This window comes from Schistosoma mansoni, chromosome W (genome assembly GCF_000237925.1).
Source record: "Schistosoma mansoni strain Puerto Rico chromosome W, complete genome".
Lineage (NCBI taxonomy): Eukaryota > Metazoa > Platyhelminthes > Trematoda > Strigeidida > Schistosomatidae > Schistosoma > Schistosoma mansoni.
Genome location: NC_031502.1, coordinates 39,241,149 through 39,313,237, shown reverse-complemented (window position 1 = coordinate 39,313,237; position 72,089 = coordinate 39,241,149). Strand labels below are relative to the sequence as shown.

The 72,089-nt window shown below is 31.5% G+C and overlaps 3 protein-coding genes across 3 annotated transcripts; all 3 read right to left on the bottom strand.

Moving 5' to 3' along the window:
• Nucleotides 1–14,875: 14,875 nt before the first annotated feature.
• Smp_135200 (hypothetical protein) lies at nucleotides 14,876–15,879 on the bottom strand. The gene has a single exon (XM_018789655.1). It carries the CDS (start codon nucleotides 15,599–15,601, stop codon nucleotides 15,227–15,229), a length of 375 nt encoding a protein of 124 aa, XP_018655076.1. The 5' UTR covers nucleotides 15,602–15,879; the 3' UTR covers nucleotides 14,876–15,226.
• A 3,254-nt stretch (nucleotides 15,880–19,133) lies between these two features.
• Nucleotides 19,134–67,786, bottom strand: Smp_135190 (hypothetical protein; the record flags this gene model as incomplete). Its single annotated transcript, XM_018789654.1, has 16 exons — nucleotides 19,134–19,231; nucleotides 22,384–23,065; nucleotides 24,803–25,015; nucleotides 25,838–26,145; nucleotides 28,977–29,263; nucleotides 32,376–32,452; nucleotides 32,627–32,755; nucleotides 32,792–33,090; nucleotides 33,661–33,960; nucleotides 35,844–36,099; nucleotides 38,280–38,423; nucleotides 45,294–45,739; nucleotides 51,434–52,062; nucleotides 55,521–56,770; nucleotides 61,562–62,364; nucleotides 67,711–67,786. The coding sequence occupies 16 exons, from the start codon at nucleotides 67,784–67,786 to the stop codon at nucleotides 19,134–19,136; spliced, it is 5,997 nt and encodes a 1,998-aa protein (XP_018655075.1).
• Nucleotides 67,787–70,321: 2,535 nt separating this feature from the next.
• Nucleotides 70,322–71,344, bottom strand: Smp_135180 (hypothetical protein; the record flags this gene model as incomplete). The annotated part of the gene is given in 2 exon segments (XM_018789652.1): nucleotides 70,322–70,402; nucleotides 70,406–71,344. Coding segments are annotated over 2 exon segments (1,020 nt in total).
• Nucleotides 71,345–72,089: the final 745 nt, after the last annotated feature.

Below are 72,089 nucleotides of genomic sequence, written 5' to 3'. Positions count from 1 at the left end.
AAAGAAATGGCCCAGGACAGAGTGGGTTGTAGAATGCTGGTCGGCGGCCTATGCTCCATTGAGAGTAACAGGCGTAAGTAAGTTAGTAAGTAAGTAACCTGTTATATATTGTAATGGGATAGATTTATATAGCACATTATTACATATAAGTATTTAAACATCGGAAAACGTCTAGCATACGCTGATAATGAAACACTCAGTCACCAGTAAATTTTAGTAAATGCTATGCTATCATTTAAGTAAGAATCAATAATCTAAAGGTATCTTGGTCATTATGAGACCTTAAGGTACTGAGTTTATTTTTCGGTGGGTAATGTTTGTAGTCAGGCTATCGAGGGTCACCAAACTAGGATTAGCTAGATGTCCAGTATTTTTTGACTATCAGTGACTGAATAGCAGAAGTCAGTTTACATAGAAAGTGAAATTCAAATATCTAAGAATTGAAATTTCCGAACCTTTGAAAATTTTGTACATAAAGTAAATGTTCACTGTATTATTTTTTTATGACATAAAGTTCTTTAATTTATATTTGTTATAACAGAATCAGTTGCAACATTCTCAAATCCGGCAAGCTCATTTGAGTTAGTCTTCATTTTTATCTACATTGATACAGTATATCTGTCAAGAACAGCCCACCTAAGACTTGGCTGGCGTTGGTCTTAACATTTGCACAAAAATGTTGAATATAGTCGCCACATTTCCATCAATACTACTATGATTGTACGTAGGAGTAGTGAAATAATGAGGATAGTACTAAGATGTTGTCTGTTCAAATGTTTACAAAAAAGAAAGAAGTCGATCAATTATGTCCCCAATTCGATTTCATTAATCAGTGAAAACTCGTAGCCGTAACTTAACTTTATAAAAAAAACCATACAGAGAGTGATTTCATCAGCCCAGTGAAGCACTGCTATTTCAATGTCAAGAACCCTCCAGACATAGTATCGACTTTATTTTAAATATTTGAAAAAAATTATTTGAAGTTAATAAATCATTAGTATTTTTTACCTAAACCTTAGCAGGTATTTGAATTGTAGGGGAAAATTTCAAAATAACCAGACGGAAGTTTTAATATTTTAGTTAAAACATTTACCTACTTAGATGTTTTAAGTAGTAAAAAATTGTCAAACCAATTAACAGTTGACAACGTTTTGGATACCATCTCGTTCACTTTAGAAAATCAGAAAACGAAATTCTACTTTAGTTTCGTTGCTAAGTTTCGTATTCTTGCAATAGTGTTTATTACCAATACTTTTGTTACTAAAAGCAATTTATTAAATCCACTATAAGTTTCCAATAAATGGAAATAAAAATTTCCACATTATTATTAAAATGTAGTGCTACATAAATTTCTACCTTTTTTTTCAATTTCCTTAGTTTGGCAGTTTAAAAGTCTCCACAGAATATTTTAAATCGGAGAACACTTGAACGAACAATTATTTTCAATAACTTCATCATCAGGCTCTACAGTTATAAGTCCATAATTATGATATATTACAAAGCCCAAAAGATGCCAGATATTAATGAATTTGACAATGTTGTGTATGTTAAAAATAGTGAACTTTTGAATTTGTTACGACATATATACTTTTAAATTGTGTTGTTTGTAAGTTATAAAGTCAGGGAGAAACTCTCGTACTATACATTTTATTCACACAACTTACTTACTTACGCCTGTTACCCCTCGTAGAGGAGTATAGGTCGCCCACCAGAAAAAAGTAATTCACACGACTTATTGTATTATTATTATTATATTTATTGTAACTTGACACTTTACTTCAAACCATTTTGATCTTTATTAGGTGATTTTAATAACTTACAAATAACATGATAACATAACATGATAATATGTCGTTACAGATCCAACATATAACATTGTCAAATTCATTAATGTCTGGCATATTTTGATCTTTGCAAAATATCACAATGATTATGAATCTATAACTGTGGAGCCCAATGATGAAGTTATTGAATATAATTGTTTGCTCAACTATCCACTGTTTTTAAATATTCGGTTATGATTTTATAAAAAATAAATTGGACGTATGCCAATTCGTTATTGATATTTATGTCCGACTTTTATCACGTGATTTATCCACCAATCGAAATACAACTTTTCCAAACTTAACACTGTTCCAAATCAATGACGTCCGACCAGTATGAGCAGTCTAGCGTCCTCGCTGGTCCCTTGTTCACCTAACCCTTCCAATTGAGTCCAAAAACATCAATTACAGCTTCCGCTATGCGAATCATTTATTTCAAGTATACTCGGTTTATATACTAGACAGACAGACGGCATTACACCACAAAATAGAAAATAATGTTTGTACAAGATCAAACCAAATGTGACTGTGAACGTGGGAAACAGTAATCGATAAACTGAATATAATTTAGGGACAGTAAATCGTACAGTAATAATCCATAGGTCAAAATGAAGCTTATAATAAGATGAATATATCTACAATAAATCTAATTACTGAATAGTTAAACAATAAGAATATATATAGAATAATCGTCCATTAATAGGTCTCGGAAACTATCCATACTTATGTCTTCGCTAGGATATAACATATTCAATAGTTTACTTCATAATTTTGACCTGTCATTTGATCAGAATGAATACAAGGTGTTTTTTTTACCGAATGTATCATGAATTTCGATTCTCTATTTTCTTCAATATTTTAAGTAATTTATGGTAATAATAATAGTTCGGATAATAATAATAATGGTTACTATTCTTGTTATGTAATCATAAGTGAAATTTTTCCTTCATATTGTTAAAGTAATCTTAGCATTAATGAATATGCTTCCAGGTTTTCCATGGTGGTCTTGCTTCAATTGATTCATGATCTCAACTATTAAAATTATTATAATATCCACAACAGACTCTTCAAATATTTATAAATTTATTCAGGATAATGAATGACTTTGTGAATAATTTTGGTAAACCGATTAACTTGATCTCGTGAATATCTTTATTGAACGTATTTGTTTAGAGAACAGTCACATTTTGATTAAAATTTTTTAAAAATAAAGTGATTTTTTCTGATCTGAATTAAATATCTATGATTAGTCTTGCTAATTAAACGCTATACTCGGTTCCTAAGCTATTCTCGTAACCCTCAAGCTGAATCTACACAGCGACTTGAACACGAGAGAAAAGGCGTGAAATATGGAAGAAACGCTTTACTCCAATGGTTCATTTGTGTACAGAAAATATAGGGTTTTCATAGTATTTTAGAAGTTCTTAGTTTCTTCCGGAAAATTCTGAAATGCTACTAAACATATTAGCAGTATAGTAATCAGCCAATCGGAAACTCCACACGTGATTTTCACTCTCGTGGTGTTTCTTTCAAAACTTCTAGTGAACGCTGATTGGTCACAAGGCAAGCCATCTAGTGGAATCCTGAAGGTCAAAGGAGAAGTGGAAGACCAAAGAACACATTATGCCGAGAAATGGAAACAGATGTGAGAAGAGTGAACAACAACTGGATAGAGCTAGAAAGAAATGGCCAGGATAAAGTGGGTTGAAGAATACTGGTCAGTGGCCTATTCTCCATTGGGAGTAACAGGCGTAAGGAAGTAAGTAAGTAAGTATCATTCTTTCAAAAAAAAAGAATGATAATCCACTACAATACACAAATTTGACAGAATACATATTTGTCTCAGAAATGATTCTCATTAAAAATTGCAACTAACTTTAACAGATTTAAGATTTAACCGTTTTATTTGTTTTTGACTTCCATTTTTCTTCTATTTTTATTTTATTTAAAAAAAGTTATTGAAGCGTTAAAATGTTCAACATGAATAATTCCAAGGAATAAATGACGTAATAATAAGTGATTTACGCAAAATAAAATCAACAAATCATATTTTAAAAACAACCAATCACTAAATAGAACTGTCATAGGAACAAAAATATAATCCTCTTTTTTTTCATTTTTCATCAAATCTAGATTATACATAAACATGTGACTAAGTTTATAATATGCATATTATGTACGTTCATATCCATTTTTAATAACCAGTTCATAATAAACATGGAATAATCACAGAATGTTTTAATTCATTTGGTATTGTTTGTTTGAATCTTCACATTGTTATTTAGGACTGGAATTGAACAGTCTCTTAATTGGCATATGTGCATCCTCTGAGTATTGCCTCGATATAACCTTAATTCACAAGCATTATAAGCTAAGATGGACAGTGGCTAGTAGAGGAATTCAGGACGCGCATTTCGTCCTATTTGGAACTCGTCAGCTGGATGTACCTGCATTAGTTTTATTATTAACTTATTATTCAATAATATAAATGAGGAAATATGATTGTAATGGAAGAAAAATCGGTGAGATTATAATTTATGGACGACCTTTGAGCAACGCTAAAATAACCTTGAAAATATCATCTACTTACTAGGGTCAACTGAGGGTTATGAATTAGTACGAGGAACTAGGATTAGGATTTATAATTAAACGTTAGGGTTAGAAATTATGTTTAATGTTTTCATCACTAACTGACATCAGTTATAATGCCAAAATGATATTAAGCCAAATGTGTGTATGAATCTCGCGCCAAAATCTGAGGCCTTCCATCTTAAATCTGATTGGTTCGTCCATAAATTATAGTCTCGCCGAAAAATCAATAGTAAACTGAAGAAAATGAAGAAAAGAAAAAAAAGGAAAGAAAAATAAAGGCAACATATTATAGAATAAAATGATTTTCATAGTTGATAAATGAATGAAAAACAATGTATACGACAAGTTAATTTATCTATTTTTCTAAACCGAAATCAAAAAAAAATTTTTTTCTTTCTTCATGTTGAATGACCTAAAAATAAGACAATAATATATATGTATGCGTATATAGCTATCTTTAGGGGATTTGTTCTATAATTGTCATTTTAGAGAAATCATTAATGAAAAAATAATAGTTCAATAATTAAATAACTCTATAGTTAATAAATAATAGTATTCATAGACATATTTGAAAAGGAAACATAGAAAAGAAAATTCAATGAAGAAACATTTCTGTTTAAGCAAAGATGGATAGTGGCTAGCAGTGGAATCTAGGACGAACGTTTCGTCCTATTCGGGACTCGTCAGCTGGATGTAACTGCATCTCAGAGTTGATGTTCACTATGGGACTCGAACCCAGTACCTTTCGCTTCAAATGCCATCGCGTTATCCACTCTGGCCACTGAGTCCTGATAGCCACCAAATGAATTTAAACTTTCTGTTTGTTTATATCATTTACTGAAGTTGTACAATTGTATTCATTCATTACTTCCTTACGCCTGTTACTCCCAATGGAGCATAAGCCGCCTATGCTCATAGTGATTTAATAAATATAATGACCAGTTGGAAGAGATTACATCATAAAGTATTTGCCAATTTCAAGTATCACAACACAGATGTATAATGGGTTGTTGATGAATGAAAACAGTAAAATGAAAATAATTTACGGATCATAAATACAAGAGATAATTATTTACTTTATGGAGACAAAGAAATCGAAAACTTGGCGGTGATAATAACAACAGAGTATTAATTATGAAAAGATCATAAAAGGGTGATAATAACTGAGTAATAAGAAAAAAACATACAAACTAGAAAGGATGTAAGGGTCATGGAAGAATATGAGAATGAACATGCTACATTTGGGTACAGAGTTAATGATTGAACTGATAGATTACTAAAGCCTCTGCAGTGCACTTTTTTGGGGGTTTGTGCTGTTTATCAACTACCTCGTTTGAATATGTAGATTATTTTAAAATTTAATTGTAGCCAAAACTGACTAGATGATTTTGTTCTTAGTTGCTGATTTCCTTGAACTTCCATTTTTTTTTAAAAGAAACCACTTAATGTTCTGAGACAAATTTAAGAGGAGTTCGCATTGTGCAGCCAAATGACTTTCTTCAGAAAAACAAGTAAACTTATAAATACGTTTCGATCTGATCTCTAACACATCAATGAATAATATGTCAGCAAGAGAAGATAAAACAAACACAGAATTTCGAATGGGTCTTGAAATTTGGCTGTTTAGGACTTGCTAAACAATATCTCCTCTTGATTCGATATTCATGAAGAGAGGTTTTATTGAATAGTTGATGGTTTTAGTTGTTGTACTTTTGGTTTCAGGTTTAATTTTCATTAAAAATTTCACTTCAAGCTCCTAGGGTTATCTGCACTTTTTCTGCTATGAACATATAGTACAGCCTGACATTCAAGATGAAAAATACAAATATATTAAATGTTAAAGCTTGTAATACAATCCTCAATGAAAATTACATTAGGACGCATCACTTGTCTACAAAATGAACGGGGAACAGATGGAAACTAGTAGATATAACAAGTTAGCTAAACATTGAAAGCATAAGAGCCTTCATGAGGACCAAGTCTAATTACAACATAAACAGAAAATTTATTGATTTGTATCAGTTTACAAAATTCATGTTTTGTGTCAGTTTCTTGAATTATTATCAAAACCTATTCATCTTATACATGTATTTAACATTATGTTTCCGTTAAGATTTAATCAATGCCTGAGAAACAAAACTAATAACGGAAAATGAAGCAATAAATTCATTACTCTGATATATAGTAAGAAATGTGAAATGTAGTGGGCTATAAATAACTACATAACAAGTAAATTTTTGAGTTACAAATGGTACTGTCGTGCTTTTCAAACAAGTTAAAGTTTTTACAATGGTAAAAAAGATTTGACAAAACGTTATATGCTAGAATAAAAGAATGACATTATTGATACACTACGAATTTCGGCGAAAGCGGCAGGTGAGACAGGTGGTGACATTTATATCCCCTAAATCGATTCAGGTGGCCCATATTTACTATGTTTTTTGCAGTACTTCTGTGTATTTTCCCCTTATGTGATACTGCTTAGCTTATGTGAAGATTGAAATAGAAACGATTATATTTTGTTCTGATGATAGTATGATTTCGGAACGTGTTTAAGAATGTGTTTTTTGACAGTTTATAAGTCTTCATTGAACTAACCTATTGTATCCTTACATTTATTCCAATGAACTGCAGTGGTTCCCGATTGTCCAGTTGAAACAGTAAAATTACAAACCTGACAGAGTCAATTTATACATAACAGTGGCAACGACTCTAAATAACACAATCTGTATCCGGATTTAACAATTGTGTTCTCATAGTTTTACATTTGATTTACAAATATTTTAGAGCTAGAATTAAATGACTTTATTAATAGTGGATTCATGGATAGAATGGTAACATTCAAATAAAATTGATATATTTTTGATAGAATAGATTGAGAAAAAAAGCAAACTTATAAGTTAAATAAAAAAACTCAATCATACTGAGACATGTATAGCAACTATCCTACACCCAATTTCGATTATGGTTAATTTTGGTTAAGCCCTTCTATTAACTTACTTAACAGACATTGTCATTGGGATAGTAACAATTTGCATACTTGTTTGTACTGTTATGATCACTAGAGCACATGACAGACTCTAGCCAAGACGTTGATTGCTTAAGTATCATTCTATGACTCATCCTCCTCTCCACATATGTATGCATTCAAATCATATTATTATAACTTGCTTTGTCCTGCTGAGCCCTTATACAATTCGACTATAAATTTGCCTATGTAATTGTTCGTGCGTGCTCGCTGATATTTACACTCATGTGATTGTAACTTTGTGGCCTACGTCATTTGTTAATAAACTGTAGTTGCAGCTTCTTTTTACCTTCTGATTTCATGCATCATTAAGATTTGCATTATAACAGTTATCGAGGTGAAAGATTAGCGAAGCATTGCACTACACATGAATATCCTGTCTGAATGAAAGTTTTTTATTTTAATAAACAATCAAATATCTTGAAATTGTGAAATATAAATTTAATTAATTTCAGTGAAATATACTACTGACTAATTAAGTATAACAGTAATAACAGTTTTAGTTCAATTAAACAAAATTAAACAATTCTTGGTTTCTTTTTATTTACTAGTTTGCTGATGAAAAAAGTTATGAAAACCTATAAGATTGACCAAGTTATGGAGTATAGTTGATACGCTTTTATCAGACTGGTAGAACGTAAACTTACTCCTTAAAATCCTGTGTTGAATTTAAGTTACTATGTATGTTGTTGTGACATTTTTCTTCTAGCGAATAGAATCAACAACTGTAGAGTTGTTCAAAAGTATTAGCATAGGTAGTTTTGTTTTTGTTATATCCTAGTGAAGACATAAAAACAGGTAACTTCCGGGATCCATTAATAGACGATTATTCTATATATATACTTTTTGTTTAACTATTCAGTAATTACATTTAATCTAGATATATTCATCTTATTATAGGCTTCGTTTTGACGTATTAATTATTATTATACGAATTCCTGTTCCTAAATTATATTCAGTTCATTGATTACTGTCTCCCACGTTCACAGTCACATTTGGTTTGATCTTGTACAAACATTATTTTCTATTTTGATGTGTGATGCGGTCTGTCTGTCTGGTAGATAAACCGAGTATGCTTGAAATAAATGATTCGCATAGCAGAAGCTGCAATTTGTGTTTTTGGACTCAATTGGAAGGGTTAGGTGAACAAGGGACCAGCGAGGACGCTAGACTGCTCATACTGGTCGAACGTCATTAATTTGTAACAGTATTAAGATTCTAAAAGTTGTATTTCGATTGGTGAATAAATGACGTGATAAAGGCCGGACATAAAATCATAACAGTTTTCCTTCTAATAATATAAATCTTGAGAAGAGAAAAACAGAAAATTCTTTAAATGAACCCACTTTTAGGCAAATTCTACAGTTAGCATATCTGACGAAAAAAATTTGAAAAGAGAAGTTTTGTCAGACGCATAACTATTTCATGTGGTATAAACAAAGATAAACACTATAGTATAAGGTTTTACGGACATATTTTAATATTGACAATCTGTTTAATATTTTGAAATGGAGTTATTTTGGTTGCTCAAATTGTCTCAATGATTTTTTTCCTTTTTAATCTGTTTCAAGTAATTATTAGTTTCTATAATCCATTCATTTGTCTTTATAGAAAAGTTTACACATTGTGGTATGTGCTGCTGATATCGACAGATATAAACAGTATATATCATCAATCAAAAGTAAAATGCCTGGCAGCAGAAGGTTAAGAAGATCGAACAAAAGAGAACGAGAACAGAGAGCGATTGGTGTGGAAAAGAAGGAACAGTCAGGTCTGAGGCAGTTGATTGACATTTTGAAGAAAGAACAGTCAAGTTGAGGAAATTGATTGATACTTCTCAAATGAAATCTTAACTGTGCGGTTCTCAGATTTTACTAAGATATTCTGTAATTTGTATTTAATTATATTCGACTGTCCCCACTTGTATTCTCGTTCACTACTACAACAAACATTATACTAAAAACTAGACGACTCAAACAAGATACAATGGTGTTTATCGGATTTTTATTTCTATATAATGCATTGAATTTCATTCACTTGAAATAAATATGGATAAAAGTTCAAAATACCATATCTTGTTTATATATAAATATTGTACGACATGAAAATCTAAGTGCAAAGCTAGGTTAAGATGTTCTGTGGTTTAAGATAAGTGGCAGTTACCTTCCTATTTTTGTACTCTTCACAATTAAAATGTAGACTGTAAAGAATTTGTTGGAACATGTTGTATTTTGTGATAGACTTCCTTCTCGATATTTATGGGGACAGTATTTGGCAGATATATTATTATTATTAATTCTCAAGTGTCAAAAGTGAATTTGTGTATTTATTAGGTGAATAAGCAACAATATTATCAGTTGAGTTTTAATGACAAATTTACAACTTGAATAGGTAAATGATCTGTTTGTTTTGATAAATGTACACCCCCACATTGGGTGGTTCATGATCTCAATAATAATCCCATAATCTTTAGAGCTATCACCTTACTTTTCCTATTCACCTTTTGTCTTGCAGTACATCTGCCGTTTTTAGAGTTACCTCATACTTTGCGTTCCTTGAATTTACCTGTCCTATTACCGCTGACGCTGTTGCTACCTATACTACTTTAACCTTCGTCTTGATAATTTCATCTGTGATGATATGATCTCATGAATTGGATTGATCTGCATATGTTTTAAGTCTTTCGTTGCTTACGGATGACTAACTAATTGTCTAATTACTTGGATATCATTTTTCGCTTAAGGGGAGCAAGCAACGGTTTAATAATAATCCAGATTAAAAAATACTACTTTTTCGTAAACTAAATTATGTCAAAAAAAGCTTTCATCAATTCTGTTTTTACCGTGTCAGTGACGTATATGGAAGAAAAGTAGCGATAGTATGCAGTTTTTTAACTTAATCATCTGTATACAAAATGGTAGACACAAATGATTGACCTTTTTAAATCTTCATTAAAGATATCAATGTGAAACACGTTGTAAAAGTTGTTTCTATGTGGTTTCCGAATTATTGTTACGTTTCAGTTATTCGCCAAATAAATGTAATGATCTTAATTATCATTCAGTCAGTCAGCTACAACGTAGGACCAGGCACATATATGGATCAGTTCAAGTTGCCATACCTCATCAGCGGGACAAGATGAACATCAAATTCATAGAAGCAGTCACTTGAATGGTAGTAATATATGAAAAAAGAGTACATATGAGGATAATGTACAGGGAGAATAGTTTAACTGATCTGTAATGTAGTATATCTATCATTCCTAACAATTTTGATTCATAAATAGGAAGAAAACGGTCTTTTTCATTTGCAGAAATAGACTAAATAATTGAAGAAAAGACTTGAATTTATGGGTTCACGTTGGGATAGAGAATAGAGAATAAAAAAATTAAGAAATTTGGAAAAATAACAATTGACTGAATCCTTAGTTTAATTAAACATTAAACACTATGGAGTATATACACCTGAATTCATATTTAGCTAAATAGGCAAATTCCAACCAGTTGGCCTAATAAATGTGTATGAACATTAGTTATGTGAGACAGTATTTATGGTAATATTTGTTGATGGAATGGTTAACGGTATTATATTAATTAATGGTATTTTATAAATAATTTGAATAACTGTATGAATCGCTAAGTTGATACTTGATAAAATATAGTATATTATATTTTACAAACTATTTCATGTACTACATCTGTCATCATCAGTACACAAGTAAATTGATGAACAGCAAAAATCTTGGAAATAATTAGTTAATAAGATGCATAAGAAGTGTTTTTATTCATATGTTCTTGAAAAAGAGGTACTTTACATTTAAAATAAAGTATAAAAGGTGAATATATGTAATGTGTATGTCCACATGACCATTGAGATCAGGTTGAAAGTTGTTGCATATCACTCTCCCGACTTAATTGAGTTTAATTTGGCTTAAGATAACACTAAATATACATCAGAAAGGGTTTTGTGGATAATAATAATTTTGGTAGTTGAAATCATGATTCAGTTGAAGCTAGACCACCATCGAAAACCTGGAAGTACTGTACGGCCGTTTCCTCCTATTGTGGGGCTCCTCAGCAGTGCGCATCCACGATCACGCCTCGCGAGACTTGAACCTAGGACCTATCAGTCTCACGCGCGAGCACTTAACCCTTCTAGAACTACTGAGCCGGCATCCAACGGTGTTAATTTCTAACTTCAACTGATCAACGAAATTGAGCGACGCATCCCCCATTGTCTTCAGTGAGTTACTATCTCACAACAGACCCAGTTGAACTCCATTGGTCACTGCTTTTCACTAGAACTCCAGGAAATACCTTTTTCGGGTGACTACGTGTACATGCATCATAATAATTTGAAGAAATCGACTGTCCAAAGAAGAGCAATAACAATCAGTTATTTTGTTGTCTTAAAAATTATTACTCAAGGTGCCAGGCAAAAGTGAGAAAGCTTGAAAAAACCAGTCAATATATTATGGCATTAACTAAACACAGAAAATGAACATAATTTATTCATTAAGCAAAATAAAGCTTTGAAATATTTAAAACCAAAAGAAATATCGTCATATTAGCAAAACGACAAAAAACGTACCATATTAAAGATTAATAAATACGATTTCTGTGTAACTTTCTGGAAGTAGGTTCTGAAGAAATTATTTATTGCTAAAACAACGGACAGAATTTAATGGAAAGTTAGAGAACCGATTCAACATTAAGTTACATTGTCAACAAGGGACAAAATGTCATATTGATGTGTAATGGAGTATAGTGGGCTAGTTTATTTTTGTTTTTTATGTTCGACTACAAGCGTATAGCCAGATATCTTTTTAAATTCATTCATTTTACTTAAATTAACCTAGCAACCTGTTTGCTTTACAAAAAACAAAAACCAAGCCATTATCCTATCATTTTTCCAGTAAACTTTTCGGAGATCATCGTAAGTCTGGAATTGAATAATAATGTAACGCTTAAATACTTAGGTGTCTCAGATAATTAACAATGGTTAACATGTCACCAAACATACTGTAAAGCAGTGAGAATGTGTTTCAAAGCATATAGTCAGATACAAATATACAAATTATAATTATTTGAAATAGTTTTAGAAGCCAGAAGGTTTACGTTGCAGAAATGGATGAGAGTGTAGTGCCGTGCTTCGATAATAGTTTACTTCGATAACCGTTATTATATAAAATCAGAAGGCAAAAGGAAGCGGCAACTACATTTTTATTGATAAATGATGCAGATCAGAAAGCTGTGGGCACATGAGTAAGTGTAAGCGAGCGAAGCAAAGATGACGCATAGTGAAGATAGCTGGGAAGCCAACTCAAGAGCGAAGCGAAAATAATGCATATTGGAGATGGCTGGGAAGCCAACTGGAGAGTGAAGCAAAAGTAATGCGTATTGGAGATGGCTGGGAAGCCAACCCACTATGGGCAAGCATTACTCAATATTTATAATCAGGTTAAAATGAATGACAGACATATGATGAATAGGATACGAAGGGTACACATATACGCTCATATAAAAAGTAGTCAAGGTTAATAAGAGAATAATTAACATGACCAAAATATGACTCATAATATATAGGTGAATTGGCTTGGCCAGTAGCTAGTATAAAGTAGATGGGCTTAACAAATAAACCGATGCTACAAGAGTTTTGTAGTGGATTATGAAGAGAACATAATTGTTTTATGACAGAATAATCAACAGTATTCTTTATTGGACTTTTGGCCGTAGTGATCAGCTAGATGACGAAGGTCCTAATGAATGATTTTACCAGAAGCTATTTCACACAAGTCTAGAAGCAGAAGTATCACAGAACAGAAATGTCCCTAGCCGCTACTCAGAATTGTCCAAAAATATTTAGCACTGAAATCTGAGGGAATATTTCTGTCTTCAAAGAAAAACAGTAATTTCCGAGATTTCCCAACAAGATATTAGCTAAGTCAAACTAATATGCTAAAATCAGTCTATAAATGTTCAAACAATGATGTTTTAGATCAAGTCAGGTAAAAATCCAACTATAATGTCGGTATTCATTATAGCAAGACAGTCAATCCCAAACCTGGGGCAGGTAAAGGTAGCAAGGCTGATAAGTCTTCTATATGAATGCTGGATTTGGTCCCTAAGTTGTTCTAGTAACCCTCAGGCTTAATCTACACAGCACCTTGAATACGAGAGAAAAGGCGTGAAATATGGAAGAAGGTTCATTCATGTACAGAAAATATAGGGAAGTTGTAGTATTTTAGATGGCATTGGGTTTCCAGAAAATTCTGAAATGCTACTAAACATACAAACAGTATAGGTAATCGTGCAACCAGTATCTCGACATGTGACTTTTCCCTTTCTCGATCTTTCTGGCAAAACATCTAGTGAATGCTGACTGGATAAAGTGCTTCTCAGAGTCTCCTGAGGCTTTTTATGTCTGTTTTTTCGAGGAGTTTTCTGGGTCTTCCCTACAAAGGCTTTTGATCAATAGTCGCTATCAAATAATAATTCGAAACCTTTTGAATAGTTCGGAAAGTTCTTTAGTAAATGAATTTATTGTCCATATCATATATCATGATGAAAACTGAGCATAGAGACTATTCATCTCAAAGATCTTAGATCTGATAAAATATTGTTATTACTACAAATAAGATTTCGCTTTGTAATACATGATTACGTAAGTGAATATGCTTTTGGAAGTGATTTTGTTTTTAGCGAAAAACTTTTTTCATGAGATTTTTCTCGTCCCCTGAATACCAGTCACTGTAGTTGTTATCAGGCAGACTGTATATACTATTATTCGTATATGAAGAAAAAGAAATTTCGGAATAAATCATTATACAATTTACTTAATCATTGTTCTATTTTTATGAAAGTCGATAAGGTAATTTGGAAGAATATTTTTTTCTGAAGATTTGACTACTTGAAACACATGATTGTTATATGGTTTGTATAAAAAAAAGGATAATAATAGATTTTTCTACTCAAGTTAGTAACTAACATAAAAATCTATGAAATAAACATGTTACCACTTTTTTTTAATAAACCTGAAAGAGAAAATAATTGACTTAGATTTTGTGTATAGATTTCTAGAATGATAAGGTTAATCTCAGTGGTTAAAATACTAAAGCGAAATACCATATTTCTATTAAAATAGTTTAGTTTTGTTGGAAATAATATTCACAACAGACAATGAAATAATCTCATTTAGATATTAGATGAAACATCGTCTAAGGGACTATAATTATGTAAACATTTTGATAAATTTCAAAAAAACTCATATTCTATAGTAAAGACCTAGTGAAAATGTTTTATTATTCAGTTACAAATAGACGAACAACCTAGTTCTAGTATATTTGATTTGAATTTCACAATGTTTCCAGTTTGTTGTGCTGAAAAAGTGACTTGACGTTAATTTCATCTTATCAAACTACTATAAATTGTTGGACTATTGATCTTAATGGACAGCTTGGATGCATCTAGACGATTTGGAATTCGTAGATGACCTATGACTTCTATCCAAAACACAACAACAAATGCAGGTCAAGACAACCACTGTGGCAGAAGCCTCTACAACAGTGGGCCTCAACATACATAAGGGAAAAATTAATATCCCAAAATACAATATGCAAACCATCAAACCAATCACACTCGATGGAGAAACTCTGAAAGAGGTGGAAACCCTCACACATCTGAGTAGCAGTATCATCGATGAACAAGGAGGATCCGATGCAGACGTAAAAGCAAAGATTAGCGAAGCAAGGGCAGCATTCCCACAGTTGAAGAAAACATGAAACTCAAACACAACTGTCAACCAACATCAAAGTCAAGATATTCAATACGAACGTTAAGATAGTTCTACTGTACAGAGCTGAAGTGTGGAGAACTACTACAACTATCCTCAAAAATATACAAGTATGTATAAACAGTTGTTCAAACAAGATACTCAATATCCGTTGATTGGATGTCATCAGCAACAGCATAATGTGGGCGAGAACGAACAAGCTGCCAGTTGAAGAGTAAATTAGGAAAAAATGTTGTGAGTGGATAGGAAATACATTACGGGAATCATCAAACGACACCACGTGGCAGGTACTAACTTGGAATCTTGAGGGGAATGTGAAAAGAAGAAGACCGATGTAGATATAGCGCCGGAAATTGGAGGCAGACATGAAAAGAATGGATAGTAGCTGGAAAGGAATGTCCAGTATAGAGTTGGACTGAGTATACTGGCGGGTGGCCTGTGCTCTTCTATGGGTGGTAACAGGCGTAAGTAACAATTGATCTTAGCGCATCATTTTTTCTAATTTTGTTTATTTCTACTATGTGGTCTTGGAAGCATTTCAATAAGTAAAATCAGTTATTTGAGAGGAATGTATAATAAGTTATGTCTATCTAATTACTTGCTAGAAAGAAATGATTAATTACCAATATTTTCTCTAAGTTAAGTGATGTCTGTGAGTGTAGGCGTTTTCAAATCTCGAGTTAATTGATATTAGGGTCAACAAGTATGCCTGATAATCCCCCTTTAATTCTATGGGTATACAAACGACTCTTAAAACCAATATCTAAAAGTAACTGAAATTTCTAATATTGTTTGAGGTTGATGAGCTGTTAACTTTTTGTTATCACTGTCTGTAGTGTTGTTTTCTCGCTGTGCTCATCCATACTAAGTTTCCGAAGTGGTTATCAAATTTCAGCGTCTTCATTCATAACAGAACATTCAAGTAAAAATATATCTTCATATTCAGTAAACCATAAATCAAGTATAAGACCAAATCAGAAAAGTGAGAAGTATAATGATGTTTAATTATTTACAAGAGTATTTATACAATAACAAGGAAGAAATTACGTCACAATATCACCGACTTTTCTTCCTGCAACTTGACAAGCTCATTGAACTGGAAAAATACAAATCAGGATAACTTCAGGAAGGCTAACATGTTATTTTATTACCTTGATGTCACACAGTATTTAATGAGGTAATATGGAGAGCAGTAAGTACTGTTGACTATCATGTCATGAATTAATAGATTCACTGTTAACCAATAAGATCAGTTTAGAACACTCATTGACGTTTTAAATGGATTTTGTTCATGTTACTTACTTACTTACTTACGCGTGTTACCCCCAATGGAGTATAGGCTGCTGACCGGCATTCTCCAACCCATTCTGTCATGGGCCTCCCTTTCTAGCTCTATCCAGTTCTTGTTTATTCCTCTCATATTGGTTTCCATTTCTCGGCGTAATGTGTTTTTTGGTCTTCCTCTTCTCCTTTGACCTTCAGGATTCAATGTGAGGGCTTGTCTTGTGACACAATTGGGTGCTTCCCTCAATGTGTGTCCTATCCACTTCCAGCGCTACTTCCTGATTTCTTCCTCCGCTGAAATCTGATTTGTTCTCTCCCACAGTAGGTTGTTACTGATAGTGTCTGACCAACGGATCCGAAGTATTTAGCGTAGACAACTGTTAATTAACACCTGTATCTTCTGGATGATGGCTTCCGTAGTTTTCCACGTCTCCGCCCCATACAGTAGAACTTGACATTTGTATTGAAAATTCTGACTTTGGTGTTGGTTGACAGTTGTTTTGAATTCCAGATGTCCTTCAATTGTAGATATGCTGCTCTTACTTTGCCGATTCGCGCATTCATATTTTTATAAATGATACTGCCCAGATATGTAAAGGCTTTTACATCATCCAAAGCTTCTCTGTCAAGTGTGATTTAGTTGGTGCATGCTGTGCTGTAACAGAGAATCTTGCTTTTTCCTTTTAGCATATTGAGACCTACTGCTGCTGCTACTACACTGATCGTTTTCTCCTGCATTTATTGTTGCGTGTGCGATAGAAGAGCCAGATCATCTGCGAAGTCTAGATAGTCCAGCTGTTTCCTAGCTGACCACTGTATCTCATGCTTTAATCATGTTAATGTGTGTGAAATATTTTTTAAAGTGCATTATTTTGTTAGATAAAGTGGTATATTTCAGCTGATCAGTTATGCTATTTATATTGTACTATTCGCTTATAATAAGATTTCATTGATTATCCTGATTTGTTAATAATCATGACTCGATCACGACCAAGTCAAATGACTGATCATATACCTTGCAATTTACATGTTTTTTTTTGTTTTAACACTTTTTAAACCTACTTTAACAGATTGGTGAGATATATTCTTGTAAAAATGATGGTATGAGTTCCACCGAAGCTATAAGTGAAAAAGAATGAAGACGCGAAATATTGTAGGTGACGATTATTATAATTATTATCACCAATATTTACAAATGTAACACTATTTTTTAAAAATTAAAATGCATGAAAGATACATGTTCTTTGATCAGGTATTCGTCTGACATATATGTCATATATCTGCCACCCGTAAACAAGTATCGCAGGTATGATGTGATTTTCTTATCTAGTGATAGCAACAACTCAAAAATACAATATTGTAAATATCTTCCCTACTTATTATTTTGATACACACCAAATATCATTAAAATTATGGATAAACAAACAGGCAGACAAACAAACAAACAGATGACTAAAAAATAAACAGAAATTAACGACGATAAAGTGTAAATAAACTACCATTAGAATAGGATGGAGGTAGAGAGGAGCAAAAATGAAACTGGAAATACACACTACCAATTCTAGCTGATTATACTTTTCAAAATAAACAACGATGCATTATTATGAACAAAACATTAATACTGAACTTTATTTGAAAATGGTAGAAAAAAAGTCAAAAATAGAAAACAAGCAGCTCAAATAAAGATAAATCAAACACACATAGAAACGCATAAAAGTGATAAAAGGGTAAAGCAAACAAACTGAATAGATCATCTTATTTATTTGTCTTTTATTCTATTTTCTTTCGTGTCCTGTTTAGTTGTTTGCTATATAATCTACTAAACTTTAATTTCAATTATTTCTGTTATCACACTGAATAAAAGAATATATATCAAGCATACACAATGAGGACGTGAAACCGCTTAGCAGTAGTTAATTTAGAAAACGATAGTAAAACTAACCCATTTCATTTCGGCAGTATACTAAAACAAAGAAACCATCCCTATAGTTTACAACAAAAAAAAAGACCACAACTTAAAAATAGATAAACAACAAAAAGAACAAAATTAAAACAAGAGAAAATGAAATCTACTCTATAAAACATGGAATTAATTTTCACCCAATATTGATAGCAGTAGTTAGAGCAAAATACGGTAACTACCAACAGCAGTATTAGTAACAGTTATGGAAGTAAGTTTAATAGTAGTGATTTAAGTAGTATTAGTATTAGTAGTAGTATTAGAAGTAGAACAGAAACAATAATGATGGTATGAGCTTTAATGTTATATGAAAGCTAATTGAAATCAATAAAAATTTGAAATAAACTAATATGAAATTAGAATGAATACTTAACACAACATATAGTAGTATCTTCAAAACCTTGACTTACAATAAGAATTAACAAAATAGGCAAAGATAATTTAAACTATTTTGTAGGTGAAATATAGCAATCTTTTTTCTAAAAAATAGAAAAGTGAATTGAGTTAAAATGAGAAAATGGATTGGAATAGTTGATTATTATATTGATATTTCTACTTAAAGGTTTAATAAAGGATTTTCTTCACTTATTTCATTGATATAAAGCATGATGGATTATGGTTGATATCTGTGGGAATATGCGACTGTTTGCAATTTTTATTCTGATGGTGAACTAACTTCTAGATTTTTATTCGTTGATGATGATTCTTCTGTTGTTAACTCTCCACAATCTGCGGTTTGATTTGTTTGAGCAGCTAAAATAAATATTATCAAATGAAAACATTTATTAAAATGAATAGATTTTATTTAGTGTTTTAGTGTTTAAAAATGTCAAAAAAAAGAAAGTTTATAATCAAATATATGATTATGAAAGTGAAAATAGGCGAAATTCAAACGGTCAAGAAGAAGTCCTTGTTCATGAGTCTACAATTCAGAGGGGATGCAGCTAGCGAAATACTGACTCAGAGATTACGCAGATCGATCCAAAAATCTTTCAGCGCCGGTGAACTACATTTAGTGTTTTCTACACGTCCAATAGTGATACCGAGGCTTAAAGATAAAGTACCTAGAATGACCACCTCATTTTGTATTTATCGGTTCGACTGCTCCTGTGGAGCATGTTATATTGGTCGAAGTTCTAGGAATTTACATTTTCGTGAACACCTCCCAGCGTGGCTAAGCAAAGGTCTGATGAAGAAAGTAAACAGCTCGATACTGGCCTATTTAGTACAAACTGGTCATAGTGCCAGTATAAACCAATCCTTTCCAATTATTTATAGGGTCAGTAATTTTTTGCCTAAGCTTGTCAGGCTTAAAGTCCTTCAAACGGCGGAGGCAGTAGCCATCAGGATGAAGAAACCGGAGCTATGCGTACAGAAGAAATATCTTCAACCTTTGCTCCTCCCTTGACCAACCACAAGGCCAATTAATCAATAGTAATCTTATCTATTGGATGACCGAATTTGACTATGTACTTACGACCTTTTGTAATCAAATGTAATTGTCTCTTTTATCTTTATTCACAAATGTTTGTTTTTATTATACTTTTTATTATTATTATTATTATTATTATTATTATTATTATTGGTTAAATATCATTATTAATCCTCCCTAAACATGATTCATTCACTTCGCATTGATCCCTCCTTATTACGCCTTACTAATTTTTCACACAATTTAGTCTTTCACTTGATCGAATTGTAATTGCACTATCATATCTCTCTCACCCTATCTGATCCATATTTATTTTGATCACAGATCTTAAATTTTCACTTAACATATATACAGATTCAAGTTAACATTCTATATGAGTCATATCAAAATAAACAATTTTGTTCTATTTGGTTTTTGACAATCCTAAATTTACATGCTTTAGACGATGTACTTTGCCTTTAACCTGGCCATTTTTTCGGATTATTAATTTGGATATATAATTGTAGAACCTGGAGAGAATTTATCGAAAAGAATATTCTTCGTTCAAATATCAGTTTTTAAAAAAAAGTTATTATCAGACTATTTCATTTCTTATTATTTAATCAAAACCAGATTCCGAAATTGTTGAATAAATGTGTGATCAATAGACTTTGAAAAATCTGGCATACATTATGGAGTCCAAATTAGCTGAGTTAGCCATTAAACTACTAGTATAAGTTTCACTTAAGCCTACTACAGAAAACAGAATGAACTTACTGAACTAATCATGATCTATTGAAATAGGCTATTGAATAAAATTGTAAACCTATTGAGTTCATGTGTAAAAGTATCCTTTGAAATAATAAGGTAAATACAAAATTTTTTTATACTTTGATAAATCCTTGTAACTTAGTACATTTAGATAAAAACTTTTGAACAATCAAAAATTATAAATTTATGAGATTGATAGATTCAAGGTTGATGTATCACATCCATATCCATCTATATGTTTAGAAAATGAATAAACGGGTCATAAATGTAAATTTTCTTTAGTATTTCAAACATGTTTTTCTTTGCCGATGCCATACAAGATCGACGTTTATAATCATCCCTTTTCTTAACACACACACACATGCCCACACACTTGTTTCCGTGATAGGTTCTATTTGATTGTTTCGATTTTAATAAAATCTATTTCCAATATCTTGACATTTATCTTAAATATTTAAACTTTTATACATCTCAGCATAGAATATCGAACGAGATAAATAAACGACAGTAATATCACGACTGATAAGATTATCATGTAGTTTATTTTACTGATTGATACAGATATTTTTTAACCAGTTAATATAAGAGTATGGGACTTATGTGAAACAATACAGAAATGTTTTATTATGGGGTTACTACTATATTGAGTAAAAAAACGTATTATTAAATGAAATAGCCAACTGCGGTCATGGAATTAAGGTTTATTTAACCATACTGAAGTATGGTTATTTTCCAAAACAAATTACCATCAATGTGTGTTGAGGACGTTAGATCTCTAGAACTCACTTGCAAAATGTCCTAATTTATTAATTTTATTCTGGAAATTTGAATTCTATGTTTTCGCGCCAAGAAACACTTAGTTGACCTCGTATTTCCGGGTGCTCGTAAAATATATTCTCTAAGCCTAAAGACTTCTTGATCTACTTAGCAGGGCCGGGGACAACGGATTAGAATAGCCTACCGTGTCAATGTGTCTTTGACCTTCGTTCCGTTTACCGAGTAAGGCGAATTCGCAATAGCATCAAGCATAACAATAAGGTTTCAATATGGTACTTCACTATAATACTCTAGCAGTGATTTGAAATGCAATTCAATATGGTCTTCCATTCTAACTTAGAGTTAGCTGTAAACCTCAAGATATCACACCACGAAGTAAAACACTCTGAACAGTTTGAGATTTACTCCATATATACATATGTTATGTTTACTGTTATGTTGAACTCATCATTCTTTATGGATATTATAATAAAAGGATATTACTACGTATACATATTTGCTTGCAATTACTAAGTAGAGTTACTTGTAAATGGATTGAAACGCAATAAAGTTTGTAATGCTAATATTATAACTTGAGTTTCCATGTGAACTCAAACATACCTGTCCGATAAAATAATGAAAGATGATATGTCAATAAAATAATCTACATCACTGCTGATCGAAATAATGATAGGAGCATTATCAAAGTATAATGGGGTGCGAGCCTCAAACTTTCAAGATTGGTCACTTCATGTATGTATATATAATTTAGTGAACGAAAATTAACATTGTAATCATATAGGAAATGAGCAATTTATGCACTTTCAGCTGTTTTATGAATATTATCTAATACAAGCAATTATTATTAGTATACATGCCTAATAAATTATCCTGATTTTCTCCAAAATGAAAAATAAAGAGAATTGTTAGATATTATTTGTTTTGAAACTATGTCCCATTCACTTACATGAAACAATACTAGATTCAGCATCCATAATACTTTTTACAGATTCAGAGATCACTGTATCATCTTCTTTTGGCTTATCTACGATAAGTGGATTATCCCTTATTTCTTCATTTGAAAATTCTGGTTTATTCTTGGTTGTTTCATTATCATCAAAATTTTGTGTTGTAGAAACAGATGCAGTAATAGGTAATGAAACTTCTATAACAGTGGAAACAGAACTTGATTTTCGTCTGTTTTCTTCACAATCATCATCTTCGTCATTTTCTTCTTCTTCCTCTTCTTCCTCAACAACTTCTATATTAGGACCTGTCTCTTCTTCAATTACTTCAGCTAACACTTCAGCAGATGGTGGAGGAGGAAATGGTTCAATATCTTCACTGCCTTCACTTGCTGATGTTGTAGATTCACAAGGTGAATATGGTCGGTTGCTTACGTCATTTTTATTAGTTTCCCCGACGATCTGCATCGTTCTATCACCGTATGCACTATTGTCAGCTGTAGCTACAGTATCAAATAGATTTTCATTATTGTCTAGTATATTGGGAATCCTGGTTCCATCAAATTCTTTGTCATCATCTAACATCACTTGTTCTGATGAACTATATTCAAGACATTTATTTACAGAGGAAAGCAGTCGACCTTGACCATCATTATCGTCAATCTGTGTAGACTTCGCAACAACCTAACCATAGAGAGAAATAAATCATTGTCACCAGAAAGCATTGATAAATAATGACTGAAAATTAATCATAAACCAAGTGTTACGATATCCATTTAAACTCGTCTTATTGTAGAACTAGAAAATATATTCAGATACAATTAATTTCTAGTTGGACATAAGATATTGGAATATTAATCATGGTTACATCATAATCAGCAATCCAAATTTTAAACTACATTGAATAGTCGAGTGAAAAATGGATTTATTCGTTTACAAATGTCGAAATCAAAAATTCAAAAGTCAGATCAAATCTTTTGAGCTTTACAGTAATAGGTTTTAGTCATGACATAGCCCTAATTTTCAAAAGAATACGAGAGGAAATCTTGAAAATAAATAGTATGATAAACTATATGGCATCAAAAAGTGACTAATGGTTTTTTAAAACATGTTGTTCCTTGCAAAATAAATCTAATAAATTATTCGATATGTATTATAGTAAAACGATAGTAAATCTGATATTTTTTCTTCAATACATACTGTTCATAATATCTGACAAGATGAAGCATATTAAGATGATTCGAAGGTTAAATATGTATTTTGGTATTCTGGTAAATTTTTGTAATGATTTACGAATAAGGACCGTATAATGTTAATAGTATAATGATATGAGAATTCTAAGATCGTATGGATAATAAAGTATCTTGTGAACATCGGAAAATGTCATTTCTAACAGACTAAAAGAATTAAGGTTAAACTTTACAAGCAATATCACCTCTTTGGTTAGTAAAATACGAAAATTTACTGAAATATCTTTGAACTAAGTGGTTGAATATAAACATTTTATCATGAATTATTAAAGTTGTTTCAAGTGTACTGTTAATCATTATAATAATAGTAGTAGCCCGTTTTTATAACGGGCTCCAATTCCGAGATTTAAATGTAATTAGAAAAGAATTATTGAGAACTATCCTAAGGTTTTGTTGAAGATTATAAGAACACATTGTCTGTAGTCTTAATGAGATAAATATATCTAAGAGATTTGAGCACTTTTCATTAGATGCTGTAGTTAGCAGGATCACCATTGAGGTTTCACCAACATAATTGTTTCACCATCAAAGCCCTTAAAGCTTAAGATGAATAGGAAAAATAAATCATTTTCAGATAAAGAGGGAAAATGTTATAAATTTTAGAAAATGATTTGTGTAAACATATTTTCAGTCAAAAATGTACTGTATTAATGTTTCAGCTTTTGGTTTTGAAGGTCTGCACGAAAAAAATGAATAGCCATATAATAAACAGATCACGATTTAAACTGAAACACAAGAATAAACTTGTTTGTTGGTTGAAGACAATCAAACTGAATGCCTGAACATAGGTTTTCTGCTGTTTGGCACTCACTAACAAGATGAACCTAAAACTGTGAATATAATTAAGGCCCATATCGAATAACTCGGTCAGTGAAGTCATTGATGGTTTTCGTGGATTTGAATCTTAAGTGCAGCACTAGACACGTCGTGTTGATGAGAACCAACCTGAATAAAACGTACGTCTAGGTATTTCTTTAGTATGTTCTCACCTGCTTAAAGTTGAACAAATAGTACCAAGATGTTGACTACTCAGTCCAGTTGTCAGTTTACCACGTTTATTTGACAGAATCCTATCAAACCTAAAAACATGGTGATTTCATGTTAAGTACTATTCAGAAATTATTTAAGGCTTACTTTAGAATGAAAATTTTAACATTAATATAAAACTAACCTCATCCAATAAATCAATTGCTTGCTTAACCATCAGATCAGATGACTCGTCAGTTCGATCGGTGACGTGCGAAAGTATATAATCAATAGGGGGTGGACATGTTGGTGGAATTGGAGGTAGTTCATTTGCTTTATCACCAGTTAATTGTATTGACTGACTTTCTTCAATGTGCTTATTTTCAGAAATGTTAAGATTTTCATAAACGCTTGAACTCTAAAAGATAATGAATATATATATATATATATATATATATATATATATTATATATATTATATATATATATTTAACGATACAAAATATTATTTTCCCTATATATGTATTTCTACCGGTCATGATAACCACAGATTATTTACTAATTATAATCAAGGATTTGCTTCCTATCAAAAATATGAAAACTAAGTAGCAAGATGGATTGTATAAGAATACCAAAATGAAATTAGGCTTGTTTTTTTGTGATAATTAGTGAATAAATGCCAATAATTTTGTTTCTATGTACTGAGATAGAAAGTGTGAACTACTGTTTTTCGATTCAGTGGTCTAAGTGTATATAGTGCTCGCCACGAGAAATAAATCTTATAAGATCAATCCAATACGAGTTCATGGGCGAGTATTATATGTAGTGCCAAACAAGGGACAAATCATCTGTCTAGTATGCCCCAGATTTCAGTAATATTTTAAATAACACTAATTTCAAAAAAAATATATTTGAAATTGGTTACAATAGCAGCGTTGAAACTATCAGAACTAATGAATTTAATTAAACCGATATTAGCTGAATATGAATTCTAAATTTATTTATATCAGTGGTCAATGTTGCTAAAGTAATTTTTTGTACATATATTCCATCAAATGGATAACATGCTCTCATTTATTAACGTATAGTTTCGTTCTCTTTGTTTACAAATACAATTTCATGTACTAAGTTAGAATGATAATTAAATGTTAGATAAAAAGGAATGCTGTCTCATTAATTTCTTCATTTATTCTTTAATACAATAAGTTAGGTAATTTCAGATTGGACAAAATTATGCTTACTTGATTTTTTATAGCCAATTGCTTTTCCTCATCGTTAGACAGATGTTGAGAACTGGATGACTGATCATTATCTTGTTTTTCACTAATCACTTCTAAATTACACTTGGCTATATTTGGTTCTATTGAATGTGAAGGTGTTGGATGAGTAGATTGATAAATTTGTTGTTCAGATTCAGTCATTATTAATGTTGAAGAGGCAGTTGTAATTAGTGTAGAAAGTTTCGTAACATCAGATTGCTCATAGATTAAAGATTGTTCACCATATTGATATTCAATTGCTGCTTTATTGGTGATGATTAAAAGGTTATCTAAAAAAAGTTATATCATGAGGGTACAGTAAATAACTGTATTAACAAACTTGTCAGTAATATTTGATAACCTAAGTAATCGTTTTTACTACTTAATATAATTAAGGATTAAAGAAAAAAGCTTTCTTAAAATCGTTTGGTAACTACTAACTAATCTTTTCGAAGATGGCCATTAACTGATTGGTCGATTTTCATCTGTGATTAAAGGTATATTACACATAAGTTAATGATCATTGGCAATTACTGCCGTTCATTGGAAAAACGAGCAACTAATCGATGAAGAAAATTTTTAGTACGGATTTTATTCAGAAGTTTATGAAAAAGAAAGACATTGGCAACGAAAGCATTCTGACTAATTGATAATAAATTGTTTGTCAAATTAAAAAAAAATTGGAATTACATGTTTGTGAAATTATTTTTTCTACTTGGTTTCATACAATGTGTGTAATATTTTTAAAGAATTTCGATCATAAAATGTTGATAAGCCAATTAACTAGCACAAAAATACATTATTTAAAATAACATAGAAGTATTATTGAGTATTTAACAAGTATAGCAGAAAACAGTGGGCATAAGTAAATGATATTAAAGTCGAGATTTCACCTTTCACATTAAAAAGCTATAATTTGATAAAAGTCATAATTAATACGTTGAGCAATAGATGACTGCCAATAATTGAAACTTACATGAAAAAATTGGTTCATGTACTTTGATTTGTCAATTAATAAGAAAAATGTAAAAAAAAGGTAGACTTATTTTTTCTTATATTGTCCATACAAAGTAGCATTTACATCACTGGATTCAGGCTCAGTAGTCTAGAGGTTAAGGGCCTTGTCGTGGTTCTGAAAGTCCAAGGTTCAATCGCTAGTGGTAGATCCCGCTTCTGAGTAGTCTCATAATTGGATGAAACGTGCGCTCAATTCCTTCAGTTTTTCAGTGTACATGTAACTTAGTTCAGTTCGTAATCTTTAAAAAGTTGAAAATGCTGGTGTTGTAAATGTTTTGTTGCATGCTTGCTTACGTACTTACTTATGCCTGCTACCACTCGTGGAGGACTATAAGCCACCAAGCAGTATTCTCTATCCAACTCTATCCTGGAAAATCCTTTCCAGTTACTAATCGATCTTTTCATGTCTGCCTCCAATTTCCTGCGCTGTGTGTCCATTGATCTACTTTTCGGTTTCTCTTCAGGATTCCAAGTTAGCACTTGCCTCGTGATGCAGTTTGGTGATTCCCATAATGTATTTCCTATCCACTCTCAACATCTTTTCCTAATTTCCTATTCAACTGGCAGCTGGTTTGTCCTCTCCCACAGAAGGCTGTTGCTGATGACATCCAATCAACGGATATTGAGTATCTTGTTTGAACAACTGTTTATACATACTTGTATATTTTTGAGGATAGTTGTAGTAGTTCTCCACACTTCAGCTCTGTACAGTAGAACTATCTTAACGTTCGTATTGAATATCTTGACTTTGATGTTGGTTGACAGTTGTGTTTGAGTTTCATGTTTTCTTCAACTGTGGGAATGCTGCCCTTGCTTCGCTAATCTTTGCTTTTACGTCTGCATCGGATCCTCCTTGTTCATCGATGATACTGCTACCCAGGTATGTGAAGATTTCCACTTCTTCCAGAGTTTCTCAATCAAGTGTGATTGGTTTGATGTTTTCCGCAGTAAAATACGAAGTTCAGCGAAGGGATCTCTTTTCAACGAATTTATTATCAAGCTGTACAATCGTATATATATGAAAATGTTAAAGTACTAATTCCGTGAGGAAATGTATATTTTACTAAATTGCCAAGTAATAATATGTCATTCAATGCATTTTTAGAATGTGTTCCATTTTTTAGATTCAAGTAATTTTTGATTCATCAGCAAATATTCATATATCGGGTATAGTTTCATTCTCTCAAACAACAGACTTTAATTTTTGTATACAGAAGATTTAACTTAGTCTTTTGACAGAGATTATAGTATTTTTTGTAATCTACCTATGGGAAAACGTATATATATATATATATATAGTAAAACGTTTTATGGAAGGATAAATAATAAGGGATTGCAATAAATTATGAGAGGGGTAAGAAATGTAGCCTGATAAAACTGATAGAAAACGTAGACATTATGATTTCCATTAAATTATAAAAGTTTTAGTTTTCGCAAAATACCATAGTAAGTCTGCTAGGCGAAAATAGTTTCACCATAATTCTAATTAGAATGAAGAATCCATACAGACAAGTAGTTTCCTCCTATTGATTTCTTTTATTTTCTAGGTTTTCCATACGGTAGCCGAATATTTAAACTAGATCTGGAGGTCACTTAAAAATTGTCGTGATGTTTAAAGTTAACTTATGTAACGATATGAAGACCTCAATCATTAAAGTTGGATCCGATAGCTATAGCCTCAAGGTTGTCAGAAAAACGTCTTGCTTTAAAAGTTGTACAATCTTCAAAATTCTCTGACTGGGCAAATGAAGAAAAAAAAGCCATAATTGGCTAGCAAAATCAACAACATGTAAAAAGGTATTTAAACTTATCAATATTTTGAATAAATCAGAATGCAATACACGTAAATCCACGGTTCACAAGTGTTAACTCCATATCGTTATAAGTTATAAATATTATTAATACCATGCTATATGATTGATTATTTTTTAGTCTCAATGGCAATTAGCGCTCATACACCTGTGCAAAAACATCTAATTGTATAGAATTTTATTTAAATTCAACAATCCTTACAAGTTATCCAGTTAGGTTTTTATTTAGCCTTTACGTTAGATCCCTATCCTACGCTTTCTATCATTTGTCAATATAAAGCAGATCAACTTACCAGTTATACTTGGTTCCTCTTCTTTATAACTAGTAGATAAACTTGACTGATCAATCTCCAGCTGGTCAGATTTTGGCATTTCATTTAACTCCTTAGTAGTTTTCTGGTTACCGGTTGTTGTCTCATTTGATTCATGATGACCACTATGTTTATGCCGACGATGGTCGTGATGATGCTTATAATTTGCTTCATACTTTGAACGATGTTTTTGACCTTCTTGGTGTTGTACATCCTTCCTTTTATGAGACGAGCTTGACTCTAATCTGTCACCCATTGTTTCCGTAGATCTAGAAATGAAAAAGACATTATCAAATGAAAAAAAGAGTTATGAACCAAAAACAATTAAACTAGCAATTTAAATGGTCTTATTCTTGCTGGAAAGCGCTCTAGGTTGTCGGAAAGAGTAATCCACTTTGACCATTTAGAGGTTATCTCCCACAGAGAAACGCCAAAAAGGTGTAGTTATTATGTTTACTTCCATGTGAGTTTAAAAATTCAAACAACTATATGGATATAGTCACTTTTGAGATACAATGAGAATTCGTAAAACACACAAAAGAAATCTGTCAATTACTAAAGAAGAACAGTTACTAGTTCTTTTCGCTTTCATTGAATTCATACTGTACTGATGATTGATATGTATAATTGACAATAACTGCTTAACGCAGAAAATCATTGTGTAATAAATTGTACCAAACTAATTACGGACATTGTTAAGATAAATCTAGATCACTGTATCTACAATAATCCCGTGTATTACTTTATTTTTGTATAGTTTTTTAATAATCTTCAAAGCCACAGAATCCCGTTACAAACTTATCCAACCAAATTAAATATAATCGATTTGACGGCTTTTGCATTATAATGAAGTTAACTCTAGAGAGTTATTTCCTAATAATTAAACTGAAGTAAGATGGATTACTTGTCTTTGCTTATATTATCTTGTGATAAATAACCATCATAATGTAGATGTCTAATGCCACCTACCACGCATTCACGTCTAGTTTGAAACGAAAATGTTGATGTATGATAACCGTTGAATAAAATTATTGAGATAGATTTGTGGCTTGGAGGTATACAGGTACCATCTTAATTTCTAGGCCACTTATTTCCTGGTTCGATCTTTGATAGACATTTCTGAGGAGTTCTGAACTGGAAAATTAAGTCCTGTTTTCTAAACTTCTGGAACCCAACTCGATTCTTTATAAGAACCTAATAAACAGTTACAGTATGGACATTTTAATCATCAAACACATATGATAACAATTGAATCATGACTGTGATATAGCTAGACCACCGATGAAAACCTGAAGCACTAGGGCGGCAGTTTTGTCCTAGTATGAGACTCCTCAGCAGTGCGCATCCACAAACCCCCCATGTGGGACTCGAACCTTGATTATTAGGTCTCGCCAGTGAACGCTTAACCTCTAGATCACTGAGCCGGCATACGACGGTGTCACTCTCAAACTTCAATCGGTCCATGATCTTGCGCAACCGCGTGCAGGACCGTAGATATGCACCGCTGAGGAGTCCCATACTAGGACGAAACGGCCTTCTGGTGCCTCCAGGTTTTCAATGGTGGTCTAGCTTAGATCGACTGGTAAATTAAGCTGTTAAAATACTATAATCTTCACAAATCTCTATACTGAAAATATATGTTTTAGAGAAGAAATCTAGGGAAGTTTTGCTGCTATTGATATTTACATAAAATGAATCAGGTGTCTAATATATTATTCTCTCAGTGATACTGTATAAAATGTCCAATCTTACAAAGTGACCAAGTGTTGAATGATCTATTTATTTCAATCGAAATAGAAATTTTATGTAGTCAACCACATTTTCGGCATTTCAATTCAGCTTTCGGTTATTCTCTTTTACTTTAATCGACCTTTATATAGTGATGACTGGTATTTTTCTAATATGACAAAATTAGCTTAATCTGTATAGTTGTGGCATTTACCGCATCGATGTTATAATCTTTATTATGTATGATATTTAAAAGAAAAATCATAATAACTCAACTGTTATTGCTTGATACATCACTTTTTAAGAATCAATTAATCTGTCGTAATGTAATACGGCTTAATATAGATCATACTCATGTCATAAGTAAATTCTATTACTGTCAGGCAATCTACTGCATAATTTATAGGATAGTTGAATGCAGTATGAATGAATCTCTTGTTTATATTTTTCTGAAATAAATATCTAGCTATTAGATGGATATATTTGTAACTGTTATAATGGAAAAATTAACTGCGTTATTATGATTGTACAGAGATTAGTAGACTTTGATGTCAACTGTAAATAAATAATATTTATTCAAGAAAACTATTCTCCAAGATGCAAGAAAAAATAAAGTTGGCATGCAACATGATATGTGCAGTGAATGATGTACTTCGACTGATCGTTTAATTTTTGCTAGTATAATGACTGAAAAACCTTATCGACACAACACTTCCAATTAAACATAAATGTTATCTCTTAATTTGGTTGAAAGTTGAATTCACTTGTTCATTTCAGCTTTACACACTTTGTTACATCTATGTTTTTGATGTGAACAAAGAAACAAGAAGCCTTGACAAATTACGGAAGCTATTTTTGGGGACGTTATTTCATTTTATTCAAAGCTTGTATAACAGTAACATTTACTTTTGCTCCTAGTCTATTCTACAGATCATAAGCTTTCGTTTAATGTGTGTTTCACTGCCATAGCCTTTTCTGTTGCAAAGCTATTGTAATTTAGACGTAACCTTTTGTACTCCATTTTCTACTCTAATCCCCCAGTTTTGGACATAATTGTATTTTCCTAATTATTGTACGTTTGGTTAGGTTAGTCATCTATTTATTCATGCATCTTTTTACACTAATCGGAATTCCGAATTCAGGTATCAGATCGGGATTGGAATAAAGCAAGTAGTGTTCCAGTCGTTTTGTCTTCTCTCTCGCGCGTGCTTGTCAGCCGATCAGGGATAGAATAGTTTTCGTCTCTCCACCCCCACTTCGAACTCACGCATACTAGCCTCAAGGTTAAGCCAGTCAGACTATCGCGTCGAGGTCTTAATCTACATTAGACAAGTTATCCTCGACACAAAAGTGGGTAGACAGATCAAGGACGTAACAGTTATATTCCTGTAATTTTTTGACTATATTACCCCTGAATTTACTCTTCTTTGTAGAGTAAAAAGAAAACAAAGTTAGTATGACAGTTGTTAACGTTTAGTCTAACATATCAACAATAGGATAATCCGACCCACTTCAATGAGAGATAAACCTTTTTAAGGTTTTTATAAACTAAGGTAATGAAACTAAGTGCTTAAAATGTACAAAAAGTAAGTTACTTAATATTAAAAAACTATTGTCAAATAGGTAAATAAGAAAACATTTAAATAAACTTACTCTTTATTGATATCTGTTTCTATTGTCGGACTAGATTTAATGTGTGGTTCTTGAGTAGTTCCTTGAACATCAGTTGACTGTTCCCGATCATGTTTTTTGGTTGTTCGTAATCGGCGTCGACTAGCACTACTGTGATCAGATCGAGATTTGGACAATTTATGAGATGATGATCTTGATAATGTTTTATGATGATGTAAACGATGATGTGATTTTCTTATTTCATCTTTATTTTGTTCATTTGGTAGAATTACTTCGTCATTTAGCTCTGAAGATGTAATTTTCGAATGAACTTCATCAATACTATCTTTATTGTAAATATTTTCAGCAGTGTTATCATCTTCACGTTCAGTAGCATCACAAACAACATTATTTTCTTTCGACTTAGTTAGATTTAAAATAGGATTTGATAAACTAACTTTGCCCATAGTTAATAATTTTTCATTAAAACGCTTAACTTTAACTAGTTTCTCCGTCAGTGCACGATGTTTAGCTAATTCTTGTTTTAATTTACGTTCTTGTAGTTTTAAATTGGATAAAAGTTCTTTTTGTGAGTTTTTAACATCTGATAACTTATCGGCGGAAATCATGGTTGGTGAATATTCTAAGTTAGATTTTAGAAGATCATTTTCATCTAGTGAAATCTTCTCTAATGATTTACTGCTTGAAGTTGTTGATTTATCATCACTAAGTTCATCTGAACGATCATGTTTTCGATCTTTTTCAGATTTATGATTGTGGTGATGATGACGATGATGATGATGAGGATAATAAAGTGATGAGCGTTTGCCAGATGAATGATGACTATGACTGTGATAGCGATGATGATCTGAATGATGAGAGCGATGACGTTCTGGGTGTTTATGTAAAGTATGCCTTTGATATTGGTGTTCTGATGCATGGCGTTTATGGTGACTATCTCTTGATCTTGAAATGCAACGATGACAGTAACAAGTTTGATGACGATAGTAACCATGCTGTTTATGAAAGGAGCTAGGTCGACTATGGTGAGATCTATGTGTATAACGAGGATATTCACAAGACGAAGAAGTAAAAGAGGATAAAGAATAGTCATCGTAACCATGTCTATGAACACGTTCACATGAACAACCTGCACTAGGAGTGTAATCATAGCCAGAAAGCATAGAATATGAACTTGCTGAGGTCGATGAGTTAGAACTGAATGATAAATCTGTACTACCCAGTTCAATTGAATGACATGAAAGAGGGAGTGATGGTGAATGAGATCTCGGTGAACGTTGAATCAAATCGGTTTGAGAACGCTCACTTGCCATATGTGGTTTGGTTTCAACATTATGTTCATGACCTAAATCAACTGCACTGTTTATTTCTGTATGCTGTTTATCTTCCTTTCGTAATGCTTGAGTATCTGTATCTTTAGATACTTCTTCTGCATTGTATACTGCTTGACTTTTCTCTATCCACTCTTCAACTTGTTTCTTACAAACCTGTGAATCTTTTGTGTCTGGTACTTGAACAGTCTCTTCAACACTCATACCTCTAACATTTGTAATCATTTCTTCTTCTGATTCAGAATCTAGGTATATAGGAGTACGTGGGTGTAAACCTAAAAATGTATATGATAAAAAGAAATCGATAGACTGAAAAACTAATAAGGTACGAAGAAATGAAGGTTGCACAATAAAAGTTTAATAAACCATTCGAATATATAGCAATGAATAAACAGTGTAATGATGTTGTCAGGTTGCAACCGGTTAAACACCTGTCCTTGAGTATTTTTTTCACAAAGAAACCTAATAATCCTGTAGAACTAGATAGACTTCAAATTAAATCGGCAATAGCAGTTCACGCCATTTTCAACAATAATCAAATTGATTTCAAAAATATCAAAATACTACAGAAAGGTTTTTCCAATTACAAAGAAAGAAGAGTAGCTGAAGCTTTCCATATAATGTTTAATCCCACTGCTCTCAATAGAAAGGAAGGCCTTACCATACATCCTACTTGGACTATCTATCCTAGTCACCAAGTCTCATATTATTTACAATTTCACACCATTACATTACAAAATAAAAATCTATCCTTTGTCATTACAAAGGTCACACATTTTTCTTCATTAACAGTGCATACATACACACAAAATTACATACATGTCGCTTATGAATCACCTTGACCGAAATGAAATGACGTGACATTGATTTATTCAAACCTGTTTTTGATTGTTTGCCTAATATTCGTGTTGTCCGTTGTACTATTTAAACTTGGATTAATGTTAATTTGGTCATTTATTCTCTGAAGAAGTGACTTACACTGAGTCACGAGACGTCAGATAATCTAATTTTTCTACTCATTGGGATATTACAAATATATTATTTATTTATAACAATCTACCCAATGCTCAATTTATTCAAAATTATCAAATCAAAACTTGGTAATGATACCTACAAAAAATAAAAGATGGATTGTAACCAACTCAGGTATACCATTTATATTTGAACAAATATTGTACTGTTAGCTATCTAATTCTAACCAGACTTTATCAAATGAATTTGACCAGAATAGGGTTGAAAATTGTTGAATTCGACTGAAATCACGAACCAATCGAAGTTAGATAACCATTGAAAACCTTAAAGGACTGGACTGTCACCCTGTCCAAGTGTGGGACTCATAAGTGCACAATAATGAACTCTGGATCAAAGGTCGCGCGTGGATGCTTAACCTCTAAACCACTAAGTTGGCCCCCAATAGTGCTTCCAGGTTTTCAATATTTGTCTAATTTTGATAAATTCGTGATTTCAATTAAATGGATTTTAGTTATGAGTTCCTCGAACATCCTGTTTATTCCTTCTGTAACATATCCCTTATTAAGATGGTTGGACAACATAAAATGAATAAAGCTCTAGGTAATTAAGCATATACACGGAAGTGATATATAATAGTTAACGATTAGTTAGAAAACTGATTCACAAATTATCACTAGTAATCTGTTTGAAAAACTTTCATACAGAGGATTCTCAGATTATTAGTTGCCTTTGAATACATCATTAACTTTGTGTTACATTTTCTGGAGAAATAATACTCAAGATGGTAATTTTTTTCATTTGGAAATCCTTTTGTTATATTTTTGAATTTGATAAAGTTCGTTTAGTTATCGACTGATCGAAATGTTCTATACAAATGAACCCCATTAACTTCTATATTGTATATGAATCATTGAAGTTTGTAATAAAAACGAACAGAAACGTTTTAGAACAATTATTAACACGGTTAGTCGTTAGCACAGTTGAATAAATAATGGACTAGTGCTTATTTGTATTAATCTGTTAATAATGACTTGATATTTTTCTTAACAAACATTAATAATCTCCTACGTATTGTATTATTAACCACTTTAACTACAGTTAAAAATCATATTGGTTAAAAGGAAAGTTGCATTTTAATTTATGTAAAATACTAATAATGACAAAATTTAGGGTTATCAACACTAACCTGACATTGAATCATATGTTGGAATAAGATTTGAAATATTCACTTTTCCCGTCGAAGTGGCCAACTCTATTTCTTCCACTGCATTGGATTTTGTTGATTCACTTGGAACTGAACCAGCAGCAACAGTGGTGGAAGTAGTAGTAGTCGTAGAAGTGGTACTGCTAGTTATCAATTTACTGTAATTAGGGAATACTACTCGGTCATTTGTCACATCAATTTGTTTAGGTTTACTCTGTGAGTGAGTTTTGTCTCCAGCCTGAACATTCATGTATTAAAAAGAAATTTTGAATTGAATATTTTAAAACAATCTAGTCACTGAACAGCATAAATGTATTCACTATCTAACCCTTATATACACATATACGTGTAGTGTAATTTGCTAAAGCCTGTAGTAATTATAGGAAACAAGTTTGGTGACTTTTGGATCGAATCTAAGAATAAGGATTGAAAACAGGAATCGATATAAATTTGTTCTTTTAAGTACATTGTTGCTAGGGTACTGAAAAGTGATGAAAAGACTGTCAAAACTGCTGACAATAGGGAGCCTGATACATTTCTGTAACTTTCTCAGTTGATAAAATACTTTTTTCATTTACATGTTTGACGGTTATACGTAAAATAAATTAGGACAGAATGAAACATTTGTATTTTGATTCCAAAGATAAATGATTCGCTAAAAGTTTCTAAAGTTTCAAAGTAATTCACTGAATGGGTTAATGTCAAATAAATAACTATCATAAGCCAATTGATACGTAACGGTTTATCATTTCATTATCAGAATCTTCGACGGTATCCACATGCCATTCTGCGAGGGAAAAACGCCGTACATACTTGTCTCGTAACAAAGTATGATAAACATAGACCAATGAGTCAGAATACAGTAACCTGAATTTTTTCTTCAATCGATGTGTAATCATACAGTGTACTAGGCAAGCCACGATTTCATCCCATGTCTCGTGACCTTCAACTAGAACTTCGAGAAATTCACTTTTGATTCAGTCAAATGAATTATATATTTAATGCTAATTATCACATTTTATGAGCTATTTCAAAGGCTGAAGCGTAGTCATAACTCTTGGATAGGTATGCTAGTCTGTTTTACTAAATTACCCAACTCTGACTGTTCACTGTTGGACCTATAATTTTAGTTATTTTCAACTCAATTCTTCATTCATGAATTATTCCTGAAGTATTGTTCAAACACTGATTTCAGTTATGTTCCTAGATCCTAGTTACGTTTTCAGGAATGAAAAACAACATACTTTTTGTTTGATGAAATTACTGTGTATGACGTTACAATGCACTTGATGCTGAATGTTATCTTCAGAATAATTCAGTTCATCTTTTTTGATGGAAATTAAATGATGAAACCATTTTCACCCTTATAAGTAGAGATGATGAATTTTTATTTTACTATATTTCAAGTCCAGTAAATACTAGCCATTGGGAAAACAGGTAATCAAATGTTACATGTTGATGGTTTTGTAATATCATGTTCACAAAAAAGTCTGTTTATAATACAAATGCTATTCTTAACGAAACATGTCAACAAATTCAGAGGTAAAATTTGGTTGGTAAAAATGTTTATTAGCATCACAAAATATGTCATTGTGATTGTTAAGATGAGATAAATAATGTGCAAATTGCTTTGAACTTAAGCATCTGATTACTTTAGGCTTATAAAAAGCTTATGTTCTGTTCTCTACAATGTTAGACTTTGTTTATTAGAAGACATTTACTGCGAAAATCCTTGATATCCCGGGATAAAATCTCGTTATGTTCTACGAAGCTTCTTTTTATATTAGTTATTATTTTAAATCTGTCTGACTTGTCAAATAAAAAAATTCTTTCAAAACTTGATATTTCAACAAAGGAAACAAGTTCCACTCTTTACTGCTAGAACACAAAAATATAAACTTTTATATTTTGATATTATTATTCTTTTGTGATCTCATCACTGAAATCAATTCTCGTAATTCCGAGCCTGATCTTTTTATCGCACCAACTTGACTATTTTATGTCTATTTTACCTAATTTGTAATCTTTCGCAAGTTATAGATCTAGAAAACAAAACAATACAATACAATATATATATATATATATATATATATATATATATATATATATATATAAGATGAGGGAGGATAAGAAAAATCCAGTCATGATTGGAAGATAAGAATCATCTCAGTGAAACCCAATTATTTCAAGAAAGATTAGCTTAGTTTATTCTATCTTCAATTAGGAAATGACTTTATAAACCACAATTATATTAATACATTTAACAGTAAACCATATAATGTCATCCACTTAAGCCTAATCTGATAAATAAGGCTTTGTGCTTTTTTATATTTTATCAAACATCATACGCTGATTAAGTTCATGATTAACGCGTACTGTTGATATGATGTGTTATGCAGGATAACCTGAAAAACATACCTTTTTAGGCTCTTGTACATAACCGTCTGTAGGCTGTTTATTATTCTTTGATTTTGTTGTACTCAAATACGGACGATTTGTATCCACAGTGAATCCAGCAGATCGTAAGTCTTCTCTTAGTTTTTCAAAAGTCTCATTTGGATCCTATTTAATAAACAAGTAAAATCGGAGTAAATGAAGTGAACTTTAACAAAAGAAGTAATGTTCCAAACCTATACATCTATTGTTTATGAAGTGTGAGGAATTTTGACTTATTCAGTTGATTTTTTACTCATTTCTACATAATTTTATGTTGAATCACACTCACTTATACAATTTGCAGTAAATTGTTTATCATTTACTTTTTCTGTTAAAAAATATAATAATATTTAAAGCAATACAGTGAACGGAATGTGAAGGCATTTCCCAGGCATGAGAATATTAAAACATTCATATAATCTAAATTATTATCGAAGCTTAAGATTTTGTGTAACTTTGACGAAAAATAATTTAGAAAGCATAGAAACGTCTAACTTAAGAAAACATGTCCGAAATCGATCACAAAAACATGACATAATATGACTCAAAATCAAGTAATCCAGAAAACTTAGCGACTTAGGAATTAGTTTCAGTCACTAAAATATTTTTATGCTTGCTTTGCTATAATAAAAAAATGTATAAACTTGGACAAATGAGCTTTAGTTTCTAGCTCAAAGATATTTTGTTTGAAAAGGGTGTAGTGGTTTAGTCCGAAAATTAGTTGTCATTATATTGTTGATATGTTTGCGGCTTTTCTTGACTTACTCAATGACAAGAAACGGAGAATTGAAAGAAAATTAAAAGGAAAAAAATTACAGTCTGTCTGCCTAATGAGGGGACAATGATCGATATTCTTTATTTTATCCATAATTAAACTAGTATGGTGTTGTAGCCTATAAAATAAGCTATTTAACTTGTAGAAATTATTTAAACCGATCAAGAACTGTGGTTACAACTATGAATTTTCTTTATATCTGTCGTCCAAGATTATTGTCAACAAAAAACGAAGAGCTGTTTTTTCATGAACTATTTCTTCTTCAAAAGATTCGGTTTACTCAATTGATAAACAAAAGTATCAGTCAAGTGAAATGAAAACAGGCTACTGTAGAAGTAAATCACTTAAAATAACGTACTCTGTAAATGATTGGTTATAAAGAATAAATTAAGAATATAGTAAAAAAAATGTTATTTCTAATTTAAATATTTTTCTGAAAATGGTATTAGAAGCGAACAATTTCCAATTAGAAGTTGGAATTTGTTGTGAACTAAATGAAGCTGACCGCTATCAATCCCAAAATCTCCAAATTGGTGTTTAAAATACTGTGTTCTTTAATGAGCATAAAGTGTATATCTTATGGCAAGATTATCAAACTCAGACCAAAAAATAAATAAACGTTTATGGAAAAGAATAATCTTGTCACATGTTTAATCTAATGATGAGTAATTGTATGATGTTACGTTTTCACTGGTAAAGTTTTCAAAAACAATTTTTCAGTTTATTTTTATATTAATTCCGCCTCTATCTCTCCTAGGGTTACCGCTGATCCCAAGCCCCGGTAAAGGAGTAGGGTTGGACGTGGGTCAGCAACCTCATCTCTTAGAAAACGACATTGCTTAAAAAAGCTAACCGGCTGGTATTTTTATATTAAAACGATTGCTTAAGTTCCGAATGTCATGTAATTCACACTGTTTGGTTCCTATTGAACATGATCCCTCATACATTTTTGTATTTCAGCATCCTCACTTGAGTATATAAGCTTCTTTTCACTAGAGTTATAACTCATAAGAATAGATATAATACAGTAGCGTTTTTAATTGAGATTTAACCTACTAACGTTATTATGTTAACTATCTAATCGACTATCCAGTCAGTATCACAACGTTCTCCAAGAAACAGCTTTCTTAATTAGAAATCTCCTACGACGGCGACATAGAGCTACAATAATAATGCTTTAAATTCTCAAAACGGCAAACGGTAATATATTCCTAAATGACATTATTTTCGAATCTGATATTTAATATCTAAGCCCTGTTCAAAAAATCGTTTTAAATTCATCGTTATGTCATATCAATTTCACGCATTGAAATTTAATTCCGAAAAGTCATTTTAATAGTTATCGATTATTCTATTGAATTAATCTTTGTACTCAAGTGTTGTGGTTTAGGGATGCGCTGAATACGAAGTAAAAAAAATAAGAGTAACTCAACAAACTTAATCATTTTTACAATACATTTGAAGTTCATCTATACATTTAAAAACATACACACACGCGTTTGACACTAATATTCACTGAAATCAACGACTCTTAGTAAATAGATAATCTTCAAAACCGTTTGGAAAATAACTGTTAACAATACTAAAATGTTTATGACAAAACTAAGTTTAGCTTCATTTCCACATTCAACAAATTCAAATTTTACAAGGTAGAGAAAACAACAGTAAAATTTTATCTTTATAGTGAATATATATGGACTTAAGCATATTTTTTTGTTCATACAGAATATTCAGTATTCATAGAGAGTTGTGATGATTATTTAGTCTGTAGGGCTTCCTTATGTTAAGCTCGAGACAAATTATCGCGTATATCAATATATGATGTATGACATAGAAAAATGACAAGTTAGGGATGTAGGCCGTTAGATCCCAATCTATTGGCCTGTAGATTAGACCGTCGTACCGAGGCTTGAATTTTCTTAGCTCTATATAGTTTGTGAGGTGATGGATTTGCACTATTTGTTATATCACTGATGATAAAGATTTATCATTGAGAATATAGTTGAGAAAGGGAAAATGAGAAGGTATGTGTAGAAGAATACTGTGACTCAATATTTGAATATAATGAACAAATGTATTTCGGACGTTGCAATAGATTCTGAGCTGTCATCAAACTTTGTTTACCGAAACAACGTATAATTGTGACTTTTACTGTGGTCGTTAAAACTTGGTTTCTAAAATGATCCTTTAATAAGCTCATTCTCAATTCAGACTCTCCTAAAGCTTATTTTAAGAATCGGAATCTTAATAAGGCTACCGCAGAATAGATGGCTAAATGGAAGAAACTTACTCAAGGTTATAAATTCTACTTTCATTTTGGTTACACTATATACAAGAGATGCTGTATTATCACTTTCAACGAACGCTATCAGTTTATTGGTTCCCTGGATAAGTGTTATCCATCACTTCATCTATTCATCTAATTCATTCTGGAAAAAACTTTTGTTTCAAGATTTTTTAACAGCGAAGAGTAAACTATGGGGCAGTGGAGGGATTTACTTATAGAGACTCTACATCCAGAGGCTGGATAATGGATTTTTATAACTTTCTCTTAAGGAGTAGAAAAAGAAATTTGATTTTTTCCCTTAAATTCATTCGTCTTGAAAGTTTTGATAGTGGGAAACACAGAAGAGGAGCCTCAACCCATTGCAGTTACATTTATTATGTCTTTCAATTTACTTTTTATTCTTTAAAAGTACAGAACGTGTTTAAGACAATGTAGTAAATATTTCAGATAATGATAGCTGGATTTATTACCAACACTGGTCGGCGGCCTATGCTCCATTGGGAGTAACAGGGGTAAGTAAGTAAGTAATTTAATACCAGGAAGCTTGATACAACATAAAGTTCCCAGTACCGAATGTGCAATATTACAAGATATCTTTCATCAATATTGCAAACTGTGATTGTTCTTACTATATTTTAAAGCGTTTCTAACAGTCAGTATCTTCTATTTATGTTCAATCAATAAAAATTTCCACCGGTCCAGCTGCTAGAACTTTTTAATACCATCCACAACAAATCAGGTGCTCGAATTCTTAAATACTTATATCTCCTGTCTTATTTTCTAGGAACGAGACGTTGAAGAAAATATACCAAGAAATCTAATGCTTCTATCTGAGCTTTTCAGTATTCTACGTACATAGTACATACAGTTAGAAGTTGGAATTATTTAGTTCAAAAATTTAAAACAAGTAGTTCACAACTGAGATATATTCACCGATGGAAAATAAGTATCTCAAACATTTGGATAGGTTCGCCATAATTGTGCATTGATCTATTTCAATCATTTTAGCATTAACGCTAAGAGTGGTCAGTGTTTTGCGTCTTACTCACACTTTGTCATTATTTTGTCTTATCTTAACTGTTAACCTAAATCTAGTTAAAAACATACTTAGCTGTAATCAGGTCAATTTATTTGAATATGCTTAGCGTTTTGAATGAAAAGAAACAATAAAATTTTGCAAATAATTTAATGTAAAACGACTAAAATATCAAGAAATCAATCCACTGACAAAAAATCTGAATTAGTTGTGTTAAACACCTGGTAGCATTTCTATAAGCAACCATCTTTAAAAGTCGTATATTCTAACCAATGACAGTTCGCAGTCCATTCATGAATGGATTTAGTGTTGACTGTGAAAACATTTTTACTCAACATTGAAGGGTGTCGAAATGGATACATCACTGAGTGTATCCATCATCTTTCAAATGTTTACAGTCATGAAACTGAAAACATTAGAATGTTTAATCATTTTTTACCCGTGTTAAAAGATCCACGGAGTGTAAAATAACTAATTTAGTGTTTTTCATCAAAACTTTGTACATAAAATAGTAAGTGATGAAATCCTTTTTCTACAAAAATATCAAAACATCTTAATAATCGAAATATAGTATATTACTACGTAGGAGAGCATGTATAAGCTTTTTGAAAAAAGACAATTGACTTGGAACAATCGAACAAACCCTCAAAAAAGATTCATGTTGTCGAATTCACACACTAGGTCTAACAAAAGATTATTTATTACAAGACGTTTCAAACTGAGAATTATTTTTAGTGAGAAGCAGTGACCAGTGGAGTTCAACCAGGTCTGTTGGGAAATATCAACTCACTGAAGACATTGGTGAGTGGTTGCTTTATTTCGTGGATTGAATGAAGTTAGACATTAACACCGTTGGATGCCGGCTTAGTGGTTTAGTGGTTAGGCGCTCGCGCACAAAACTGATAGGTCCTGGGTTCGAATCTCGCGGGGCGGGATCGTGAATGCGCACTTCTGAGGAGTCCCACAATAGGGCGAAACGGCCGTCCAGACCTTCCAGGCTTTCCATGATGGCTAGCTTCAACTGACTCATGATTTCAACTATATAATCATACATTTAGTATTCGTACGGACGTAAGTTAAATAGATGGCATATGACATGTCAGTTTTTTTTTAAACGAACTTGAAAATCTAATCAGATGTCTGTCACATTTTTAACAACTTCAGAAAAAATAATTAAATAAACGTCTTAGTGAATTCCTATCAAGATAATAACTTGATTTAAGTCATTACAAAAGTATTATTATTATAATAACCACAAAGAAATCATATTATTTGGATATTTCAAACATCAATATTTCTTAATATTGTATGTTTCTTTTAATATATTACCTATTGATAAATTTACTGAATTCTAAGAGAGATCGCTAATGATTCATGCTTACTCAAGTCTGGGTAACTGGGTTGTGTTTACTGACCTAATAAAGTAGTTTGAAGCACATAAACCGTTTCCCGTTAACTCTCTACCGACAAGATAAATGACGATCAGATATTCAGATATTCAAAGTAATTTGAAATAAAATTTCAGTAAAAATAAAAGTTAACCTAGGTGGTAAATACTATTTATGCACAAATTGCCCTAAATATCTAAAATATTTATTATTATTATCCAGCTATGATATATAATGTATATGTAGTCGGCTGTATAACACAGAAATGGATAAATTGTTTTACATCATGACCGCATTAGGACTTTTGTACTATATATATATATATATATATATATATATATATATATATATATATATATATATATATATATATATATATATAACCGTGCTAATGTCAGTCTTTTGATTCAATAACGATATTTTCCGAAATGTCATTTTTTTTATGAAGATGAAGATCTGAAGTAAGATAAATTTTAGATTCACTGCCCTATATGTACTTACGAACAAAACCTAATTTATTATTCTGTTAAATAAGTAAAAAAAAAGATTCTGTAGTGGATGTTCGTGTGCTTATTTGAATACATTTGTATAGATTCATGATGTATGTCTACATGTCATCCTGGTTTCATATGGATTTCAAAATCCGCCCTTATAAAATTTATCTCAAATGGCCGAAACAAAGTGATAAATATGGGTTTTGAAAAACAGTGAGCTAGAATTTTTTCAACATTCCACAAGTTAAATGACAGTGATGAAAAGAAAATAATATTTGGTATTAATTCAAACAAAGTCAATATGTAATGCAATAGTTGATCTCTAATTGGTTTGTATTGAAGTTGAGTATTGATTAAATCGCAGAAATTATATAACAAGATTATGCTACTGATAACTTCTGTTGTATTTTACTTAGCTGGAACTCTTACAAAGGTCAAAAATGTATAATGATAAATGTCAAGTTTACTGATTAATATGTTACCTTATTGATAAATAATATTCTTACTAAGTCATCACTGGTCATACAAGCTTGTTGAAGTAATCAAGTTTACCAACTATTGGTATGTGGTGTGTAGTTTATCTCCACACTATTAAGATATTATTAGACTTATTTCGCTGACACCCTAGTACACTTTTTGAATGAAACGCATGAAACACCATCATAATGTTTGTGACTGTCGTGTTGTGTAAACAATCATTAAAACAAATTCAAACATAAGAACCTTTTCGTTAGTGACTTTTGGTGCTTAATTGGAACGCATGAGAATGATGTTGAAAACGGAGCTTGCTGTATCTTAGACCTAAATAATCTAAGAGAATGCTTTGGTATGGTATTTGAAAAAAGGTATTCTGTTACGTATAATTCAATGTTACTCCTTTGAGTTTAGAGCTCAGCAATCAGCTATAGAACTGGCACAAATTCTCCAAATATTTTTGTTTTATATTTCATGATAATTTTAAAGGAGATCAGAATGTAAAATCCGTCTGGAAATGTCAACAAGAAAAGTTTTCTTACCATATCACCTCGGAACCGTTCATCTGAATAAGGTTTACTCGATGACTTCTTAGTTTGTTTGGAAATTTTCTCATCACTCTCTTTATTGTTCTCAGTGAAGTCGTACATAACGGCCGGTTTCATTTGATCACCTGATAACCCCGACGGTTTAGAAGTAACTTTCTTCTTTGTCGATGTTACCCTTGGTTCAGATTTGCCACTACCAGATGGTTTCAAAACTTTTGTAAAAATGTGAGGATAATTCGTCGCTAAAAATTCAGATCCATATATAGTTGGTTGTGGTTGATCTTTCGTCGACCTTGTTGTTGCATCATGTTTACCGATAAGTGAAGCACATGCTGGATGATGTTGATGATATTGTTGGCGCTGTGCTTCATTATGATGATAATGCCAGTATGGTGGCGGTATTGGATGTTGTAAGTGCTCATGTGTTTGACGTTTACTTGCTATAGTATGTTTGTATCATTTATGGAAGTAAATCAAAAACAAAATTAGACTACAATTAAGATATTGTTAATGAAATTGTAAACTCTTGTTAATAAATCAAAAGGATCAGTACAGAAAATGGTTATTCTTTATTCCCATGATTATTTAGTACTCAAGTTAAGAATTTCATACAACTTCCAGTACAAATCACATGAAGCCTATTAACTGAAGTAGGGGAAATGAAACTCGGTAATGATATTCAGTCTTATTTAGTAGGATGTTAAGGTTATAAAAACTACTCAATTGTATGTACAGATTGAAATTAAGTGAAGCTCATCTTTATTTTCTTTTGAATGATCGACAACTCAGTAAAATGATATAAATTTAAAACTAGGTGAAGTTATATAAATTAAACTTCTGACGGTTGTAACTGTTACTCAGCTGTCAAAAACACATAAAGTGGAAGATATTCTTACTTGGTGGATAGGTAAACTACTAACCAAAAATATGAATCACAGCAGAAAATAATCGTTTACAACGTATCTTTACCTATAAAGTCAAAAGGTCAGTTTATATGTTGTTTAAATACCCAGGTAAAAAATGAATTCTTTAGATGCATCTGAACTCAGCAACATTTAGTTGCTCATAAGTAATGAAAGGTGCTTAGTTATGATTGCAGATATCTTTTAAATTGAATAACAACTCAAATTACAACAGTATTTCAATAGTGCAAATTCGATATATTCATAGCCTACATATGTGTATAATTGTCAAATAAATGTATGACTGAAATATTTAGAAAAAACGTTTTCAAGTATCACATGCAGAGTGTGACAATCAAAATGACACAAACTACCAATAAATAACCAGAAAGTACATGACAATAAATTATTATTTATTAAGTGATTATAACTTTAATGTACTTCTCAAGAAAAAGCCTTTTTTCAATTTTTATGTCAACAAACTTCCTAAATGAAGGAGATATTTAATAAAAGTTTTGCTTACATGAATGACGCAAATGTGATAAGTTTAGTAAATGATTAAAAAAAGTTCCAGCTTAAATGTACGTAACATAAGTAATGCCTTTTTCATCAGTTCATTTAATCTATCACATCATTATTTCAATCTCAAATTTACAATACATTTGCTCTTCGGAGTGATTTTCTTCTTGCCTTCTAGTGAAATGAAAAAGGATCTGAACGCCTGAACCCTTTTATAAAAACAAACTTTTAACAAACAAGTCAATTCTCTAAATCTTGTCCAGTTATTGTAAACTGTTCTACATATGAAACTTCAATCTTTTACTCTTTTTTAATTGAAATAAGAATTTCTATTTTTTCAGTAAATATAATTTCCCCTAATCTTTTTAGCATACCTCAGTTACACAATTTAGTTACTGATTAAAATGTATGAAATTTTCATACCATTTGAAGTCAAACAGAACAGAAAAATAGTTTCATTCATTTGATCTGTCAGAACTAATTATATATATTGTTGAGTAAAGAGAATTCATTTTATTACTCTTTTAATTGTATACGTGTTGTTTAGAAATTGTTATATTTGAAAAGAATAGGTAAAACAAGGTTAAAAGGAAATCCTCTTTGTTACCTCAAGATGAGATTATATATTTAATGGAATCACAAGAAAACACCATACACTTGACATTCAAATTACTATGTAACCAATATTTATAAAATAAAATATATACAAAAGTACGTTATTCAGTGATAGGGTTGCAGTCAGACTATAGAAGCTTCAAACTATTTTAGATAAAGATGAGTAATTTTTACTCAATTGATTATCCATTAAATTGCTTGATTTAATTCTGTGGACTAATTGTATATATGCTTCTGATTTGTTAATCAGCAAAAAATAACACACATGGATGTTGACTCAAAATTCAAAAGTTTATCAATAATAAATTGGATTTAGTGAAATCTGAATTTTTTAATCAGATTAGAAGTATCCTTTTAATACACTGAAACTACTCCTCCTCGCCATATGACCTAAGAGTTGCAGTTGTGTATTGAAATGATGGAGATGATCTGATGAATGGCATGAGATCTAGATGCTTCGCAAGAGTTGGTTAACAATACCTACATAATCTATATTTTTTAGATATACATTCCCATTTGAAATACTAAATGTTTAATACTCTTTATAAATTATTTTATACTATTCGGCTTTTATATTTCGCTTTATTGCCAACTAAGATTGAAAACACTAGCATAATTCACTTTGTGAGTTTCATATAGCGGCCTGTTTAAACATCTGGGCTACCTGTTCCTGTCATCTAGATGTTTCAACAAGTTATCTAATTTTGTTTGTTTTAATACATCATTATGCCTATTAATCGCACAACCTATTCAGGTGCGTTTCTAAAAAGTGTAAGACCTTTCGCTGTAAAGGCTACGGAAGGCCTAATCAGAGATATCGTGGTTGATGGCAATATGCATCGAGAAGAATGTACATTATCCAGATGTCGATTGACTGAGCTGCTAACTTCTAACTAACGATCACTCAATATTTATCATCGGGAAGGACGAAGAAGTAAGAAACGGAAACTTGTTGAAGTACTTTGTGCTGGGAATTCTATATTGTACCAAAAATATAATGTTGAATAAAGCTAATAATAATAATATTAACTTTTTATACCTTTCATTACTAGTTTGACACGATACATATGACGCTTATATCTTATATTGAGCTTAGTTGACTGGGAAATATGATAATGTGAACAATTACTGAAAATGAGTAGTATGTCTATCGATAATTCGGTTATCTACTTGACTTATTGCGAATCATAACACCAGTAACATTTCTGTCTCGCCGTATTACTGATAATGAGATATCGAATAATCATACAGTTATGATTGCCTATACGTTAAACAACCATGTTTTCCCGGAGTACGTTATGAAAACGATTAGGTAAACAGGTATCTCATCAACAGTAAGTATGAAATAATGTGTTTTTTGTTAAATCAGTACCTCAAATCTTCGACTAGAATCTGTCACTGGCCAGACCACTTATATTATCTAATAAAAATTTGCTTTAGTTGGTTAGAAACATATTTAGGTTTAACTAATGTCTGAAGAATATCGTTGGGTTTTACCAATGTCGTCAATCGATGTTATGTTTTATATTTTGCACGCTTACCTAGGAGTAATTAAAAAGAGATTTATTCAGTCCACCGAGTGTCTACTAAGTCAGACTAGAATACCAACAAAAGTTGATGGACATCGGACATGGAAAAAAAACAAGAGAACCGGATTACATGAAATGAAATTTCTGAGAGTCCTGAAAACAAGATAACTATAGGTTATAAAATTAGGGCTTATTTGGATAAAGTTCAAATAAGGGATGTTTGAAGACCCTTATAAAAGGAATGTAACGAGTATTCAAACCTTAAAAGCTGTCAAAATGAAAAACCAAAAGTTTTCGAATGAGAAAATGCTGACTGATGGAAAATTCTATATTAGACCTTTAGATATCCGCTATCGACCAGAATACAACTCTTATCAGGGAGACTCGTACGTAACTGTATAGAAAGAAAAATTTTACAGATGATGAAAAAAAATGATATTTCTAATATGGTGACCTGATAATGTGTGTGAACGCATAACCTCCAGGCCACTAAGCCGATATCCAACGGTGAGATGGACAATAGGATTTTAAGAAGCAAAATACACGAAAGTCTTCTCACACGTTTTTGGTTGAAATTAATTTATTGATTACCTCATGTAAATTCTGTTCTTTTTTTTATCATCAGTATTTTATTTATAATAGAATAACCATAATACTGGCGTATGTAACAGTGTCGAAACAAGTTAGGTAAATGGCAATTAAGTTAATATAATTGAATCGCAGCTTTAGTTTGAGTTAAGATAATTATATTTACTATTATTTGCACTGTTGAAATTATGAGTCAATTGAAGCTAGACCACCATCGAAAACCTGGAAGCACTGGACGGCCGTTTCGTCCTATTATGGGACTCCTCAGCAGTGCACATTCACGATCCCGCACCCGTGAGATTCGAACCCAGGACCTACCAGTCTCGAGCCGAAGCCCTTAACCGATAGACCACTGAGCCGGCATCCAACGGTGTTAATGTCTAACTTCAAACAATCCACGATTTTGAGCGACCGTTCATCAATTGTCTTCAGTGAGTTGATATCTCTACAACAGACTTGGTAGAACTCCACTGGCCACTGCTCCCCACTAGAACTCAAGGAAATATCTCTTGAAGTCAGTCACTAGTGAGCATATGATTATAGATCAGAGGGGGTTTTGTGGGGAATTCAACAGTGCAAATACTTAATTCTCCACAAAACCCCCTCTGATTTACTATTATTTGTTGAACAACAAACCATAACTCGATTTCATTCGATAATGTATAAACCAGTGATATGAAAATATTTTCCATGTGTTCGGTGAAGATATAACCAGCCAAACGAATAATGGAATTGAAATGTATCAATAAATAATAATTATAGGTTTATAACGAGAAGAAATGTTGTCCCATTTGAAGGAGTATATTGAATAATTATATGCTATTCATCTTAATTATGCAAAAATAAAATGGCTGTCATTTTCGCACAATATAAACATATTATAGGTAAATATATTCATTTAGTTTAGGTAACTATATTGTATTTAGTGAAACGTTCTCATGTTTTCAATAGTCTTAGAAATTTCGTCCCAATCTCTAAATGATTTATAAAAAAATAAATAAAAATAAATTTCCGGAATTCCTAAATCGTTGAGGATTATGGTATCCGATTATCAGTGAGATCCAGGAAGTACGTTTCTTCTTTTTTGGAGTCCAACTAGATCTACCTTGATTCCAGTGTTAATTTTCATACTGAGTCTCGAAACTCGTGGGTACGTTTTCAAATATCGATGCAGTACCCACTAATTTGCTGAATACAGATTGCTAGTGACTTTTTCGACAGGTATGAAGAGGGGTTTGTGATTTATTGTTGTTGAGACTCAAGACTACAACTCGTAAAATTCTGTTTCGACGGTAACCCACTAAGCATATTTTCGTGATATGAGAAAGCTGATCAATTGCAGTCCGGATAAACAACACCGGAACATAACAAACATTTAATAATACTAGTAAGAACAAGTTAGTATTCCAATGCCTTAAATTTTTAGCATTATTGTAACAAAAACGTCTTTAAACATACAAACTTAGTAAAAGTGGTGAGTTAGAATTATTCCATTCCACCTGTGTTTGCAAGAGATTAGATAGATATTTCAGAAAAATTATAGTCATAGCCATGTTTTGTAATATAGAATAATGAATGACTAAAGTCAGGTTGACGTTAGTAAAATTAGATGTTCACCTTACTTAAGAGCCTAAATGATTTCAAGTTAAGCTAATATAAACTTGTTCTTGCATTTATTCACAGAACAATTATCTTATCTGCTACATTTATTTTCATTGACGAAACACAAAAGGAATAGATCTGTATGATAATAGTTAGAACTCTGGAAAAACTGGAGTAATATGGTATTATAGTCTCTGCAAAAGCTTGAAATCATTGGAAACAAAAGAAGACGTAACGTTTTCGAATCAACCAGTTTGTTGTAATTAATTATGACAGATGTTAATGTTTTTAAAAAAATGTTTATACTATATATATATATATATATATATATATATATATATATATATTAAGCTGCCTTAAATATGTTAAGTCGACTTACTTGATTTTGACGTTGCCTTCAATTTAGGCACTGGTTTCACAGCAGATACAGAAACAGGATAAGGTATTTCACTTTCACCATTTTCTTCACGACTATCTGGTGATGAAATTTGTTTTAATTTTTGACTTTCAATTGTCATCATGGATAATGTAGCTTTAGTCTTTTTTTCCTGCATAGGTGATGACGGTTGTAGTTGTTGTAACTCTGGAAGTTGTGATTTCTGTTTTGTTAATCCTGTTGCACTAGTGGTTGTTGTTACTACTCCTGATGATAGTACAGATGGTATTATGGTCTCCCTACCTCTGGCTAAATCTTCATCATGTTCAATATTTGACTTGTCATATTTTTGATCTTTGCTACTAACATTTGTAGCAGTGCTAATGGTTGTAACAGTACTGGCTAGTGTTGAAGATTTCACTTTTCTATCTCCGGATACACCATTTGTTTTTCCACTAGATAATACTTCAGAACGTCTGTGCAAACAATGGTCGTGGTGACGATGATGAGGGTATGCACTGGTTGTTTGCGGCGGTAAATTAGTAGCAGTTATATGGTTGGTAGTAGCATCGTAGTGACTGAATTTCTTGTCACTCTTTTCATCAAAAGCAAATGGTTCAGTTTCTTTTCGACTAGTTAATAATTAAGAAGATAAAAAATTATTATTATTAGGTCATGTTCAGTATTACGTTAATAGTCCTTTAACGGTATTCAGGAAAATAATGTAGATCAGTTGCGATATTTATTCACTAGCTTATTGGTACCTTGGAGACAATCTTACAACGATTTTGAGAAATATGTAAAACATGGCAGCCATTATACATAAGAAATAATTAATACCATTGACTACTTAAAAAGGTTTTTCAGCATAACACAAGTTTCTTTTTCCTAACCACTAATATAGACTTTTGAATAATGGTTGATAATAAGACCCAAAACTCTAAAAGTGAATATTCAGCAATGAAATAGTACATTTATTTGATTATGCATATTGTTTAGGGCTGAAACCAGTAGTCAACACACCTTACAATAATCAAATATTGTAAGAACTTTCAAGAATCCATCTTTGTTTCTGTTTTCAAGTTGCATGTTTGATTTAGCAATATCAGATGACTGAATGACTTTCTATAATTTCAACTGATTTGAGTCAGGCAACACAAATGTTCTAATTACACATTTCCCGTAAAATAATAAACAAAGGCATGAATGTTAAAGATTCTAATTGTGTACACAACACATGAGCGAATAATATTGTTTTCAATTAGATCATCAGATTCTACTGTAGTATATATGTATATTCCCAGGGGTATATAAAAAATATCAAATCAATCAACGCAACTTAATAGACTGCATTGTAATTATTATTTTACGGCCTATTTATCCAAGTTTGACCTATTTCCCATGTTAACCATTAACTAGAACTTATATTACTCGTACCACTATTAACACTATAGTCTTCTTAGTATTGATTTGTACTTTTTATTTATTATTTGTACCTATAAAATCTATTTCATTATTGGTTGATTTAATATTCGTATATAACCATTCAAATATTCATATACATATTACAGTAGAATTTGATGAAGATCTAATTGAAACCAATACTGTTCGATCATATTTATTGTTTTAAGCTGAATTTATTGGAATACAGTTCTAATGTAGTGTGGTCTACTTATATCCATATAAGTAGTATATGGTGAGATAAGACATAGAATGTGTTTGATTGTAGATAAGCAAAGAATGGGAACGAAGTGCAATCAGTATGGAAATGTTTGGACAATTAAATCAGAGAAGATGGACTGATGTTTGCAGAAGGGACAGTGAAGATTAAGTCAAATGGTTGTTATTTTGCAAATTAACTGTTTACTGTATGGTTAACAGAATTTAGTGAGATAGTCTGTAATTTGTGTCTAAATGCATTCGATTGTACCCAACAGGTGCTTTGTTCACTACACTAAAATAATTCAAATATTTCAACTTTGAAAATATGAGAATACAATTTGTATAACCTCGCATCAGGACATACAGTTACAAATAAGAATATTTAGCAGAAGCGGGGTACAGGCATATGGGTTAGAGGAAAATCATGTCAATGATAATCATTAAAAAATTCAATCAAGAACTTGTTAGGGATTTGTGTTTTCGTGATAACTGAATAAATCAATAATAAACTAGGTTAAAAAGGTGCAATAAATTTCAGAATGACAATAGCTACAACAAGAATGAAAATGATAAAGTAAACTGAAAGATAATGTTTTCACTTGTCTAATATGACTGAAGCAGGATAATTCTCACTGTGACCTTAATGATTTATGTAGGATATGAAAAAGGAGAGAATCGAACCGGTGACTTACGTGTGTAAATTTAGCCAAAAATTGTGATAACTTTTGCCTCTGCTATACCTAATAGGTGAGGACAAAACAAACCTGTCTTTATTTACTAGGATTTTGTGTATGATGGTGAATACTCATTTTCTGTGGATTGTAAGGGTAGGATGAAATCGATAAGAAAAGCTCATGTATAGTAAATAGTCGGGATCTTATTTTCATTCTGATAGCTTACTGATAAACAATTTAAGACGTTTAAAGTAATTAAAAATTCCAGATCCGTTTCGACGTCCGGTCAAGGTTGTGTAGACCTAATGAATTCCAAACTATGATAAAAGTGTTGTTTAGTACTCTGTGGTTGCTAATACCTCTGGAGTTGTGGTGAATGATTTTAAACTATTTTCAAGATAATCACTACTTTCACAACAATTGTATTTTAGCATAAGAATAATCAATCCTGCAATCATAAATCAATCGCACTTCGCATAGGTTATGAAACAAGGGTAATGAGTAAGTAGTGAGAAAAACTAAACTACATAAATCGATAGATTAATTGATTAACAATATAGTCGTTAAGTAAAACAATGTTATATGTTTTTATCGGTTTTCATGATTTATCTTAAATACATTTATTTTCGAGATTTATTATTCTTTTTTCACGAGTTTTGCTACGTGTGGATAATTCATTTGACATACAAAAAGATAAAATTAGTAGAAAAACCGTTTGTAACTGAGATAAATGGGACAAAACAGGAATTAATATGCTGGAAAAAAGTGTTCCAGTCTATCAAAAGTTTGATCAAATATTAACCTACTTATTATTCCGATACTGTTGTTTGATCCTAATTGAACATGGGATCTTAAGCGGGATTTTTAAAACTTTCGGCTCCTTTTGAGTATGATACAAAAGTATAGAAATTGACAACCTTTAGTAATGTAGAGTTCCTTAAGCTGAATAGCTAACTTATGAAGCTTTCGTCTTTTCGAACATCAAAGCTTACTTTCAATTGATCTGAAAACTTTTAATTGGTGAAATCCGAATTAAACTGAACATGCTTGTGTGTTCATCTGAAAATACAATCGTGAAAGAATTCATTTTCCGAGTCAGCTTCACGATGACTAAAATTTGTTTAAAGTTGGATTGATACATTCGTCTGCTTAACACGTAAAGTTTAGATATTGATGTCACTCATTGATATGTACCGATAGAAGTAAAAAGCGTGTAATTGTATCGCCCATAAACTGATAAACAGAAAATTAGGGACGCACTGCAAATGATTGTTATAATATCTGTAATCTGTCAGACTCACTTATCAGTAAATTCGGATTTCTTCTTTCAATAAATATTCGTTGGTCTTTCGTAAAAATGAAATTTGTATAGCTTAACATATACTCTTAATTATTAGCATAAATGTGGACCTACAAATGTTTCCTATCTTAATTGAACTATATTTACAGAAAGTTCATAAAAGTAGTTAAAATAATGAATAAAAAAAAACACCACATATTATTAGTAAACAATATTCAATAATTGGCGTAGAGTTTAGCACTTATTTAAGTTTTTGCCCATTAGGGCTTACACACTCATGAAGTGAAGACTAATGAGATTATCACAAGTAGCGATTAATGATAAGAGAACTATGAATAAATTGAAATTTACGTCTGAAATCTCTTTGTGTATGTAGAGGCCAACCCTTCCGATAATTTTATGTATAAACTACTTTAGAATTTTAGTGAATAGTGAAGAAAGTTTCGAAACTAACCTTCTTGAATGTGTTCTCTTAGAATGTCGTTTACATGAGTCACTATCTCGTTTTGATACCTGCTTTGAGTGACTTGATGGAAATTTATGAGATGCTTGTTTACCTGACTGTTCAGATTGACGATGCGATCCAAATGTAATCGGTGCATCTAAATGATGATTTTGATTACATTCCAGACTCCTGAATCCATGAAAAGGTGGTGGTTGAACGTAATGTCCATACGATAACTGAGAACCAATCGGTAGTCGTGAGGTGAAAGGGTAATGAGCACCTGGTGTTTGATAAAGATGAAATGGATAGCCCCCAGCAGCAGCAGCCAAGACAGCTGCTTGTTGTCTTTGGTGCTCTAAGTGAAGTTGATACTGTTTAACGTCAACTGAACGAGGACGTCTAAGTACCACATAAGGAACCTCTTCAAGTATCTCAGCTGCATTTTCTAAATCATTTGACACTAAATTGTTATTTCCACTTGATTCTTGATTCATTTGTTCATGTAAATGATGTAAATGTTTATTTCTTCTTACTTGTTCGAACTTTTTACCATCGCTGTGTTTTCCATGAATTCGTTTCACATTTTCCGTAGGCATCATATTATGAACATGCTGTGATGTTGAAAGAATTGATTCCTCTAATTCAGTAAGATGAATACCAGAAGGAATAGAGCTAGATAAGTGATGACCATGAGAACATACATGCTCGTGACTTTGCAAATGCTTATAGTGTTTAGACTTAGCTGGTACATTGCTATGTGATGTTATGCCTTTACCACTATTGACTTGCTTATGTTCAGGTTTGTAGTTAGAGGATCTTACATCACCTTCGGATGGATGCAAATAATTGGTAATTTGTTCAAAAGGTATAGATTTCGAAGCATTTGGGCAGGTTAATGAATGCTGTAACATAGGATTAATAGAGTTAATACATGGAACAGAATGATGACATGTGGCTGACGTATTTGGAATTAAATCTGAGCGTATTATAACTCCTGTTGTGCTTTCTGAACTACTTGAGCTCCATTGATCCAATGATGCAATATGAATCGGTTCTGCGCCAACACTAAAACGTGATACATTTGCATTGAAATGGGAGAATAGAGAATCATGTGTCTTGGATATTTCGGATAATGTGGTAGTTACGTGTGATTTCGCTTTAGCTGGAGATGTGGAAGTAGTTGTAGAAGCTGTCGATATGGTACATACAGCTGTTTGAGTTGTACTGGTATCCAAAAACTTTTGAGATTTTGAACCCAGCTAAAATTAGAATAAAATGCTTATTTGTTCTAGTGAATCCTGATTTATATGTGTGAATTAATTGAACTTATCTGAAATTTTACAATTGTAAATCACTATAATCATTTAAAATATTTGTTTGAAAATACAATCCAACTTACAAAGTAAGATGTATTCCTTGGGTCAAAATTACAACATCGCAATACTTAAATTTCGGATCTTTAGAAAATGAAGAGCTGTACATTGTAAAAAGGGTCAGTTAATCCTTAAGACAAATAGAACGGTAGATACACACTAGACTATAATAACCCCTGCATGCATTAAAGTGGGGATATTTTACCAATTAGATTGTAGAATGAAGAAACGAATTTCGATCATACTTTCAGCTGATTTGTCCTCGACCTTGAATTGTTTCGACCAGTAGAAACAATGAACAGATAAAATCCAATGGCTACGTTATACAATCCAGTCAAATAAATAGGCCAATCAGAAAAGGAATAGGATTTATTACAATCACTAGCCTTTAATATTGATCCGTGTAAGTGTCCCATAAAAAATTTGTGACGTTTTACTAAGTAAATCAATCACACATAAGACTCACAACCGACTTTTTGTTGTTAAACTTGAATCCAGATATTTTAAACCAGAAGAATAAGACTGTTTAAAGGTTTCGTTTTCAATTTTTTTACTTGTGATTGTACATAGTTCAACGTAGTTAGGATGATTATGGGATGATAGGAAACAGTAATTAAATATACTTGAAGATGGCAGTAAAAGAGTATTTGCTAACCGTATTGCATAAATACCAGGATCACCTCTGTTTGCCCTACTGAAGATTTCAACTAAGAAAACCAAGGCATTACTCAATATTTTGGCTTCTTCATTTTCAAGAAAATCAATCATTTATAGTATTAAGACGAAAATACAATCATTTTATCAATGGCTTCAAACAATAAAATCGTCAATTAGCATTTCATTTTATATCATCTTGTACCATTTCTCTGACATCACTTCAAGGTAATCGCTGCTTACCCTAATTACTAGAATGTTGGGAAAAAAGTAATTTCTGTTCAAAAAACGATGGTAAGTGAGTACGTGAACCAACTACATGAAGTCTTTTTCCTTCCTTGTTTACACTTTCTATTTAGATTTTAATTTTTATGATTTTTAATAATATGAGTATGTTGTTCTAGATGACCAATTCTAATTGATCACTACCAAGGCAACTTTTATAATATACTGTCTTACAATGTATATAAATGAATACAATGTTGAATCTTTGATCAACTAATTATCCCACGACGATTGCGTTCTTTCCATAAGAATAATGATCTTCTCTAAAAAAACGTTTCAATGGAAGCAGGTATTGTTACTATGGTAAGAATAAACCTATAAGTGGACGAAGATCTTGTGAACAGCATATCTTTAGCAGAACTTCCACAATCAACCAGTTTTAGAATACCGCCATGAGGATATGATATTGGTAAGCCATTTTTACACTTGAATTTGTTTAAATTACAGGTCACTTAATCCGTTTAAGTCTTAAATGCGTCCTACCAATAAGTCTCAAATGAATATCGATCCACCCCGATTTCTGTCATATTGTATATGACTTCATCCGAGAATATAACCTAGTTCACAAGAGCAGCTGAATTAAAAGATAATAGAAAGACGTAGCTACTTAAGGTAATTTATCTTTTAATCTCCGAATGACCAATGGATATGTAAAAAAACATTAATTGTATTTTTCCTGTATTCAGTGTTGTTCATTGTTCATATATCTGTGTTTTTCATATGATTAGAGTTTTTCAACAATGAAAACTTCTTTTTAGTTTTATATAAATGACTAAGAAGTTACAACAAATTATATAGTTGTGAGATAAGAAAATTGATATATGTAGTTGACAAATAGAATATACGGTACATCCAACTCAAAATGGTGACATAATTTTAATTTATTAGACACATATATGTTGTTCGCTGACAAGTTCACCTTACATGTAAAACTAAAGAGTCTTTATTCTATGAAATGATAAATAAATAAATTAAAGCAGAATAATATGAAAGAAGATAATTTATATGATAATCAATAAAAGTATGGAAATCGATATGTTGAATAATTCAAAAATCAATTCAAGATCAAGATATCAAGACCTGAAGATCGATAAGTAAAGAAATATTATACTAAACTGGTAAGATTAAATACAATGAAAAGAATCAATTGGGATTTGAAACAGCGAAAAAATAAAGCGAATAGATATTGCCAGTCTTAATCCAATTAAGCGTAAATATCGGGAGTCGTTGAATGAAGTAATTTTTCAGATCGAAATTAATGCATTGATCAACATATGATCATATAAATGTCTCTGTTTAAAAGCTAACTGTATTTGGAAATAAATGAGTGATTAGATAGATTCAAATGGCTTATATAAAAAGACACTACGACTGTGACAGTGATATTCAAATGAGAAGAGAGCAGACAAGACTTTTTAGGAGAACTTTCATATCACAGAAAGGATAACGAAATAAGTAAGTTTGATATTATATTCAGTAATTCACAAAACTGAGTAACCAATCTAAATAGGTATCAACTATATGAGACTGGCTCATTACAGTGATGGTGAGGTTGGTAAGTTGACAATACTAAATAACTATTTATGTGTGAAATTGAATAAAACAAAAGTGTTATGTGGGTCCATCCAAAACACATAATTGAACACAATAAATATGCATTTGGTCATTGGACAGCACTATTTAATAATGCACATATAACATCTTTTGTACAAGAATAGAAAGGAAGACCAATTTAGAAAAATGTCAGTCTTTTTTTCTTCTACTCATTTTTTCTGGTACTTCAATATGCAGTTGGAAGTAATTGACTTATGATGTTTCTAAAATATCTTAAATACTTTTTACATATATATTTACATGAATGGTACATGTTTTATTTTCACAGTCAGAAGCTTTTTTATAAGAGAATTAGAAGTCACTTTCAGTGTTTTAAATGAAGTAACATTTAATAACTTCTACTAAGTAGTTGATTTTCATATAAACACCGTTTAATAGACATAAACTTGAATTTTTAAGTGACATGAAGATATTTTTTTTTGAATAATAGTAACTGTAGTTTACTAATCAGATGCATTGAATATCAACCATTTTGTAGCTGGGGAAACATTGTACACATAGTATTGGATAAAAGTATGATAAGTCGATGGAGATAATAAAATAGCTCAGTGGTATAAGAATAAATCAGTAAAAAATAAGTTTCCTTTTTATTAAAATGAGAAATAAATTGACAATGTGAACAATATAAAAGTAGGTGAAACAGGAAGGAAATGAAACTTTATTGTTATATAAATTGTATACATTGGATTATTATTGAAAATAAAAAAGGCAAAAAAAGTTAAGAAAAAATCAACAATACACCTTATAATAGTAACTTAAATTATCAAAATATTTGGTAAAAGCTCCTTTTATTCATGATAAAAGTAATGTATTTGAATATATTAACCACCTACGAGCAATTATATCTCTTTTGCGAAGATTTAAACAAAACAATGTGAAAAAACCGATAAATAGTTTTACTTAAAGTTATGACAAAATTTAACGTATTATAATAACAGTCAAGGTTTTCTTCATTATTTTTAGACACTTGGTCAAAATGTAATTTTCACACTTATTTAAACCAACTAAATACGTATGAATACATGAAATCTCATCTCAGAACTGAATTAACATGAAGGTAGCATTACTTACTTACTTACGCCTGCTACCCCTCATCGAGAAGCATAGGCCGCCCACCATCATTCTCCATCCAACTCTGTCCTGAGCCTTCCTTTCCAGTTCTTTCCAGTTGTTATTCATCCTTTTCATATCTGCTTCTATTTCCCGGCGTAATGTGTTCTTTGGCCTTCCTCTTTTCCGCTTCCCTTCCAGATTCTAAGTTAGGGATTGCCTCGTGATGCAGTTTGGTGATTTCCTTAATGTATGTCCAATCCACTTCCAACGTCTTTTCCTAATTTCCTCTTCAACTGGAAGCTGGTTTGTCCTCTCCCATAAAACGCTGTTGTTAATAGTATCCGACCAATGAATGTTGAGTGTTTTGCGAAGACAACTATTTATAAATACTTGTATCTTCTTGACGATGGATGTAGTAGTTCTCCACGTTTCAGCTCCGTACAGTAGGACTGTCTTGATGTTCGTATTGAAGATTCTTACTTTGAAATTAGTTGACAGTTGTTTTGAGTTCCATATAGTCTTCAATTGTAGAAATGCTGCCCTTGCTTTGACAATCCTCGCCTTTACATCTGCATCAGATCCTCCTTGTTTATCAACGATGCTTCCCAGGTACGTGAATGTTTCCACCTCTTCCAGAGTTTCGCCATTAAGTGTGGTTTGGTTGATGAAGGTAGCATAGTAAAATTTATTGTTGCGCATTAGATCTTCAGTCTGATTTATTACTTTTACGATTTCAACTTGCATTGATTTGTGGACGTTGTTTTGTTCTTTGAATAAACAGCTTAAGCTAAGTCACAAAATGTCAGAAATTCTCTTTTCCTATACATCAGGAGAAAAACATTTATTATTTTGGTAAACCTGTACTTATACTTAGAAAATCCTTTGACATCAAGCAAAAAACCATCTTTAACTAAAACAGTGCTCCAAGTTTAGTGTTTTTTAGACAAAGGAGATGATCGTTGTAATGAAATTAACGTTTTTGTTAACAACAAACCAAAAATTTGGATTATTTAAACGCATATAATGTACTGAAGTAATTAAAATCAAGAAATGATAATATATCTTACTTACATCGTCTAGAAATAGGGATCCATAAGTTTCATTTTCATTAGATTTTACTAGAGATTTGACTAGATCTATAGGTTCATTTAAACTACTTGTTAACCCAAATGTTTGTAGAAAATCGGTTAGTTGCACTCTGTTTGATTCCACTTCTGATTTGGGTAATTGCCTGTCTGTTGATGCTCTATCAGTTGTTTCAGATGACCTTAATATTGAAATATCATTTAAAGTAATTGAAAATGTATCTTCTTGTGGTAGAAAATCGTACAGTATTGAGTGATCCGGAGACAATAGCTGATCACTAACTAATAGACTTTGTGACCCCTTGGTAGTTGCAGTACTTTCTGGATATGCCACTGATGCTGTTGCTGTTGTTGTTGTTGAAAGCGATGAAGTCATTAGAGAAAAAGATGTAGTGAATGGTGGTATGGTAATAGATGAAGAAATAGTTTGCGATCTTATTGACAAATTAGGCAACATAGATAGAGTCATTGTTGTTGCAGTGTTATTCTCATGTGTAAACGATGTTGTTTCGATTGTTGGTACGATATCAGTAACTGATGTTTTAGAATCAGTTACGTTATTTGTTTCAGTAGATAAGATTGAACTGGTATGCAGGAATGATAATTCTTTATCCAAATTAATCTCTAAACCAAGCTGGGTGACAGTTGGTAAAATCAATGTAGCCTCATATGGTTGCGATCTTGGTAGATTCGTAGCTGTATTGTTTGATCCATACGTATTATCGTCTTTAATATTTTCATCATTACTAATATTTTGCACTGTAACGGGTGTTTCAATAAGTTGAGTTGCTTTTAAAAATAGTTGAAAAAAGAAGTAAAAATGTATATTGTATACAAGAAAAAAGAATTTATCATTAACAAAATTTAATATGATCTTAATTATTCGATGTCGATCAGCATGAATATATAGATATACTTGTGCAGATGTGAATTTTCGGAAAAATTATAACAGAAACATGTTTTGATCAAAAATTAGAGTACAAATTTATTTATTTAGTTACAGAATCATTTTTGAAAAGTAAGTCCGAAAAACACAACTTAAAAGATGGAAGAACCGAGCAGCTTTGGATAAATGTTTAATATTGAAATTAATATTTCAGTTAATATATAACTAAGATACTGTCAGTGGTCGCGCGCTGTACCTTTAGATCTTATAGTAAGTGTCTGAATCATTTGTCGGTATAAAATAGTTCAGACTTCTAAATTATATCTTTTCACGATTTAATCCAATGATCATCTAGTACCATCCATGATGACATTTCAGTAGTCACTACTCATATTACTGGCCTCTAAGTATGGATTATTTTAAATCTTTAACGAATCTTCATCATACAGTCATATCTAATCCGGTCGCTAGATGAGTTTGAAAGTTTCAGATTAGACCGATCTAATAAACCGACTAATTGACAGGCTACACTTATGGTATAGTATATAATTATATGTGATGAGTGTAGATAATAAGAAATATTTGCAAAATTGTTTCAAGTCTATAGATCGACCAATGGATTTGTCATTTCTGTTTCTAAATTTATAGTCATAGGAAAATAATGCCAGTATTTCCTAGGACGAAAACATATAGTTCAGAGAGAAATGATAAATGATATATAAAAATTAGAAAAGTTGCACGCTGTAATACTAGGCTGCTTTACACGATTCAATTAACAAATGAAATTTCTGGAGGTTAACCGTGCAATGAGTTCGAAATCTCAATCGATCAACTTCTAGTTTCGGTTGTCATCCCTGTGTTACCACTAACTGTTGTCCATTGCTTTCATTACTAAATCTAAGTACGTCTTATATACTTGCTGAGTCGCAGGATCATTTTTTCTCTTGTTCTTCTATCTTCCAGATTCTCTTATATTTGCAGCTTTTCATACATCCCCTGATACACAGTATACATTGAGACTAGACTGGAACTTATCAAAGCTGAATGACACACCTCGATTGGTTATCAATGTCAAGTTTTTAATAGACCAAAGGACCTGTCACTTTTATTCTTTTATAATATGAAGTCAGAAGAGAAAGTTAAAGATATAACTGTGAAACGATTCTATCTAACTCATAAACTTTTAACGTTGAAAATTTCTTTTTAGACTAAAAGTAGCTGAAAATATTAATATATCACTCTCAAAGTGCTGGAAAGAAATCAGATTTTATGCGTTTTAGGAAAACTTTTCTTCCTTTCAACCATCTTCAAAGTCTCTTTCTGGTAAATTCTATTGAAAAGGATTAAAAATAAATAAAGAATGTCATTCTGTAATAAAAGCTTATATATTGTTGTGTAAAAAGATTACTAATACCCCTATAATAAAAATTTCCAGGGAACGAGCCCTTTAGAAATTTACTTTGAAAAATTAAATTATTCAATATGGAAAAATAAATATAATATTTCATATTTTAAGAAGATTGCCTAAATTTTTCTTTACTGTTAACGTTGTCTTCAAACCATATTAGCCTTATTTGCATTTAATAATCTCTAGATAATAATAAAATTTGTCCAAGCAGAACAAATAGAATGTTAATTAGATATATTTTCTCGATAATTTCAACGAATAATTAAACAAAAATAATCAGACTGACGTAAGGAGAAAATAGTAATCTAGTATGATATATTCGGAAGTGGCTAGCTATTCCCCAATATGTAACTGTATATATATATATATATAACCATGTTTACTCAACAGTCCTAGTTACCAGATACTTATTCTAATTACAATATATATATATATATATATACTACAGATTTTCTAATTCAGGTTTGTTAATCACCCACAGAAAATTAAAGGTATGATAATGCTTTATATTCAAGCTTCACAATTAAAATCAATAATCATTGCATTACTATGGTCGAACTAGTCCATAGTTGAAATAATTATTGTGAAACTAAACTAGTTTATCCATTAAATAGTATACTTTCATATCTATTAGCGTCAGTGTTATGCAATAAATGGTTAAGGAATTTATACTTCTATGGTCTATTGGTAAATTCTTCGAAAATGAATCATTCATTTAAGATTTCTTTTTGTTTTAAACGCTGTAAGTGGATAGTTTATCCGATTCTAGATAAAAGAATGAATAGTGAAGTTTATTTGGTAAATACTGAATAGATAGATCTTGAGATAGATGCTATATCCTACCAAGACAGTAGCTTTTATTACTACCCTACAGTAATGTCTTTTAATTCTTAATAATACTGTATCGTTATGTGGACTATAATAAATTGACATTATAAAATTAAACGAACAACTGATAAGCATGTGAAGGTTACATATGTTTTAAAGATAATGAAAGGTGACAAAAACCATCCTGCTTCAGTACAATGATAAATCAAAGTTGATTAAGTACTGCTTCTCTTCTACCTCTTGATCTCTGAAGTCATTTCATCCACATGTAGGTTGCATTGACACTGAATGACTTTTGCTGTGCTTGCATCATACTATAAAATAACTAGTTGAAAAAATTATTGATAAGGTCTTGATTAGTTAAAAACAGTTCTACATCCTGTTACGAATGGAGTCGATGGTTTCCACTACTTTTGTGCCTGAAGCTTGAATGAATCAGTTAGCAAGAGATCTATTGTTTTTGATTAATCTCTAAACCAAATCAAGAGTTCTGGTACATTTATTGAAGAATAAATTTCTACCACTAACGAAAACCAGAACAAAGATTTGAACGATGTATAATAAATAACTGATTTATTCGTGAACAAATGTCCCACGTTTTCTTCATAGAAGTAAGTACTTGACAGAACAAGAAACAGTGAGAACTCATGAGGTAGTAGTGTAAGAATCATAATAATATTATTTAGTGCAAGGTAAAATAACCGTCTCAGGATATTCATGTACGCCGACATTATAAACAGTTTGCATGGAATATGAGGAACGTTAAAGACCAAATTATTCAAGGTATTTTCGTTTATATAAACAATATCTAAAACTAATTTTCAGAAAATTTGTGAAGTAACTTTGCAACGTGTTCATTGTCAGTGCAAAGCAAAAACCCGCTACAATAATCCGTGTGATTCCATCAGTTATATATAATACACAATATACGAACAATTGGCTACCGTTTAATAGTATAATGAATATTCGTTATCATTCCTGTCTGACAGTTCACCTAACAAGTCTATCTACCAGGAAAATAGATTTTCTTCAACAGAAATACGGGTAACTTATTTTATACATGACCGAAATAGTATAATTATAGACATAACTATTTGGAAAACACTGACAACAAAGTATTTAGGTGTAAATAGTTAAAACTTCATAAAAGAAATTGTTAATCTTTGTGAAAAAAATAGATTTTTCAAAATGCAATAAATAATTCATTCCCCTTAACAGTTTTTTTGTCGGTGCCTATTTTTCAAGAGAAACATAAATAATGATTAAGCATATACAATATATATATATATATACGTTTTGGTATCTTATATTTGTCGTCCAACAGTTTAATCAATTGGAATACGAGGGACATAGAGAAATTGTTTTTTTTCAATTGTGTGTATATTAATTACATCTTAAGAAGTCTTATATTTTGGAAGAAGAAAGATGTTGCGTAGGTCCAAACTACTCCTCGAAAAAAATTCAGAGGGGCCCTGAGAACTCTGGGAAACATTATATCCAACCAGCGTTGAATAGAAGTTTTACAGAAACATTTGGAAATTGAAGAATCACGTATCACGTTTCCACCTGGATACTGACCTATGCCACTACCATATTTAGTATGGTTCCAGAGACTTCCAGAAACTCAAGGACATCTGAAATACTATAAATATTCTCAACTTTCTGGGCATAAACTGACCTTGACGTAAAGCAGTCATTTCACACTTCGCACTTTTTCCCTCGTGTTTAAGTTACCGTTTAGATTCCAATTTGGGTTAATAAAAAAGCTCAGGAAACCAATTCAGGCTTTCAGTTAGATGACTTATCGTGTTGAAATGCAAAATTTATCTAAAGATCGTGTTAATTTCTAAGTAATATCAGTTGAAGTATTGTTAGAATACATGAATTACTGGAAAGTTTCATAGTGTAAAGTGAAATCGGATGGAAATTACGCTGTATCATATCTGACATCAATTAAAAGTGCCTACTCTCAGCTTTTTTTCTTAGAAACGGCGGAAAAGCCTAAAGATTCCAAGTACATATAAAAGTCAAGATCTGAACAATTTTTTAGTGCTCAGTGCTTTTGATTGTCTCTGAAAATGATATAACATTTTGTAGATATTATTACGAAAGTTTAGTTTGATTATTTCAAATAAATTGAGTTTTGACTGGACTTTTGTTAAAAATATTAATGAGATATTTTTAATATCTACATGAGTATAATGTTAGGTTTACGATATTTCATAACTTTTTATAAGCTGCTTTCTAAAAGTAAGTTCATTTACTAAAAAAGTTAATTTTTCACTCATTGGGGTGTTACAAACGGATCATTCATTTTTTTAATGGTATTAATTTTATCTAAAAAAAATTGGATTTTAAACTGTACAAAATACTGATGCAAACACTAACTTGAAAGAATTTATCAAATAATGTAGTTTCAATTTGGTTATCATAAATTCATACACCAAAAAGAAGTTTATACTTTGTTTTATCACTGGACGAAAACTTGTTTACTAGACAACAAATGAGATAATTTAACATTAATTTTACTGTTACTTACTCTTGTTAATGTGTTTGTTACGTCAGCTACTGTAAACCTTCATGTATTATACTGTAGCTTTAATTTCCTATTAGACTGTCATAACATTTCAAAGTACAAAACCTATTATGGAAGCTAACATGGGATGTTAACATCTGATGTTAATAAAGTTATATCCATCAAATGATAAATTTTTACCAACTGGTCTGATAAAAACCAGTTTGTTTTAAAGAATAAATATCTGAACTAGTGGATGGTGTGCACTTAAAATGTTTATCAAACTACACCACCACCGCAGTGTTAGAAGTAGATTAGTGATTATTCCCTTGATGCTAAAGAAAAGAAAGAACAACCGAATATTAAGAAGATACAAAAGCTGAGTAAATAAAAAGACCAAAACAATTTATGCCCTTGATTTTATAGACGAACAGTTAAAAAAGAAAGCAATTTTGACGAAATATAATAACAAAGAAAAAAATGAACAAAACTACCTACCACTTGATGTTATCGGATTTATAAGATTAGATCTATCCATATGAAGTTGAATTATTTCGCCTAATGATGGCTCCATAATTGTATTTCTTTCAAACTGTATAGGTTTTAGTAGAATAGAGAAAATAAGTTAATTGATCACATTGAATTAAATTAAAATTTAGTAACTGAATTAAAAAAGTAGAAAATCTCATCCAAATTTAAGTGAGTCGTTAATGAACAGAGAATAGTACTTTAAACTGTTAAATTCTAAAACTCATTTATTTTAAGATAAATAGATTGAGAAGTTAGTGTTCTCAATGTCTAGTATTTTGTAACACGTAATATGTCTGTTCTAATCTTATGATAAGTGATAGAGATGTTATTTTTTTATTCCCCCAATTTCAAGCAAACTGAATACTTAATCATAAATAAAGGGGCCACAGTTAATAATATAAAGATAATAAGAATTAACTTTACTCGGAAACAACTCAACAGGACTCTACACAAGCTGAAAAACGAAAGTATGATTTCTTACTTAGTTATATGGTAGTCCAAAAATAAAACTTTGAAAACATTCAAATTTTGAACACAATCTGACTTTTGAGAATCCAATTACTAAATTACGACTGATAGATGATGAGTCCTGTATTGTATACTGTCTAATTCTTGAACGTAAGACCAAATAAACCTTATTTTACAGAACGACTAACTCTCGACAAATAGTTCTCGATAATTGAGTAACTTACAAATGAATGACAAATCATTACATTTTCCATACAAATGTACAAAAGAAATTCACAATCTGTCAGTAGTTATTATCTTTTTTATGCCTTATTGTGGATATAAACATTAGGATTCCATATATCTATCTGACAGTTTCTAAATCAGAGTGAAACGAGGATTCGAGACTGCATCGTTATTCTTTATTCAAAATAAAACAGGTCTAGTTATAACTAGTTATTAGAATTTTTTTAGCTTTCTTTAACCCAATACTGTTTCTAACATGGACTGTATTCATGAATTTTTTGTTGCATTGTTACAGATAAAGAATATTTCGACATAGTGATATTATCAACTAATTCATCTATAAGGAAGCTTAAAAATGATTTGTGGAGACAGGAAACATTGCGAATGGGAGATTTTCATGAATTTTTATTCTGTTACAATAATCAAACTATTACCACCATTTTTTTATCCACGCAATATCAGTACAATACAATCTGATTTGACAATGGTCTATTTATGGGAACTGTCAAATAATTTATCACTTGCATATTGATTTATGATTACGCATTTCGTTAGTTTTCAGAATGAAAGAAAGTTTAACTGGAAAATAGAACTTTGGAAATAGGTAGTATATGAAATGCAATAGGATTAGAAGTCAGGATAATGTATTAAAATTCTGAGATTATGGTGACCATTGTACGGTGTTGAAGGGTGTTTTTAATTAATTTGAACATTATAAAATAAAATCCCTCAACAGTAAACTGTAAAGAATTTATAAAGCTACAAAAGGTGACTTATGAACGAGTGATAAGAGTCATCATAGATTCATCTACAGATAGATTCCAATTGTCAAGATGTTTGATTTGAATAATCATCATTGTGTATAACTGGACCACGCTTTGAAGTATTTAAATGTACTCTTTGTCAAATTAACAACATTCAATGACTATCTAGTATCAGCAATAAAGACAGCTATTATTTAGTGTTACAGCCAGTTATATAGTATACTTTTTAGTAATACTGACATTTCATCCGCAAACTTGTACGGTGGACGAAATTCAAGTCTTATAGTTGAATGTAGCTTAGTTGACTGATGAATAACTAACGAACACACTCGCTCTACATCTGTGCACGTTTTAATTGACTGAGATTTTTAGTATATGTGTAATATTTTACTGAGAAATATGTTTTCTTGGTCAATTTGTCTATCAGCTGGTAGCGATTTATTTCGGAAATGCAAATCTTAAATTTAGTTTCATAGGAAATTGTTACACGTGCAATTTATATCAATTCATGTAATCGATTGTATATTATTACACACATACCATATTTATCTCATATAATAGTATCGGTTTTTTCACCTGTTACTAATCTACATTACCTCAAAGCACATCTAATTTCACTGGTAATCGCTCATCATTTCTGTTACATCTATGAAACTGATAATATAAACAAAAAGGTATCACTAAAATAACAAAATTTCACAGACAGCTTTTCTCACTTCCATAAAATACCTGTTGTATAGATATAAGATTTTTACATACTAACTTCAATTGACTGAGAGAATAAATTATATTACAGTTGATTTCCATTATATTAATGTCCTAATTCTTTTTTGTAACTTCGGTGGTTCGTTCTTCATTTTTGTAGTTGTACAGTTCAATGTAGGCAAGTATTTTTATCACCCTATAAATTGCTTCGTATAATCATGGCAAAAATTACAATTATTCTACTTAAAAAGTTTTATTTTCATAAGTAATCAGGATTTGCATTTCACTGTGAGTTGTCCAGGGTAAATCTATGAAGTAAAATATTTATATATTACCTAATAAAAAACAATGAGACTGAAAAGATATGAACCACATTGTGATAAAAATGTGTTAAAAAGACTTGGAAAAACTAGAGACTACTTTTTGTTAGCTAAATTTATAAGCTCCATAAAAATTTCACTAGCACTAAGAATAAACTGGTATTTCACAGCTTGACTTTAATCGTTTACATATGTTAGGGCGAAAATAAACACTTTGACATGGTGGCTTACTTCAGAAGTCGATCTCAATCTATCCTCTTCACGTGTGGTTAAAATCTGAGAAGTACGATGAGGTTTAGGTGGTGGTTGTGAGAATTCAAAACAATGTATTGATTCTGGTTGACTGGACAGAATTTTTGAAGCTAGTGAAAGCGACCAACTAGGGTGGTTGTCTGAATCAGAAATGGATGTATGGTTCAGATTGAATGAGCGAGATATAGAGTACTCATTTTGTTGATGTTCAGACGGCTTTAAGCTGCTTAAGTCTGGTAATTGTTCACTACCTTGGTCAAATGAAGGAGAAGACGAAAAAAGATATCCTCTGATTGAACTATCCTGAAGTGTATCAACGATCTGTGTAGATTTCTTACTTAGTTGTATGTTGTCAGAATTTCCCCCAGTATCCTTTGATTCTTCATGTTTTCTCTGGTCAGATAAAGATATATGGTCATCTCGAGAATTAAGAAAGGCATCCATTCTTAAATTAAGTTGAAACAGTGATGTGACTGCATTCTGACCGAGTGATCCTGCTTCAGATTTCCATGCGCGACTAGAAATGCCTTCATCTGACTGCGTAGGTTGATTCTCCCCACTCCAGTCACCAGTCATCCTTCGTCCTGACTCATTTTGCGAACTTGACTGTGAATTTTTTACTTCACTTTCCTCTAGATCTTCAATATTTTTTGGATGACTACTTCGACCACTATCATTAACACTTCCAGACATTGTGGCATAACCGCTAGTTGCTAGTGTGGTGATGGCTAAATGAATATCTGTAGAGGATCTTTCAGCAGCTTGCTGATCCCGACTGATTGCATTAACGCCCATACTTTGAGCTCTTTTTAGTGCAGGTTGTGCAGCTAATGTTCCGGCAAAACTACCGCCCATGGTACCTGACATGAAATTACGTCTATCAGCTGAACTTGAACGTAATGTTAGTGAGGCTGAATTCAGTCGTCTAGTAGAATATGCAAGGGCAGTTGTTTTAGATAAACTGGTATGTCTAGCAGCTGAAGGTCTAGAAAAATATGTGTGGAAATATTATGTTTTTTAAACTTTCTAGGTAATGAATAAAGTTATATCTGAGTATCTCAGGTATGTAGCGCTTAAAAACAATACAAATTCAAATATAAGTAATAATTTCATCAGAAGTGGTATTAACTATCTAAAGTCCTGAATTTAGTACCTGTTAGGTTACTAGCAAGCAGAGTCACTAAGCTACATACAATAACTGGTATACAGAAGTGTTTTTAACATCATGCTCATCCATGTTTTGACCCTGCTTTTAATATAATTAAGCGTGAAATTTGCAGTTTACAACACTCTCACTTCCACACAAACTTATTTATGTTCGAATTAGTGAAGCCCTTGAATTAACCTATTTAGCAAATGATGTTATTTTGGGCCGTAATAATTCGCCCCTATTTTGTAACCTTCTTTTTGCTGGTATAAACGAGCATGTATGAACAAATGCGTTTAACAAATTCTTCATTTATTTCTCCTATCTAGATTAATAATTGCATACAAGTTTGATGACTGATTTGGACGTTAATATACATTTACTTGATAAGTTTCATTGATTTTTATCGATCTCTGCTTGCCTCATAGTCATATTATTCGAGTTACTACTCATTGAAATAGTGTT

Excerpts from the sequence above, each read along its gene's own strand:
- Smp_135200 (XM_018789655.1), bottom strand. The coding sequence starts at position 15,601 with ATGTCTGCCTCCAATTTCCGGCGCTATATCTACATCGGTCTTCTTCTT.